The sequence below is a fragment of the Bidens hawaiensis genome, unplaced genomic scaffold, assembly GCF_021521415.1.
Source record: "Bidens hawaiensis isolate Kalapana, Puna unplaced genomic scaffold, B.hawaiensis_p1.1 tig00017565_1, whole genome shotgun sequence".
In the NCBI taxonomy this organism is placed as follows: Eukaryota; Viridiplantae; Streptophyta; class Magnoliopsida; order Asterales; family Asteraceae; genus Bidens; species Bidens hawaiensis.
This window is the reverse complement of record NW_027492654.1, coordinates 61,637-127,092: the sequence shown is the minus strand read 5'-3', so window position 1 is coordinate 127,092 and position 65,456 is coordinate 61,637. Positions and strand designations below refer to the sequence as shown.

The 65,456-nt window shown below is 38.8% G+C and overlaps 3 protein-coding genes, 1 long non-coding RNA gene and 1 pseudogene across 4 annotated transcripts; 1 reads left to right on the top strand and 4 right to left on the bottom strand.

The window, feature by feature from the left end:
• Positions 1-2,886: 2,886 nt before the first annotated feature.
• LOC143554197 (uncharacterized) lies at positions 2,887-4,202 on the bottom strand. Its single transcript, XM_077044024.1, has 3 exons — positions 4,163-4,202; positions 3,786-4,043; positions 2,887-3,341 (listed from the first exon to the last, which is right to left on the bottom strand). Exons 1-3 carry the CDS (start codon positions 4,200-4,202, stop codon positions 2,887-2,889), a joined length of 753 nt encoding a protein of 250 aa, XP_076900139.1.
• A 10,746-nt stretch (positions 4,203-14,948) lies between these two features.
• LOC143554180 (uncharacterized) lies at positions 14,949-17,680 on the bottom strand. Its single transcript, XR_013138948.1, has 5 exons — positions 17,577-17,680; positions 17,274-17,335; positions 17,023-17,172; positions 16,654-16,919; positions 14,949-15,319 (listed from the first exon to the last, which is right to left on the bottom strand). It is a non-coding gene; the product is annotated as an uncharacterized LOC143554180 (long non-coding RNA).
• Positions 17,681-36,124: 18,444 nt separating this feature from the next.
• Positions 36,125-39,548, top strand: LOC143554216 (protein neprosin-like). The gene is made up of 7 exons (XM_077044036.1): positions 36,125-36,574; positions 36,659-36,745; positions 36,848-37,060; positions 37,376-37,540; positions 37,624-37,677; positions 38,157-38,303; positions 38,977-39,548. Exons 1-7 carry the CDS (start codon positions 36,320-36,322, stop codon positions 39,352-39,354), a joined length of 1,299 nt encoding a protein of 432 aa, XP_076900151.1. The 5' UTR covers positions 36,125-36,319; the 3' UTR covers positions 39,355-39,548.
• Positions 39,549-42,044: 2,496 nt separating this feature from the next.
• LOC143554179 (cytochrome P450 Tp4149-like) lies at positions 42,045-61,135 on the bottom strand. The gene is made up of 3 exons (XM_077044010.1): positions 60,567-61,135; positions 59,440-59,773; positions 42,045-42,719 (listed from the first exon to the last, which is right to left on the bottom strand). Exons 1-3 carry the CDS (start codon positions 61,133-61,135, stop codon positions 42,111-42,113), a joined length of 1,512 nt encoding a protein of 503 aa, XP_076900125.1. The 3' UTR covers positions 42,045-42,110.
• Positions 61,136-63,263: 2,128 nt separating this feature from the next.
• LOC143554195 (protein LATERAL ORGAN BOUNDARIES pseudogene) lies at positions 63,264-64,018 on the bottom strand (annotated as a pseudogene).
• Between the last annotated feature and the right edge of the window lie 1,438 nt (positions 64,019-65,456).

Sequence of the window (65,456 nt, the reverse complement as noted above, 5' to 3'; positions counted from 1 at the left end):
TTTTATTGTTTTTGTAGGTGCGGAGCAGTTACAAGACATAATGATTTAAGACGATCAACTAAATTGAAGGGTTGACTTGCCTAACTTAAAAGCTGATGGATGAAGAATTATAATTGGAGCAAGTTATGACACTTAAATATATGTGGTTGATCATAAGGTATGAAACGTTGAAACGCGGATATAAACCATGTGACGATAAGATTTAAACTTAAGTTGGTGGATAAAGTGGGATGGCATGAATCAACATGCATACGAGTGACCAATGAAGAGATTGGGTGGACTTGGATTAATTAGAAAATGATGGGCCGTATGTTTGCAACTAACCTACAGGAATAAATTGGTTTAAATAAATAGGGATCATTTTATCTCATCTAAGGGGACTTCATCATCTTTTTGACGGCATAAAACTTGAAGAACAAGAAGGAGCTATCTTTGGTCATATTTTGAGTTTTGTAAGATTAGTTTTCATGTTTTTCATATTCGGATTGATTGATTTCGCCACCATGTCCGGCTAAATCAATTTAGTTTCAACACTATGGTATTTTGATTTTGATTCAAAACTTATGTGAAATAGTTATGTGATTCATTTGTTTAATTGGTTTGTTTGTGTGATTCTTGATCTTTAACCCGGTTCTATTCCGGTATATATTAGATTGTTAATAAACTTGATCAACTTATTAATTTTTCTAATAAAGTTCAATAAGATTTAAAGCACTAATCAGATTTTAAGTTTTGATAAAGGAACAAATAATGTTTTGAGTTTGTCTATGAACCAAAAATTATTATAGAGTCACATGATCTAGTTAAACACTCCGAACGGCGTGAGTGTTTGATTATAATCGATACTTCTATCACGCAACCCGCACACTAAGATCCGAACGGCGTGAGCTTGGAGTAGCGGGCTGGCTCTAATCACCGAACGGCGTGTGATTAGACACTAGATAGAGTGGATGTCCGAACGGCGTGACGTCTAGTATTGATACAAACTATTTAACTAAAAATCATTGCACCATAATTGTTAGTGATCATAAGCTATAATTAAATCAAGTAACTGCCTTAGTGTTGGAATTAGTTTTTATATATTTGAATTCACTTTTCTTTTATAAATTTGTTTTCGTTAATTTCAAGTTTAAATCAAAACCCCCTTTTAAAACAATCGTGTCTGGACCTGAAATATTTTTGGTATAATTTAGTTAATCTGTATCCCTGAGGACACGAACCTTACTTTCGCTCATACTATTCTTAGTGTGTTAAGTTGGTTTATTTTATTTGTTGGATTCGACACCCATCAGTGAATTAGTGGTTATAATAATTAATAAAATATTAAAAAATGAATAGTAACTTTGTGAGAGACTGAGAGGGATGTAATCCCCTTTTTAATATATATATTATTAATAATAATAATAATAATAATAATAATAATAATAATAATAAAGCAAATTGGATATTACCAGTTATTAGATGATAATATTCCTTTCCAGCAATGTGACCGATAACAATTCTAGATTCATTTCATATGCCATTTGCTTAACGGCAATTTCACTCTAACGGAAAAGTAACTATGTCTCTAACGAAACCAACTAAAATGTTGAAAAATTGTCTGATTTTCATCCAATTAAAATGTTGTAAATGGTTTTTAAAAGGATATAAACGAAAACAAAGTGCATACAGAATTGATTCTTCGTTAGAGTAAAATTGTCATTAGCAACAAAAATAAAAGTTGGGAATGACATTGGTCACAATGTTAGCATGTCTATTATCAACCAACACGAGATTTGTGATTCGTTACTGGGTTGGTCATTTGTTTGATAAATTTATGCGTTAATTGTGTCAATTTTGTTTTGTATAGTTAAGTGAGTCGTTAATTTATCGAAGTAATTGGAGGGCGGTTGAAGTAAAGGAGTCTCTTGATATTCTGCTTCATGATGCAAATGAATCACTGGTAAGTGCTTTTCTTGTTCTTTTGAGAGCTAAAAGTGAAACATATGAAGAAGTAAGCTCAACAATTTTCATCAAATCCAAAATTGGTTATTGTTTGAACCTAGCATTGGAATGGATCTTTTGGTTAGTTTCATTTGATGATTATAACTTTTGTTGATGCCTTGTTATATATAGTTTAGCATAATAGCTAGCTGTATGTTTCTTTTTATCAAGAGTCTTGTTTGACCATAAATAAAAAGTCAACTTACACCCGAGTTTGAACAAAGGAGTTTCTACCTGCAAACGACCCAAACGAACACAACAGAGTTTGTTTGTTGATTACATAAACTATATTAGGCAGTGGCAGATTTAGAAGAAAAATTCAGGGTACCCCCCCCCTCCCCAGCGTTTCTTTTGCATATCAAGAACGTGTCTTGTTATAGAAAAATGGCGGATCTTAAAATTTGGGGATATATTATACATAAAATTGCACTTCGTCAAGAAAGTTGAGGGTATCCACCACTGATTTTAGAATTCTATAACTATTCAAATAAATAGATTTAGTAGTTTTTATGCATTTGAATAAACTTTCGAGTGCTTTCAACCCGCATTACATGTTGACTAAGTGGAAGTCAAAGGGGAAAAACGAACCGAAATTTAAATGTGTGAAGGCTTTAGGCAAATGGAGTTTAGCTTTATTAAAGTTATAGAAGGTAAAAACGAGAAGATAGAGGGTGCAAATTTGAAAAATCCAACTTTTAACTAGCAAGATTATATGCTACATAGTAACATAATAAATCTCTTATAATAAAATTAAATAAGACAGCATAGATGCAATGTCTAGTATGAGTATGGTCTTTCCCTGTCCAAGGGGCAATTAGTTGATTTATTGTGTTAGCACCGTCACGTTATGTCACGTCATGTTTTAAATATCAGTAAACTATTGATATACAGATAATGTAGTTTTTATACCAAACTACTTAATAATAAGATTATGATTGACCGAACATGGGCCTGCCATGATTTGTCTTTGGTTGTGTGCGGCATCATGAACTTGATCATCGGGGTCATTGATGGTAAAATCCGCATGAGATAATTTGAAAGAGAACATATGTAAATGAGCCCTAGACATTGAAGAACACTCAAAAGCATACCCAATGAAGTATTTGTAGCCAAATTATGCGGTGTACCAGAAGCTAATGGGCCGGGCCACGGCACAACCAAGCCCACTATTGGAATCATCACCAGACTAAAAACCAATGCAGCCACATACGTTGCCCGGTAAACCAACTGAGGAGATGGGATCGGGCTGCTTGTAGCATTAACGGGTCCATTAGACCCGTGCAAATAGTCTACTATGAATAGGAACATTGCTACCCCACAGTAGAAAAGAGCTTCTGTGAAGAATAATATAAGTAAATCTGCAAATAATAAGAAAAGACATATAAGAAAAAGTAATCAAATGGGCTTAAATCTTAAGAGGTGGTAGTTTTTGATCCATTTACCTAAACGGGCTGACTTGAATCATATTTATCTAAAATGGGTCAAATGAGTAAAATAAAAGAAAATGCTGAATTGACCTATGTACTAATATAGTTTTTGTAATCATATTTAACAGTAAGAAATATTCATAAAATTCGTACACATGGACCAAAAATAGTTAATTAGGTCAAGTTGTTTTCAGTCACATTACAAATTGTCTGTCATTCTGTCTTGACCCGTTACCCAAGCAGCCCGTTTTGGCCAGTTAAACAATCATCCCGTTTTAACCCATTAACCACACATCCCTTATTGATCCCTTTCCCAACAAGCCCGTTTTGACCCATTACCCAACCAGCCCATTAACGGGTGTTCACAAGTTATACCTGCCAATAGAGGGTCCTCAAAAACCATCGAAAGAATCTTTCGGGTATAAAGTGATGGGAAAACGAACGAGGCTACAAGAACAGCGGGGCCCACAAACCAAAAATGATTGGGTTGGTTGGTAGTTGTGATTGCAGATACAACTGTGTCGGATTCTTTCTTGTAAGGTTGATTAAAAAATGATATAACACCGGGCCTTCCTCTACTAAATTCGACAGTTCCAAATCTTTTAGATGCCACATCATGATCATCATCATCACCTTCTGAAAATAAATCACTAGTAGGTGCAAAGACAATAAATTGTGTGTTTTGGAACCTTCGGTTTGTGCTCAATCTTCCATGTAGGAAACATCTTGTATTAACTGTATATTATGCATACACAATATAGCTTTGAGTAGATGTGGGGACCGTATATGCATACAATCAACTAAACTACTTTATTAAAGTACTAATATTTAAAACTGAAGAAACAACATTTTGGGTTAAAGTTATAACTAACATGAAAGTTGTCGTTCAAAAAAAAAAAAGCTACAACTAGCATAATCTTGGATCATTGTTTTCTTTTAAATTTTAATTTTATGAGCTATAACCACACCTCCGATTTGCAGTCGTCTGTAATCATATTGAAGAAACACTAAATGACCCCGGCAGATTACGGATAATCTTAGGGTTAAGTAGATGTTTCTCACGAGGGTTAGGTCCGGCAAAGATGGTTATTCTTCTCGACCTGCAAAACAGACACCGTGAGCTCGTCACTGAGAAGGGGGGGTTCCTCCTTGTGACCACCCTCCGGCGTGAGAATCAGACTAGATTGCTCTGAATATAAGTGTATATTGAGAGAAATAGCTAGAGAGAAGATAATATATGATGATACCGTTCCAAGGTGTTGGGGTATTTATAGCCGAAGGTAGGTTTCCAAGCAGGTACGGCCAGCTGTATAAAATTCCTTTTCCACCAACTACGGGCTATGTTCATGCCACGATGGTAGTTGGTGGGTAGGCAGCGGCTGATAGTGACATTTTGTACTGGAGCGTGCTCCTCCTGGTACTATTGTCAGTGAGCTGTCACCCTATGATTGGTTCATGGGCTGCTTTAGTCAGATCTTGTCTATTTGTCCATACCTTGGTAGATATAGTACAAAAGATCCTCTAGAAGCGTACGGACTGGCTCTTTTGGGCGGGAATATTCCCGCCTTGCTCATTCCTTCAGGTGACATTACTGAAGTATGAGTTAGTGCCTTATGCGTGTAGCCTTACTGTTAGTGCGGGTAGCCTTCCCTCATGGCTTGTATCCGCAGCTGCGGGAACAGGCGGGGTACTGTACCAATGGGAGGCTTTCCTGCGGGAACAGCTGGCTTACTGCGTGTAAGGTCTTCATCTCTGAGCATGGTGGGTCCTGCGGATCCAGTTGGTCTTTGCACAGACGTCCCTCTTCAAGGTGAGTCTTGTGGGTCCAACTGGGCTTTGCTGGGACCTACCTCTTCACATATAATCCTGATGGTAAAGTTGATGGATTACAAACCGAAAAAAGAAATAATAATAATAATAATAATAATAATAATAATAATAGTTGTGGGAAATATTTAGCAACATGTAAATTAATGTGACCAGCAGTAGAATTAATATTAATATAACAATATAAAGAATAATACCTGATGAGTTATTCTGGATTGGAATGAAGAAGAAAATTTGACAGCCATTGTTTGATTGAACAGGATATTGAAATCTGCATTTGAAAGAAACGGAATTCGGAGAAACCCATGTTGATGATATTAAGGAAACAGTAATCTAGGCGTTGGCAGTTGGGTTCAATCCAAGAAAACGGCCATCACAGACACAGTTTTAGTAAAATATTCCCTATATAAATATTTTTTTGTATCGGCCTTTTTTCTAATAATTGTTGGAAAATTGGATAATGTGAATGGAAATTTATTGAATTATTAATATTAAATTCTTTATGTCACTTGTTTGATTTATATTTTTAGCCAATGGGGGCCGCGTACAGGGTATCCGGCGTTTCTTAGTTGGCCGTTCAAAAAAAATATATTAAATTCTTCATATTGTGAAAAACTTTTGAGTAGAGCTCTTTATGAATTTGATTAGATTTTATTAGACTTTATGTCTCTAATTAAATTTATAATTAAGAGAGATTATTCACCATCCATAACTCTTATACATATAGGCTATGTGTCTCATTTTAGAGAAGATTAGAAAAAGTATTAGTTTGAAAATACAAGGAGATGTATGCATACATGAAGAGTTCTTGGTGAAAAAGAAAGTCTTGAAGATCCATATGTTGGGAATATATAGAGATGAGTTTCTCTAATTAATTCATCTAGCTTTTTTATTCTATTTTTTCCACAAGTTCTAACACTACAATTTACCCGATGTAGCCTCGGGCCATGGACATCTCCGGCAATACCAACTGCTTAGGCTGTTGTACCCTGGGGACAGACGCGTTGTCTTATGTAGAGGCGCGAAATCTGTTTTAAGGGAAGCGTGTTAAACGCGTGCCTCAGCCTCAACCGTCAAATTTAGTTTATTCATTGTTGCAGCCAAGAGCCGACTAGAAGACCTTGTTTTGGTAAAAGTTGAAACTAAGTTATTGTCAAGAAGATTACAAGAAAATGTTGCTAAAGAAAACTATTAAAGACTTTATCATTTGAAGAAGCTTGGTTGGAATCATTTAACATAATTGTTATATTCTTTCATTATTTGTTTTAGTTTGTATTACGGTACATGTACTACTTATTTTTATGTTAATAACGAGAGTATCGTTATTATTAATATTAATTTTAATATAAAAGTGTCTCATTTTCCTACAATAAGAACATATGTAATAAGGTTAGCATTAGCATGTAATTACTTGGTACCTCACTCTTACTTTAATTATTATGATACAATAGTTCTATTATGTTAATTGTTGTAAAAGTAGATAGATACGATTAAGGTATGGTTAGGACTTGGGAGGCTAAGTCGATTCTATGCTTGAAGTTGCCACTTGTACACTACATTGATAAAAAAAATTTACACAAGTGTAGTCGCATGTGGGTAGCATCATATGTCCTTAAAAAACACATGAACCCGATAAATTAAAATAAATACATGAATCATATTTAACATTTCGCCTATGGCTATGGAAACTATTTTATTATTTTTGTTTGAAAGTGTAGTTTGTATGCGTCGTTACGTATGTACATTTGTGTAATTATAAAGTGTGATTGTAAATTATCACCCTGTATAATGGGAGCCTCCTTTGTTAATCAAATCATTGAAGATATTATACCAAAGTTCTTTGATGTTAATTGTTAAACAATCTACAAATCTAACCACATGATGCTAAGTTATAAAGCTAAAAAGCAAAGACATGTTAATGCGGAAGAGATCGAATCAAATGAAATTATGTACTAACATTATGTATTTTATGCAGTAAAACTTGTACCATTGTAGAATCGCAACAATATACACTGATTTCATTGTAGTGCATGTGAGATTCAATTCTAGTAAATGGCATGCACCTTTACCAAAAGCATGTATGAGCGACTTTTTATGGGTCAAGTGTCTCAAAGGGCATGGTCTCTTCTTGAAGCTTAAGGGGTGCTTGTGAGAACAATAAGAGACCAAATAAACAACATTATATATTACTATAACCAAGTGTTTACTTACGGGGGGGGGGGGGGGGGGTAAACTTTTTACACACTATTAACTTCTTAAATCAAAACCAAACACCCATGCTCGATCAAGTTTTCACAGTCAGATATGATCTCTTTCAACGAAATCTTGGGTCGAACCTGCTAAGTACAGTTTTTTTAAACACAAAAACGAAAGTGGCAAGGGTCAAAAATAGGCACACCCTCTCGCTTTCCTATTACGATGTGGGTTAGGTCACTAAAGTTTTTAAAAACGAATCTTGGCCCTACGAGTGTTTCACTCTCCTACTAAATTGTTGTATCCGCCACTAGTCTTGAACCAAAATATATTGAATTTGGCAACAACTAACTCTCTGTAAGAAAGTGAGTCGCTCTAGTAAGATAACAATAGCGATACTCTTGTTATTCGTGGAAAGTAAACTAGTATAATATTGCATACAAAAAAATAAATCGCTAGAAGTGAATGAACAATACTAAATCATAAAATGATCCAACCAAATGCATTCTAAGAGTGGTGTATTTGGCTTTGTTATTGGCTATAACACTTGAACAATTAAGACGTTAGCAGAGGTTAAGGCATGCATTCAACACGCATCTCAACAGACTTTGTCTCTTAGACATTCACGTCTGTCTCCTAGGGTACAACCGAAACAATATATATATATTGTCGGAGTGACTCTCACACCTGTGATAGCACCGAGCTTTTGGTGTTTCAGTATATGTGAAAAATGTATGTGTTTTTGGATAAACAATCTATAACTCAATAATACCATCTTGTTATTATATAATCACACATTTAGAAATCGAAAAAACTCATTTAATAGTGTAATAAACAAGATTTAACCATTTTAATTTGAATTCAAGTAGTTAAATCGAAACTCTCATTTTATTCATGGCTAGTGTAGAAACAATTCATGTTGAGTAGTTGGAAATGCACCTATGTAGTCTCGATTAAGAATGTGTAATGTGTAAGAATAAATATATTGATATGTATATTTATATATGGCCATCATTATCATTTATATAATAATTAGATCAAAATATTAAATTATACATTATAATTATAATAGTTAGGTAATTGTTGATGGACCAAATTGCCCTTTCTTGCTAATCAAGGGTTTCCCCATGGGTGTATATATATATGGAGAGGCTAATTAACATCATATAACATAACCCTAAAGCTCACATAAAATTCGTGACCCTCTCTCCCTCTATATTATTCGATTTCTCAAGAACCCTAATCCCCATCACTAATATACATCCTAAAGGGGAACTCGACCAAGCTGACAATCTTGTCGTCTGGATCTGACTCATCAGCCATGGCTACTCTTTCTGTTGTAACAGGTATGTTTTAGTTATAGGTTTATCATATTATTCATGTTTTCCATTACCAACGTGAAGAACTGATCAACATATGGTATCAAGAGCAATGTTGATTAATCAGTTCTTCATGTTTTCCATAATATCAGGATCTAATTAGAGAGACATGGGCTAAAACATGATAAACCCTAAATTAATTTTTGATTTTATTATTAATTAAGTTTTATATATTGAATATTGAAATCGATATAGCCTTTACAAGACTGTATACAATTTAATACAATTAATGTCAAATTTAATTGAGGTATTTCATACAACACAGAATACTTATTGATATTTTAATAAGCTTTAATAAGAAAACATTTTTTGGGTAAGTAGTTGGGAACAACGTGGAACCCCAAGAAACAAATATTTGTCAAGTTACAGGTCTTTAGTTGAATTTTACGAGATTATTTATGGAGTTATTTATAGATATATATATCAAATTAAATTATTATACGTTTGTCATATATATTTTGAAAGAATTATTTTCAAAATTAATAAATCTTGAATAAATTAATAATCCTTAAAGAAATCTTGTTAAGATTATACTCCTAAATGGTTGCATTACAAGCATAACATGTATTTTGGTTTAAAATTCGGATTATGATATGATTTTTATTTTTTCCTAATTTTGGCTAAACTTTATCCCCAAGTTATTTCAAAATTTGATTAATAAATAAAAAATATATTTTGAAAATAACTAAATCTTGGGATATCCCTTAGAATTTTGAACTTAAACCTTATTGTCTAAAATAGTTTTCGGGTTTTATTTTAATGTTCACCGAGAACTCATAGTTTTCGAGATCTGATAAAACTGAGAACTAATAATACCGAAAACGACATAATTACCGAGTACTTATGTTTTCCGAAAACCAAGTTTTCTGAAAACTCTTAAATCTCGTAAACCATATGCTAAAAATTAATAATGTTTTGTAAATACCAAACTTTTACAAAACATAAAAGCTTTACCTGAATGAATTTTGATGTATCACTTCTGCCCAAAGGTGATGTGTTACATCTACCCCTCATTCAAGTCTAACTACAAAGCTTTGTTAATTTTGCCTACATGATTTAAATGTCCCATTTCTGCCCAAAGGTGATATGTTATATTTATATCCAGCAAAGTTAACTCCTGCATAATTAAAATAATTGTCTCACTTCTGCCCAAAGGTGATGTGTTATAATTGTTTTGCACACATATACTTAAATAGATTTTAATTCTGTCCAAAGGTGATTTATTTTTTGTTTAAGTAGAACTTTTAATTATAGTCTATTAGTTTGATGTTAATAATAGACATATCACATCTTCAATAAAACATTAATGATCCTTCATTAATCTAATGACCATAAATTTTAATATGTATTATTTTAGTATCCCATAACATTACTCACTATAATTTTATTCTATAAATAATTATCTCATTCAAATCATCAACTCCAATCTCAAACCCAAATATGTTTTGCTTCATAAAGAGTTTCATTAACTTTTAGCTCTTCTAGTTTTTTTTTATTATCCTCAAGACATGACCATCTCATTGCTCCTTCTAATAATAGTAATAAAGAAGAAACCTAGAGCATGAAAAATAGGATGAGTCAAACAGAATGTCTCTTATGATAATCAATAAACTCATGCTATCAAATAGAGTTATTTAGGATTTAATTTTTCCTAAAACTAATCTAATTTCTATTAAATAATTAAAATAACTCATAAGATGCGTACGTTCCTTCTAAATTCTAACTATAAGGTTAAATGACATTATTGAATACGTCATAATATACAGTTTCATGACCCATAAAATTAAGGACTCACACATGAAAATAAGTACAATTTTCCAGTACATTATATACTAAAATTTTCAATAGTACAAGTTGATGCCTTAACACTCAAAAGTACCAAAAGAAAATGAGTGCGTTGATCAGCGACATATGTACAAGAAAAGAGATGTATGGTACTAGAAATTAAGATATTATTCAACTCACTTCCATTAAATAAAACCTAAAAGAGGATAATACTAAATTTCATGGACAAAATACAAATATTACTTTCAGCTTTAAGTTCTCTAAGGAAAAGTCTCACCGCAAATATATGCCATTATACTAGGCATAAGCAACGAGACTATCCATAATTTAAAAGAACTGGCTAAAAGAGGTAGTCACATACTCATGATATTTAAGTCTGCTAATTCTAATATTCCAACTAACACATGATAGGTTGAGTCTAGTTCTATACGTTTCCTTACAAAAATTCAACAAATAACTAACTTGAGAGTTAGTGACAAAATTAAAAGTTAAGGCAATAGAATCATAATTAACTGTCTTTAGGTACGCTTTATGATACCTTACAAAATCTGGAGATTATTCAGAACTCAGTATCAATACTTAAGCTACATTATGACAGTTATAAGGTTTGCATAGCCAACATAAAGTTACTATTACCTTAAACTCTCATATGATTTGTTATCAATATTTGGATTGAAACATTTATAAAATACAACTAGATGATACTATATACTTTCACAACTTTTGTTATTATGCAAATAAAAAAAATTAACAAAAGACAAATGAGACATATAAAATTCTTCCATTAAAACCAAATTTCATGAGAAATCATGACATGGTTAATGAGGGTGATTTTTCATATAATCACATTCTTAGTGATTTTAAATCATGTGTTAGATGCCCTAAACATTGTTTGGCTTAAGAAATAAGTATGGGTCCACCAGAAGTTATATTTCACTTACATTAGTGGAACTTATTCAAAGGGAATATTCAGACATAATTATTTTATCATTTAAAAGGCTATTTACTTGTATCTAATATGTCTTCTATCATTCATGGTCTTAAAGAGATCCATTCATATATACTTAATATGATTTCTTCTAAATATGTCCCTAAGTTTCCTATGACACATAGAGGAAATTAAATTAAGACTAACGTATGTATGACAAATTCCCACATCACATACATCATTGAAACTTCTCATGTAGTTTTCCTAGAGATATCGAATATTAGTGGGAGCATTAAGTGTCTCAATCATAACTTACAAGATTTGCAAGAGGTGGGGAAGTGAAAACTTGATATTATCTTAATTACACCTCTTATACAAGACACTGCTCAATCACAACACTATTCCATCAAAACTTATCTCTGTAGAATTTACTACTACTCTTACAAAAGTTTCGGTGTTTCTTAAATGTGGGCATACTCCGATTTCTTACTAAAATAATCCTCACAACAGAAACTACGAAGACTTACATCATTAACTCGTTTTTCTATTAGAATCTACTGGTCTTTAAATATTGACCCTAAGCATGCAAATTTTCCTAAAGGCTTCTAAGGTCAGTGGGAGCAGTAAAAATCCTTATAATGACTTGTAAGAATTACAAGAGGCGGGGAGAAGAGAGTCATTAAATTTTACTCTATATTTAAACTCCAATTGCACCTCTTGTACACCATACTGCACCAACTCTTACATACTTAGAATCCTAAAAATGATAGCAACCTAACCAAGAGCTAATCCATAAAACAGAGACTTTTAAAATTACCCAATAATCAACTCAGGAGGCCATCTAAGTTTTAAAACCTACTAACACTAATGATTATGTAACCTCCCTAACTAAAGTTGAAATGGATGTTTGAAAGTTTAATGATCCTACCCCTTATAATTAAACCATTAGCGTCAATCATAATTAACTCCATAAGTCAGGATAACGTTTTGAGATTTGGTTGAATCACCTAAGAGTGTTCATAACTAAACTAAATCCCAATACGGAACGTTAAGGCAATAAGAAGCACGATTGATTGCTAAAGGTTATATTCAAGGATAAACTAATTATCAAACAATCTTCTTACATATATTACAAAAGATTTATTTAAGGATCATTATTGTTCTAGTAGCTTATAATAGTTAAGAGCTACATTAGATGAACATTAAAACAACTTTCCCTAACAATCGGCTACATATTTATATGTTCATAAAACAACCTAAAAGTTATAAACTGAAGGTCAAAGAACAGTTAGTCTATAAGTCAATAAAATCCATATATGGGTTAATGCAAACATCAAAATATGATGAAATCTTTATTCAATTATTTTCATCAAAAACAAGTGGATTAATGTACCTACCTCAAGATGAGTGGGAGCAACTAAAAACAAACTTGTCCTTATATAGATGACATTCTTCTGACAAGTATATGTTACATGAGTCAAAGCATTTTTCCACACATACTTTGATATTATAGATCTCAGAGATATTTCTTACACATGTGACAAACAGTATTGCTATACTTTAGAGGATAATATGATCACATAGATTATTTCCTTATGCTTCATCAAGTAGAAGCCTTATATAAGTTCAAGTCTATACTCGTTTTGATATTAACTCAAATTGCAACACACTAGATATGTCTAGATTAATGTGAAGCATTTAAAAGAATATATCTTTAAAAGAAACGAAAGACTATAATTTAGAAGAAGAAGTGAGAAATCAAACCAGTTGATTACTCTAAAACTTTGTTATATTCAAATATAACATAATATAATTTTCGGGATATATTCTTATGTCAGCAGATAAATCTATCTCACGGAGGAGTCATAATGAACTGATAACAACAATCTAAATTTCAATGGCATAATATGTTGGTTAAATCACAACGCAATTGTCAATAAATTTTGTTGAAAATTTATCATTGGACTCACAAGTTATTAACTCCATATAAATTATATATTGAAGACTTATTGTGATAAAGTCAGCTACCCTATTTTCTCAAACAGTAACAGTTCGAGAGGTGCTGCATTAAATTTCGATTTGAAATACATTAATCGTTTATGAACGAATTGAGGAAACTAAATTTTCATATCGAATACATTCATGATATGCTTAAGGATCCTATAACCAAAGGTCTGTCACCCATAAGTCTTATGAAAGCGCTTATAATAAAGACGGGATTATTAATGACCATGTAACTGTATATCGTTAAATGAATGACTAATTATTAACTTTCCTCATCAATTTTGATTTTGTATGTCTCTTAATATGTTCTACATGCAATGACATATAGACAAATTAGTATACAAATCAAATATTTGAAGGGTTTACTTATATAATTTTGATCATAACTAATTATGTTTTAAACAAGGACTGCAGTATGATTAATGGGGGTCTTGAGCTGATGTTCAATTCAATGACTGTATTTCTCTGTTCCAGTTTAAGTTTAAAGCTAAAATGAGTGTTAAAATCTGCAGACTAATCTAATACTCATAATAAATGATTACTCGGCCAAGTGGGAGAATGTAAGAATAAATATATTGATATGTATATTTATATATGGCCATCATTATCATTTATATAATAATTAGATCAAAATATTAAATTATACCTTATAATTATATTAGCTAGGTAATTGTTGATGGACCAAATTGCCCTTTCTTGCTAATCAAGGGTTTCCCCTTGGGTATATATATATATGGAGAGGCTAATTAACATCATATAACATAACCCTAAAGCTCACATAAAATTCGTGACTCTCTCTCCCTCTATATTATTCGGTTTCTCAAGAACCCTAATCCCCATCACTAATATACATCCTAAAGGGGAACTCGACCAAGCTGATAATCTTGTCGTCTGGATCTGACTCATCAGCCATGGCTACTCTCTCTGTTGTAACAGGTATGTTTTAGTTATAGGTTTATCATATTATTCATGTTTTCCATTACCAACGTGAAGAACTGATCAACAGAATGATGATGGCCTATGTACTTATCATGCGCCATGCATTCTTGCAAAAGAGCCCTGACGACGGGGCTTATGGGGAAGGGTAGACAAGTCCGAATAGTGGAAACCGCATTGGAGGTTGCCAATGGTTGAGCGGTGGAAATTGTGATTAACCCACCCATCAGTGGAAATCGCAACATGCACCCAACCAGCTCAGTTGCAACTGAACTAAGCCGCAACCACAATCCACAGCTAGCATGCAACTTTCCATTGACCAAGCATCATCTACTGGTATCGGGTATGGCTGGTTGCTGGCGGCAATACGATTGTGCGAAGGGCAAAGTACACTACTAGAAAATATACCTATAATGGCGTGCAATGCGCGTCATTAAAAGGGTTGATGACGCGTAAAATCGTGTCAAGGAAGGCCATGTCATAAAGAAAAGTTGACATGCATTTGTGTGTCATCTGTTTTTGACACGCATTTATGACACGTCTTTTACATGCATTTTTGACGCCCATTTGCGTGTCATGTTTTTAGGTGTTTTATAATAATAATTTTTTTGGATGAATTACTAATTTTCACATTTAATGACAATTAATATCTCAAACTATATAATAAAATAAATACATTGAACATTACAATACATTTCATACAATATTTCATAAAATACAAATTACAAACATCTCAAAATTAACATCAATGTCAATACAAAATTTCACCGGAATATGAAGTTTGCCACAAAAGTCGATCATTCTTCACAAATTCCATCAATATCAACATCGGTGCATCTGTCTACCCTTTCCCCAATCTGAGAAAAAAAAATAGGTAATAATTTGTTTTCACTAAGTAATTAACAGAAAGATAATTCTGGTAACAAAAAATATTTCACTAGCTAGCACAAAGATAATCTGGTAACAAGTTGTTTGCATGTAAAATTTATTAAAATGGATGATTGATAACTCACTAGCATGTTGAAACATACTCGGTGTAAGGTACGTGGTTGTGAACGAATGCTCGTGCAGATCCAAAATCATATATTTTTATTACATCCTTGGTAACAGAAAGTTAACTGCAACATGATACAGAATGTGCCAACATTCATCCAAAAGAAAGTAGAAATATACTAATACTACCAAACATTAACAGTTTATCCACATTGATAGTTAAAACGGCATACTAATTACCTGTAAAAGAAGAGATCAGATGTGTTTCCCATTTATTTTTCTTGAACCAGCAATAACTAGTTTTATACCCGTCCGGTGGACGAGTTGTTTAATGTAGTAATAATGTCATACTATCTTTCTTTGTGTTGCCCTATTTCTTCACCATTATAGTCTTTTCCATCTTCATCTTCATGGCCATCGGCTATCACTGACCGGTCATTAAGACGTAATTATGGTAATCTTCAAACTTGATCTCACCTGAGTCATCAAGAAAAGAAGAATTTTTTTTATTAGCTCAAGACATATTTAAGATCCAAATAGACAACTTTCTACATTATATCCCTTCTAAAATAATTTAATTTAAACTAAAGCTTTAATAATTATAACAACCTAATAGCGTATGCCATAACTAAAACTGTAAAATTTTGTGTTTAAAATTTAATTACAGAGATTATGTTGAATTTCCAAAATTCAAAGGTTGTATCAAAACTCAGCAAACCTCCATAATATTTGTTGAAAATAAAACTGCCAATCAGTAAGTTGTGATTGACAACTTTAGGGCAGTAGACTGGATGAAAAATACTTGAAAAAGCTTGACATGATATTACCCGTTAACTGGGTTAAATAAAACAAAAAAAAATGACCATTTAACCGGGTTAAATTTGACCCGTCAATGAAGTTTAAAACTGATCTCATTTATGGGTTAAATTTGAGGTAGTAATGATAAAACTTAATTTTTTACCCGTTAATGAAACAAAAAAATAACATGTTAACCGGGTTAAATTTGATCATTAATAAGACTTAAATTTGATCCTCTTTACCAGTCAAATTTGACTTGAGAATAATAAAACTTAACTTTTGACCCGTAAACGATTTTCGATAATTGTCAAGTTTGGGTCGGGCTCGGTCTTAATTATAGAAAACAAATAAAAACCAAGTGAAAATAAAAAAGAAAAAGAAGAAGAAAAAAAATACATACCCCTGCTTGGCAAGCGCTTGAAGAAGCATTCCACTGTCAATACGTTCCCGCAGCTATATATCTCTAGCCTTGACTACCAAGCTCAGGGTTATTGCCACCATGATAATTTTGCGTTTGCTTTAGAGGAATGACAATACAAAGCTCAAGGTTATATATCTTTTATCCAAGAAGAAGCCATTTCCATAACATTAGCACCAAACCTGTAAAACAACAAGTACTCATCACCTATTTATCCAAGAGATTTCAAATCCTTTTCTTGCCTTTTTCTACAAAAGATTAACCAAAATAAAATAACTATTAGCATAATATAAACCAGTTGAAAACATGATATAAATGAAAACAATTTTATTATATAAAAAAGTGACTTACTGTTCTTGCAACTTAACAATTGATCACGGCATCATCTAAATCATTATTCTTCTCCTGACATCGGGCTTCCAACTCAACTCAGCAATATCAATCAATCACCATCGCCTCCGCCTCCTCCTCCACTTTCTTATGACATGTCCAGTTTCTTGTCTGTCATTACAGCAGCAATTAAGGGGGTTGGCTACCATTTGTAAAAGTTCAGCAAACATGTAAGCTTAATAAACAGAGTGAAACAAAGATATGCTTGTTACCCGTCTGAAGTAGGTGAAAGATATTTAGTTTTAGTCTGCAATCAGTCTCTCTCTTTCTGCATCTATAATCAAAGTTGAAAACAATAATATCATTAACTGTAAAAAAAACAAATAACAAAACTGATTGTGTTTATATATATATATATATATATATATATATATACCTTTACTTTCAGTTTTTCGTTCTCTCAAGTTTCATTATTTTCATCCCAAAATGTTTCTTAAGGGTCATAATATCATATCTGACAAAATGTGTATATTAATAACATTTATAAAAGTAGAAATTTAAAAAAAATGTCACACCTCTTTCTGCAAACATTTATTCAGTTTGTGTAGTTCTTTATCTGTGGAGTCTTGTAGAAGAGTGTGCCCCCACCCTTATGCTGCTTCATCTATAACCCTACAGGATCCCCTGTTGTAACATCACGTAAATTTTGGGCCAAAAATGTCAAGTTTTCAAAGTCAAGGGACCAATCTGCCAATTTCTAAACTCCAGGGACCAAAACATAAATTCTGATTTTTGACTTATCGCAGTACGCGATGGATCAGAGGAGACACCCATCGCGTACCGCGATAGGGTAGTCTGACACATGTGACACGTGGCACACGGTGGCAACGCCTGTCGCCACGTGGCAACACGTCCGCCACGTGTAGCGGCGCCTGCCACGTGTCGACACGTGGCAGGTCTAGGCTCTGACTCAGCAGACCTACATCGCGGTACGCGATAGGTCTGCCAAGTGACCCATCGCGTATCGCGATAGGGTCCAAAATTTGGCTATAAATAGGCAGCCACGGGATTGAGCCCCTCACACCTCAATTACACATACATACTCTCTCTAGCTTTCTCTCACTACCTCGAACTACGTGCCATTAATCTACCTCGATAAACGTGCCCCAAAACCTCGTTTTCCGTGCCCGTTACCTCGATTTTCGTGCCACTCCCCGACATTCCGAACAAGAAGGAAGTGTTGTCCGACGACCCGGTGATCTCCTCGAAGTGAGTGCCAAAGGTGTCTCGAGAAACGTGTAAAGTGTGGAAAGGAGTGTTGATCAAGTGAACGTTGAGAAGCGAGTAGCGTCGAAGTGCCGCCCAAGTGTGAAGGGTATTACTAAGCCAAGCAAGGTAGGCATAATGCCCGACCAAAATAATAATAAAATATTATAACGACTTAATGCCCTAAGTCGGAATTATACTCGATGATTATAAAAGAAAGAAAATGTATAACAAAGCAAATAAAGAAAAGAAAGATGAAAATATATATGCGAATATATATATGTATATGATTATTCTTTGTTATAAAATATATTATTTAAGTGTAATGAGTATACTTAAATAATAAAGAAATTACGTTTCTTAAAGAAGAAGAAACGCCGGGTTTTTAAATATAAACTAAAGGTTTATAAAGATTACTTTTTAACTAAAGGTTTTAAAGTAAAAGAAATAATGAACTAAAGGTTCATCGAGATGATAAGACTAAAGGTCTTAAGCCGGATCATGAATCCGACTAATGAATGTTATACTCGTACTATAGGTGCGAGATAGCGAAGGAAAGACTAACGGACGGTGTTGGAAGCCGATCCCATTGAAAGGTGAATACGCCCCACTTTTACAAACTTGTTTTCAAACAAACAAACGTGTCATGTGTAAAACTTTACATGAGGCTATGTGTCTCTAAAAACATTATAAATAAGAGTATAAGCCAGCTTTTAGGCTATGGTATACGTTTGTCTGGATCCTTACATATGTGGTATGCGGTGGGCACATCGCACCACGCTTGGTCACGACCTCCAGCCACGATGGGCCGGACCTAAGTTACGTCCGAGTGGGGAATGGCCATGTGTATATTTACGGTACCTAAGTTATGTCATAAACGCTACGGTGTTTCGCTGAGGTGACCTAGTGCAGAGACTCGAGTTTATGATGATTGTTTTAACTTGATTATTCCTAAGCCAAGATGGGCCGAGACTTACGTGGTCTCGAGGGGTAATTAAGTAAAGAAAATATTTTAGCGTCAGCATATTCACCAGCATTCGTTGCTGACTTATTTTAATAACATTTTGCAGGTAACCAAGGTTAGAGCTTGCAAGACGAAGAAGCTCAAGAATCCGATGGCTCGGATAATTTTGTGTAAATATTAAAATATGGTGGTTTTGTAAAATATAAACAAGTAAATACTAAACGAGACTTTTGTCTCGTCTTTTGTATTTTAAATATTTATAATATCGATCCTTTGTTTTTATAAAATCTTCCTCTAAAACCCGTAACTCTGATTTAATTACAAAAATAGTATCAACTATGGATCATACCCCTAGGCCTAGAATGAGGGTGTGACACCTGTATATATTTAAGTTACCTCCATGAGACAAAAGAAAACTAAATATAAAAATTTATGTATATAATATATTTTCATGAGACAAAACTAAAACTAAATATAAGAATGTGTCATATGCTTCAACACATAGATCAAAATGCAGGTTTAGAGTGTCCTTACATGAAAAATAACATTAAAAAAATGATCATTTCATGGTCATTTTTCAACTGGTAAAACAACGGAACTGTGGTGTGTAGTGTGCTAAGTCGGTTGTAGGGGGCTGAAGTCTAGGCCTAGAAGGCCCTATTCTTATGGTCCCTATACGCTTTAAGATTCTAACAGCATAAAATTTAAAATAAATAAAAATAATAAAATGGCAATACTTCATTCGTAAAAATTTAAAATAAATAAAAAGAATAAAATGGCAATACTTCATTAGTGTGAAAAATTCAAGTACTCACAGTGTTTTTAAAGATGTGTTACCAAGAGGTGGACAAACTGAGTCTGCTCCTCCCAAGTCACTAATTATCAATTACCACAACTAATCATAATTTCAACCAAATTAACTAATGTGATATTTAAGATATTACTCACAAATCTGATAATGTCAAAAGTGTAATGCTAGAAGGTATTGGCCTGTTCAATCCCACTAGCTTAGATCCACCTGTTATCCAGAAATTCTAATTAAATATGACGGTAAGCAAATATCTCACAAGCTTTTGAAACTTTGCCATCACCATATGTAATCAAGGATCTTCACATGCTACTACCAGACGTCTACATGAATATTCATTTGTCAACATAATGAATCATCACAAAAATATATATAACAGATTATAGCAAAGTAAGGGATGACACATCACAAAACTATGTATAACAGATTGCTTTCAGATCATAAGTGACCTTGAAGCAACATATTAAAAAATTTATTTGGGAATTTATTATTTGTCGTTTTGGACTTCCACAGACTTTGGTGAGTGATAACGGCACCAACTTTGCTGACAAGAAGCTACAAAAGTGGCTAGAAGAACTTCAAATCACCCACACCTTTACCTCAGTGGCACACCCGCAAGGTAACGGTGAGGTGGAAAGAGCAAATAAAAGCATCGTCGAAGGCATAAAGAAAAGACTCCTGGAACACAGATCCGGCTGGGTAGACGAAATTCCACACGTCCTTTGGGCAAACAGAACGCTGAAAAAGGCCAGTACGGGAGAAACCCCGTTCAGCCTCACTTATGGCACTGAAGCCATGGTCCCAGTCGAAATTGGTTTGCCCTCACCAAGGGTCTTGATTCAGCCAGAAGACAATGATGCGGAAAGACGGTTAGACCTTATGCTAACCGAGGAACGCAGAGACTTAGCCGCAGCGCGTGAAGAAAACTACAAGCGACAAATGCAAAAGTACTACAACACGCGGGTAAAACTCTGCAACTTCAATGTAGGAGACTACATATTGCGTAACAACGAGGCTTCAAACCAAGAGCGCCCAGGAAAACTGGCACCGGTCTGGGAAGGACCGTACATTATCAAAGAAGTTTTGGGAAAAGGCGCGTACCGGCTCGAAAGGCTCGATGGCACTCCTATCCCAAGAACATGGAACGGAGCTCAATTACGCAAATGTTACATGTAGATCAATTCCAAACTTGTAAAGAAAAGGCCTAGAGCCACTTCTAATGGAAATGATTCTCCTTTCACATTGTGTTGATAGCCTTACTTTTATACTTATGAACTTCCCACGCTGATATGCCGGTATTCACCGCATAAATATGGGAAGAAGTAAGTCGTTGCGTGTGAAAGGCGGCAAAACCCGCATAAACACATAAAACGGTAAAAATTTCTAAGGAAAACATTCACGCAGGTCAGCTATAGGTGAAGTTTGGTCATCCCAATAAATGAAAGTGACGGTCCTACCCGCACAATCATGATAGAGGAAACTGAACATTGACCTATTGGCAACCGCGCGTCGAAAGGTTAACTTATTCAAAACACTTAGAAAATTTCAAAGGAAAAGATGAGGAAAACTTCCACGCAGGTCAGATATAGGTAAAGTTTAGCCATCCTACTAAGTGAAAGTGACGGTTTTATCCGCACAATCACGAAAGAGGAAGTAAAACTTTAACTTATTATCTACCACGTTGAAAAGTTAACTTATCTAAGTACTAAAGAAATTGCTAAGTTAAAACAAAATATGAGCGAAATAAACAAGGCAAGGCATTAACAAATAATTTTTATTCCATCAACATTCAAACATTACAAGAATTGCTGGGTACATACCCGCATACAAGATTAGAAGTCTACAAACATAAAAATCTACTCTAATGGTGGAAAGGGATCTAAAGTATCAAGCTTCAGGACCACTCCCACTTGGACCCGCACCATCAGTAGAGTGTGGCGGTTCAAGGAAAGCTTTGAGGATAGCTAGCCCATCATCAGCAGCAGCAATCTCGTTTACCTTCTCCACCACCGGATGCGGGAAGGCGGCATACTGATTCACTGCTTGGTCATACGCAGCTTCAGTATCCACATTGTAAAGAGGGAAGTTGGAAGGCGGAATGCCTTGTTCAACAAACCCTAGACCAAGCAGGAAGCCAGCCTTTTCCCCATCCTCATGAGAAGCGTTGAGGGCTGCGCTCATCGCATCGTCATATGGTGTGTTCGTGAACACCCGATGCACAACCTACAAAACAGAATATCAAAAACTCTTCAAAGGAAAAGCGTAAAGAAATTGTGAAACTGCGCATACCTGAGACAACGCTTCTCGGAGAAGCCATTCCTTTGTAACCAGAGCCTCCTGGAGGGCAGCTTGAGCTTCATTACGGGCGCGTTCGGCTTCGTTCTTTGTAAGGTTGGCAAGCAACACATCTTTGGCTGCAGCCTCTTCGACGCCCTTTAACTTACGCTCAGTGTGGTCAAGCACCCCCCTCTGGTCCAAGATTTCTTGGAGCTTCTTGGCATCTTCCATGGCCAAGGCATCATGAGCCTGCTGTAGCCTCTCTAATTTGGCTTTAAGTTCCTCATTCTCGATGCGTAGAGGCTCAGCAGCAGCTTCAGCCTTGGTGGCCCTCTCGGTTGCGTTCCGTGCAGTTTCCTTAGCCAACCGAAGCTGTTCATTAACAGCTTGGGCGGCCTTGGAACGGGCCTCGAGACGAGCCTGAACTTCAACCTCGAGGGCCTTGAAGGCCTTCTCCTTCTCCGCAGCAACGGCGGAGAGCCTCCTGTTCTCCTCCCGGACAGCCCGCGCCTGCGCTACTTTTTGGATACGAGCTGCCTTTAACTTGTCGTTTTCACGACAAAGCAGCTCGACGCGCGGCTGCATCCGGGCTACGAGAATGCGGAGCTCATTTGTCAACCTACCCTCCTGGTAGCTTGACATTGCTTCCCCCAGCGCCCCACTTGGGGCGGCGTGGCGCGCCCACTCGACGCATTCCACAGGCGTCCGAAGGGTTGTTCCTCGGCAGATGTTCCATCGTGGAACATACACTTCATTGGAATCCGACACTGCAAAAGCAAAAAGCAGTTAGGAAAATATGATAAAAAAAAATATATAAAAGACCAAAATAACCCTACGCACCTGTAGGGTCGACGACAGGCCTGTAGCCGCCAAACCCATCACCCGAACCTAACGGATATCCATCCAAGAGGTCAGGCAGATGGGAAGGAGGCAAAGATTGGCTTGACGCCCCAACCCCGGACGTACCTGAAGGACCGGCCGTAGTCGCCGACGCCGGAGGAAGCATGGTGGAGGCTGCCGCGGTGGAGACCAACGGAGGTGAACTCACCGGAGGTGAACTCACAACCGTGGCCGCGGCTGCGGAAGAACCCGCAAGAGAAATCACCGCCGGCTCAGTGATGGATTCTGTAAAAATGGCACTGACGGCCGGCGGAGATAATGTTACAGCTGGAACAGTTGGCTCAACGGGATGAGCAACTGAACCAGTACTGCAAGCAGGCGTAGCCGCCTGGGTCATCGCCTCGGGTAGGTTGACCAAACCTACCTTCATGGGTCCAGAGCTGCTCCCTCCCGCTCCACTCTGGAATGCCATAGCATCCACGCCTGCACGAAGACGATATATAAGTATAATAGCGGAAAGATATGAAGTTAAAGTTATGTACACTTACGGGTCCTTTTGAGCTTGAAGGTGCGAACAGGCGGGGAAGAACCCGATGGAGCCGGCCTCTTCGTACCGGTCACCGTCGTCGTCCTGGGCTGCTCGGAGGTGACAACCGTTTCAACCTCCGGAGCAGTGGTCTCAACATCACCTGGGTTCCCCGCCGCCTCTTCACTCTCGGTCTCCGACTCTGACCGGTTCACCTGGTCGGCGGTGGAGGCTACCTTCGCCTTGCCCTTCCCGCCAGCAGCCTTCTTCTTCCGCGCAAGAAAAGGACCATCTGCGGATTCCTCAGAAGATGACAAGATTAGAGGAATTCCGGCAGAGGTTTCAGCATTCAGAGGGCGAGGGTTAAATAGTCTTTTACCTGGCCGCGTGGCGCTCAGTATTTCGTGGCCTGGCGGGTAGGCCTCCACAAACCGATCCGCAGTCTGCGCAAGGATGGGCAACTCGTTCTCGTCAAGAGCGCGAGTACCCAACCGAGCGGGACCGTCAGCTTCCCGCGGATGCAGGAGGGACTGCAAGTCATTTCCCTCTGAAATAAAAAGAAAAACAGTTAGAAAAAACCTTAAATCAACAAAGAAGACGGAGCATACCGTAAGGGATAAAGTTCAAACCGTATTCAAGTACGATGGGAATCTGTGGCGCATCCGCCCCAGCATCCTTCCACACCCTGCTCATACCGAGCATCACCATCCCGGACTCCGGAAAGCGGTAAACCGGAGTCTGGATCCGGGAAATCTTGGAGAACCATTCCGCCTCCTGGTAGTTGGAGGCGTGAAGGCTGGCGAGAGCTCTCCCGTTCTTAAATGTCATAGCTATAGGGACGACACGGGCAGAGATGTAAAAGAACTCCCGCTTCCAAGACCGAAGACTGCGCTCGGTAGCGCAGATCTTCAAACCCTTGATCCGGGTGACCAGGGTGTACCAGCCTTGGATGCACCTCCAGGAGTAGAAGGTCATCAGGCGGTCGACGTGGGGATCCACGCCAAGAATGAGGCACACCCACTCAAAATGGCGGATCTTGGCGATCACCATTGGGTGTACCTCCGTCAGGTGCACACCGTGTCTATCCACAACACGGTATACAAACTTCGTCAATGGGAACCTAAGATTCCCATAGACGAAGAAGGCGGCATATACCCCTATTTTGCCCTTGGGGGCATCGTACACCGTCTGGTGTGGCTCCGGAAACTCAGGCTCGAACGGCTCGAGCATGAACTTCCGGACGATGTACCGGTAAAGCTCGATGGGAAGAGCACACTGGCATTCGCCAGCGGTGCTCTTATCGTCCTTATCGGACGTAGACGTCGGGTTCTCGACATACAAGTCAGACTCCTCGACGATAGCTTCTGGATCATGAGTAGACGACATGTTTTGGAGGTAAAGAACGATTTCAGGAGAATGCTCGACAAAAAGTGTTCGCCGGAAATCGCTTAGAAGGATAAGAGAGAAGTGAAAGTGTGGATTACCAAGGACCCTCTCCCCCTTTATATACTCATCGCAATGAATGCGATGAATTTAATGCGGAGGAGAGAGAAAAGAGCTGGTACAATGAAACTATGACACGTGGAAAAAGCAAGCTGGCAACAGCTGTTGACGGGGCGCGCGCCGTAAAATCCGCACCCACGCGCCCAAAAAATTGCGCCCACGCGCCTGAAAAAGCGTCTGGAATGACCATATACTGTCACGTCGCCATAACTTCCTGCACGTCCTGAAACTGTCAGAAGAAACCGTCAGACGACGTTTCAACAGTTTGGACTGTTCTTATCCTTTCACCAACTCTTCGAATTTCAAAAAGATTCAAAAAGATTCAAAAGTAAGCGGGACTATACCCCTTACCTTGGCAACCAAGTAACTATAAGACAGGTGCGAGTACAGTGTCAAGGCAAAACCCTTCACATACTTAGCACCCGCAAGGAATTGAAGCCAGGAATACCTTGGAAGTAAAGTAACTATAAGACGAGTGCGGGTACAGCGTCAAGGCGAAACCCTTCACATACCTAGCACTCCGCAGGGAATTGAAACCAAGAAGGATCTTCTGGGTCATGCTTGCGGAAACGGGAGTAACATCCCCGCATAGCGGGAACGTCGAGAACTAGATTGTTTGAAGCTCCAAGATGGAATTGGTTGTTTTAACATAATTGATCACTATGTTCAAAAATACCAAAACCTCATGGAGAATCTACACAAGTGGAACTCAACGCTCCTGACTTGCGAGGAGGTTACACACCTACCCGCATCAGACCCAAAGATCAAGCAGAAAAGTCGGGAATTTCTGCGTGACATTAGAGAAACCGCGGGAAGAATCCCCACGGACAACCTTAAAACTAAATCCTTTTCAAAACCCCTTGATTAAGTCCAAAGTTCACCTCACTTATTAACAATTCATGAGAAGAACATTGGACTGGGGGGACTTGAAGAGGTAGGTCCCAGCAGAGCCCAGTTGGACCCGCAAGACTCACCTTGAAGAGGGACGTTTGCGCAAGGACCAACTGGTTCCGCATGACCCACCATGCTCAGAGATGAAGACCTTACGCGCAGTACGCCAGCTGTTCACGCAGGGAAAGCCTCCCAATGGTGAAGTAACCCCGCCTGTCCCCGCAGCTGCGGATACAAACCATCAGGGAAGGCTACCCGCACTAATAGCAAGGCTACACGCACAAGGCACACTCAATAATTCAGTGTCACCTGAAGGAATGAGCAAGGCGGGAATACTCCCGCCCAAATGAGCCAGTCCGTATGCTTCTGGAAGATCTTTTGTACTATACCTGCCAAGGTATGGACAAAATAGACAAGATCTGACCAAAGCAGCCCATGAACCAATCACAGGGTGACAGCTCACCGACAAACAGTACGAGGAGCATGCTCTAGTACTGTTTGTCACTATTAGCCGCTGCCTATTCACCAACCCTTGTCGTGGCACGCACATAGCCTGCAGTTGGTGGAAAAGGAATAGTACACAGCCGGCCTGGTCACTATCAGCCGCTGCCTACCCACCAACCAGCATGGCACGTGCGTAGCCCGTAGTTGGTAGAACAGGAATATTATACAGCTGGCTGTACCTGCTTGGAAACCTACCTTCGGCTATAAATACTCCAACACCTTGGAACGGTAGGATCATCTTGTATTTTACCTTCACTAGCTATTTCTCTCAATATACACTTATATTCAGAGCAATCTAGTCTGATTCTCACGCCGGAGGGTGGTCACAAGGAGGACCCCCCCCCTTCTCAGTGACGAGCTCACGGTGTCTGTTTTGCAGGTCATCTGAAGAACATCTTTCTTTGCCGGATCTAACCCTCGTGGGAAACATTACTTAACCCCCAGATTATTCGTAATCTGCCCGGGGTCGATTAGTGTTTCTTCACTTAGATCCACCTGTTATCCAGAAATTCTAATTAAATATGACGGTAAGCAAATATCTCACAAGCTTTTGAAACTTTGCCATCACCATATGTAATCAAGGATCTTCACATGCTACTACCAGACGTCTACATGAATATTCATTTGTCAACATAATGAATCATCACAAAACTATATATAACAGATTATAGCAAAGTAAGGGATGACACATCACAAAACTATGTATAACAGATTGCTTTCAGATCATAAGTGACCTTGAAGCAACATAATGGTAGCTATTACTAATATTATAGATTTATAGAAGCAAATTAGCGTAAAATTAACTAAAAGTGATATCTAAAAAAAAGTTAAAAATCAAATTAATCAACTTAAATACGATGAACAGTTACTAAACGAGTAATAAACTGATAATCAACTATACTCACAACAAAGTAGCAATATATATGGCAATTAACAGTATATTGAAAAGCCTAGGGTTTCAATTTTCGACGATCTTACAATGAATTTGAAGCCTAACAGTAATCTCAACGAATTTGAACCACACTTTTATATGTTATATTTGCGCGTCATTAAAGATGTATTTTCTAGTAGTGGTACATTGAGACACCCGCCGCCCTTGTCCCACACGAGAAGTGCTTCACACCCTTTTGTGTCCCCGGTAATTCCTTTGTCTAGAAATACAATATATAAAAAGTGTTCTCATATATTTTGACATATGACCATACCACCATTTTCTATTTAATTATTAATTTCTATATTCCTTTTTAGAAGAAAAAAAGAAAATTCTATTTGATTCTAGCCATTCTACCTCTACCACTCCTAGTCCTAGTTTTCTCTATCCACCAAAATAGGACATGTTGACAGACTCTATTGATCATTTTCTTCCAAATTTTTGTAATTTTGATTGTTCCAGTAATACAACTTCAAATATTGATATCTCATTATCTTATTCACAATTATTACAATAATTAACACCATGCATCAAATTAAATGCTAAACGCATGATAGATTATATAGTTGGTTAGTTGTAGGCTAATACCACCCATGTGAGGCAAACAAACGGACCACATTGTTCGGGTGTATTAACTTGATTTCAATTTCTAGGAATATATACTCTTATTGAGTTGTATTTCCAAACGAGGGGACCATAAAACATTCTACAATAAAAAGGATGGAAGCTTTTAACTATGACTGAAGTACTATTGCATCTTTGAGGCAAGATTTTTTTTTTATATATATATAAAAAAATAGTACTTGAAATTTGAAAACTCATGGGTGTGTGTTAGGTTGGAACTTTCACATTGAAATAAAATTTCTCTCCCCCACCCTTATTTATGACTTCCATGGTCATCACCAAATTGTACTGTTAATGGAAATTACCCAAAATAACTAGCATCAAAAGATCTTATATTCACCTCCAAGAGGGGAGATCGCAATCATTTCTTTCCCTCTCGTTATATTCATTGAAAGATATTAATTTCTCACACCAACCGGTTTAAATGCGTTGTGGGGTTTTCTAGTACAGAGTTTGGGATCATAGCACGATGGACTAATGACTAGTGTGCAAATCTTCAAATGTAAGCGTTCATAACAAATGTCTCAACTCTCAAATTCGAATATAACTTTTCATTGTTTTTGTCTTTGGTGGGGCATGTGAATTTTTTGTTTAGAAGCACTTCGAGGACTTAGAGGGTTTTCATGGTAAAAAAAACATTATGTTAATTAGTGATGTGGGCCCAAGTATTAAGACCGGGCTATTATGTTTTTGGAGGCCCAAGATCGCTCAACAAAGGGTGGCCCACGAAAACGGCCATAACTTGGCCCACGAAGCTTCGTTTCAGGCCCATTACCAGTCGAATCGAAGCTTGAGACGAGGAGCACATTGTGGCAAACGCCTATGGCGGTTTGGCCCCTATCTGAAGCCCAAAAACGACTCCTAAATAAAGTTATGGGCCTTTTATTGTTTTTTCAACACTTTTTATGTTTTTATTTTTGGGTTTGTGTTTGACCCATGGCCCATTTTAGGCCCATTTCGTATTAGAACTCTTATTTATATGTTGGTGATGTAAGATGAATAATCAGACTTGAATATTAATAAATTTCATTTTTCTCTTCATTTTCCCTAGACCTTTGGGTGGGATTTGGGAGTTTTGAAGTTTATCACGGGTATTCACTGAATCAACGTGATTCGATCTTCGTTTTGTTTATACCGCTGCATCAGTTGGTATCAGAGCCGAATTCCTGGCTCGAAAATAGCTCCAAGGAGACAACAGAGGCCGCTCTATGAGGTTTACGAACGAGAGTTGGAACAACGATTTATGGCGCGGGTGGAGCAACGGTTAGATCAAGTGGTCGATCAACTCACTGATCAAATGGCTGACTTGATGAATCGTAGAAGACAGGTCCCTGAAAACAGGGAGGGGCGTGACTTCGATAATCCATTTTTTGGTCATGATGGTTCGTCTTCCGAAGAGGGGTACGAGAGGGGACCAAGGCAAGAACCTGGTGATGGCAACCGGCGTTGGGATGCGGGGATCCGAACTGATATCCCAGAATTTGATGGGACTAGTTTGGATCTGGAATGGTTCATTGATTGGTTGGTTATTGTAGAAGAGGTGTTTGAGTTCCGAGAGGTCCCTGAAAATAAGCGGGTCTCTTTGATCGCTACCAGGCTACGTGGGAGGGCGTCAGCATGGTGGCAACAGTTGAAGATGACATGAAATAGACTCGGGAAGTCACGGATCGTGACATGGGCCAAGATGAGAAAGTGTTTGCGGGACACTTTTTTACGTCACAACTTTCAACGGTTGATGTATCAACGTTTGCAGAATCTGAAACAGCGATCCAGGTCGGTTGATGAATATACGACCGAGTTTTATCATTTGATTTCTCGTAATGATATTCAAGAAACTGATGAACAACTCGTTGCTCGGTATATTGGAGGTTTAAGGGTTCAGATCATGGACTCTGTAAATCTTTTTGATCCGTTAACGGTCGCCGAGGCATACCAAAGGGCCTTGGCTTTTGAAAAACAAAACCGTCGGGTGGGCGGTTCGTATTCACCAGCCCTAGTTGGAGGAAATTCGGGGTCGGGTAGTGGAGGACCTCGTGTCGTGCCTAGTCAACAGAGGTCGGGGCCCAACAATACTGGGTCGACTTCTAAGGAGGCTAGTAGTAGCGGGGTGAAGTGTTTCAAATGTGGTGAGACGGGTCATCGGCAAGTAGACTGTAAACAGGCGGGTAAGAGGCATCTGCTTGTTGAATCCGAAGATGAACAGTATGAAGAATATGAAAAGGCCCCAGAATATGATGAAGAACCTGAGTACGAGCAGGAGTTTGTGACCGGTGATGTGGGGGTGAATTTGGTGGTTAGGCGTTCTTGCTATACACCAAAGGCTGATGGAGACGGATGGCTTAAACATAATATCTTCCACTCCACATGTACCATTTTGGGGAAGGTTTGCACGTTTGTTATCGATTCTGGGAGTTGTGACAATCTGATTTCTGAAGAGGCAGTCCAAAAGTTGGCCTTGAAGACAGAGAGTCACCACAAGACTTACAAGCTTCAGTGGCTTAAAAAGGGGGGAGAGGTAACGGTCTCTAACAAGGCCCTTGTTTCTTTTTCTATTGGGACCACATATAAAGATGATGTTGTATGTGATGTGGTTCCTATGGATGCGTGTCACTTGTTGCTGGGTAGACCTTGGGAGTATGATCGAAGTATAGAACATGACGGACGGTCAAATTCTTATAGCTTCATGTTTGGTGGGGTAAAGATAACGCTTGTTCCAAGAAATCCCAAGCAGCTAGCCACAAAGCAATCGGGTAACCTATTGACCATTAGTCAGTTTGAAGATGAGTTGGTGGAGGCAGACAATGTGTTTGTTTTGATAGGGAAGCCAGTGGCCGAGGAAGTTGAGATTCCTGAAGCTATGATTCCTTTACTTGAGGAATTTTCCGATGTTTTCCCTGATGAGTTACCTGATGGGCTGCCACCTTTGCGTGACATCCAACATCATATTGATTTGGAGCCTGGTTCACAATTGCCCAATAGGCCACATTACAGGATGAGCCCGAGAGAGCATGAAGAGTTGCGTAGACAGGTTGAGCAGTTGATCTCTAAGGGTCATGTTCGTGAAAGTATGAGACCTTGTGCTGTTCCTTCTTTGTTAACTCCAAAGAAGGATGGTACATGGCGGATGTGTGTTGATAGTCGAGCCATTAACAAGATTACTGTGAGGTACAGGTTTCCTATTCCTCGACTTGATGATTTACTTGACCAGATTAGTGGTGCCACTGTTTTCACAAAGTTGGATTTGAAGAGTGGTTATTACCAGATTCGTCTTAGACCTGGGGATGAGTGGAAAACAGCCTTCAAGACTCGTGAAGGGTTGTATGAGTGGTTGGTGATACCTTTTGGTTTATCAAACGCGCCTAGTACTTTTATGTGTGTGATGAATCAGTTGCTCAGGCCTTTTATTGGGAAGTTTGTGGTGGTATATTTTGATGAAATTCTTATTTATAGTGCTTCTTTCAGTGAGCATGTCGTGCATGTCCAGGAGGTTTTGGCCTTGCTTCGCAGAGACAATTTCTATGCAGCAACAAAGAAATGTGTGTTCATGACCCCTAAAGTTTTGTTCTTAGTGTATGTTATTTCAGGTGATGGGATACAGGTGGATGAATCTAAAGTTGCAGCTGTTCAAAACTGGCTAACTCCTACCACCATTACTGAAGTCCGAAGTTTTCATGGACTTGCTTCTTTTTACAGGCAGTTCATTCCACACTTCAGTTCCATTATGGCCCCAATGACAGATTGCATGAAGGGAAAGACGTTTGTATGGACAGAGGGAGCAGGGTTAGCTTTTCAGGTTATCAAGGAAAAACTCACTACCGCACCAATTATGGTATTGCCTAACTTTTCACTAGTTTTTGAACTTCATACTGATGCCTCGAAGGTGGGGATTGGCGGGGTCCTCCGTCAAGGGGGTCGACCAATTGCTTATTTTAGTGAGAAGTTAACAGGGGCAAAGTTGAGATATAGTACTTATGACCTGGAGTTTTATGTAGTGGTCCAAGCTGTAAAGCATTGGCGTTACTATTTGTTTCATAAAGAGTTTGTTTTATTCAGTGATCATGATTCTCTAAGGCATATTCGCACGCAAGACAAGATATCTCATAAGCACGGGCGTTGGTTAGCTTTTCTTGAAAAGTTTACTTTTGTGGTCAAACACAAAACTGGTGTTTCAAACCGTGTTGCTGATGCCTTGAGCAGGAGGGGAAATCTGCTTGTTGCTGTGAGGATCAATGTGTTGGGGTTGGATGTTATTCGTGAGCAGTTAACCACTGACCCGTATTTTTCAGTTGTATTGTAGGATGTGCAAGCGGGTCAGAAGTCAGACTTTCTTTTGCATGATGGGTTTTTGTTCAAAGGGAATCAGCTATGTATTCCTGACTCCAGTCTTCGGTTGAAAATTATTCAGGAGTTACATGGGGAGGGTCATGTTGGTCGTGACCGTACTTTACATTTGGTGCAGTCTTCCTACTTTTGGCCTACTATGAGGAAAGAGGTAGATCGTTATGTTAAAAGGTGTCGAATTTGCCAAGTCTCAAAGGGCACTGCCACTAATGTGGGTCTCTATATGCCTTTACCAGTCCCTTCAAATCCTTGGACTGACATTAGTATGGATTATGTGTTGGGGTTACCTCGGACTCAGAGGGGTAACGATTCGATCTTTGTTGTTGTTGATCGGTTCTCCAAGATGGTGCACTTTATTCCTTGCAAGAAGACGACAGATGCAGTTAATGTGGCTCAATTATTCTTTCGAGATGTTTATCGTTTGCATGGTTTGCCAACTTCTATTGTTTCTGACCGGGACACTCGTTTCTTGAGTCATTTTTGGCGCAGCCTATGGAAAATGGTGAACACTCAGCTTAACTTCAGTAGTGCCTATCACCCTCAAACGGATGGGCAAACGGAGGTTGTTAATAGGTCACTTGGTAATCTTTTACGTTGTCTTGTGGGTGATCATGTGATGTCTTGGGATCAAAAGCTATGTCAAGCTGAGTTTGCTCATAATCATGCTGTCAATAGAAGTACCCGGGTTTAGTCCTTTTCAGGTGGTCTATTATGCTCAGCCACGGGGTCCCCTTGACCTGATGTCACCCCCTATTCCTGGTTCTGTACCCGAAAAGGTGAAGGATTTTGTTGAATGGCTACATGATATTCATAAAGATGTGCATGACAACCTGGTTCGAGCCAATTCAAAGTACAAGCAACCTGCTGATCAAAAGCGAAGACATGTTGAATTTGAAGAATGTGATTTTGTCTGGGCTGTTTTGACAAAAGATCGTTTTTCTGTTGGGGACTACAACAAGTTATCGGCTAAGAAGATTGGACCCGTGGAAATTGTGGAGAAAATAAACTCAAATGCTTATCGTTTAAAACTACCGAGTCACGTTCGTTGTTCTGATGTGTTTAATGTGAAGCATTTACTACCTTATTATGGGGACACTTCTGAGGATGAAGATGTTGCGGATTCGAGGTCGAATTTTTTCTATCCAGGGGGAATGATGTGGGCCCAAGTATTGAAGACCGGGCTATTATGTTTCTGGAGGCCCAAGATCGCGCAACAAAGGGTGGCCCACGAAAACGGCCATAACTTGGCCCACGAAGCTCCGTTTCAGGCCCATTACCAGTCGAATCGAAGCTTGAGACGATGAGCACATTGTGGCAAATGCCTACGGTGGTTTAGCCCCTGTCTGAAGCCCAAAAACGACTCATAAATAAAGTTATGGGCCTTTTATTGTTTTTTCAGCACTTTTTATGTTTTTATTTTTGGGTTTGTGTTTGGCCCATGGCCCGTTTTAGGCCCATTTCGTATTAGAACTCTTATTTATATGTTGGTGATGTAAGATGAACAATCAGACTTGAATATTAATAAATTTCGTTTTTCTCTTCATTTTCCCTAGACCTTTGGGTGAGATTTGGGAGTTTTGAAGTTTATCACGGGTATTCACTGAATCAACGTGATTCGATTTTCGTTTTGTTTATACCGCTGCATCAATTAGTTACTAAATGAATTTGAGTTGCACCTTTAATTTCTTAACACTTACGAATTTGGTCTCCTATTTTGTTACCTCACATTTTATTATTGGCTAATATGATAAGAGCTATGGATAAGTTGCTTTCGCCCTTTGTCCCTATATATTTGTTTATTCAAAAGGTGAAAGCACATGGCACGGGGCATGAATTAAAATTAAAGTACTCTATTGAGAGCTTAGGCTGAGGGGTGTGGGGCGCTAACCTGGGCGCGTGAGCCCCTCCGCTCGCGCCCCCAGGCGCTAACCCCACACCACCGGGGCGTGAACCGGGGCGCGAGCGCGAGCCCCCAGGCAGGCGTGAGTGTGGTCGCGGGAGAAGAGAGAGAAAGAGCCGTTGTGGAGGCAGGAAAGAGCCGTTGAGCTCCAATATTTAAAAAAAAAAAACTTTAAAAACCTCTATATAATACCCCAAATTACTCCCATTTCAACCATATCAAAACACAATTTCACCTTACAAACTCCTATATAATATCCCAAACTCCTATATAATACCCAAAAATGTCTGGAAATTGGTACCCAAACCTAGATTCAGATTATACTGACGACGTTTTTTGAATATATTTATAAAAAAATAAAAAAAAATCCGCTGGAGCCCCTGCTGGAGCCCCTCCACACCAGGGCCAGGGGCTCCAACGGGGGCTCCAACACCCCCCTTATCCAGTTTCTCTCTCTGCCACACGTCACAATATTATTGGCTGGAGCCCCCACTCGCGCCCCCATTAGAGCCCCCACACCCCTCAGCCTTATATTGACCATCTTTTTCTGCTCAATTCAGCTGTAATATAGCAACGTATCAGTTGCAAAAATGTGGGTCTTTTAAGGGGAAAATGGTTGAAAAGTCTTAAGGAAATGAAGTGCCAAGCAAAACCCATCAAAGGTGATACTTGCAAACAAAAGAGAAACAATAGAAGATTTAGAAAAGGGTTGTTAGTCGCATTATTGGTTCGATATGTTTTATTTTGACATCTCGAGTTGGTTGGTTAGTCAATTTAAGATAACGTGTGGTCACCGGTCCATATACCATTTGTGATGTCTCCATATGGTGAGGGAGTAGTTATCGTATTAGGATACCAAGAAGTCTTAAACCCTCAATAGTCAATACATGTTGTGATACGAAGATGATGTGGTTTTAAGTTCGTTAGGAGAAAATCAAACTCAACCCTCTTAAAAGCGTGTACCAAACTGGATATGTACGGCATATACCCTACCTTGGAGCCATGACATTCATGGACAAGGATTTGTCTTATGATTTATAGACCTCTAATATGTTTAAATAATCGTCACCTATATAAGAAACCACCTATACATAACAATCTCTCCATTTATATGTTTAAACAAACAATTAATTAAATGGTACTAGTTGTGTAAGCTTCATGCCTTGACTAGCAAACTTAAGAATTGTGTTCAATCGATATAAGAATAAAAAGCATATTACGCAAGCACATTTTATGTATTTTTCAATTTTATTAGCTGAATGTATATTTGTGCATGATACGTGAGTGAAAAATTGATACCCCACATGATATTTAAGTATTTAACCATAACTAATTGAATTAAAGTCAGATACGTGAGCTATACATACACAACCAAAGATTCATATATGTTATGGTACCAGTTATTTATTTGTAGACATAGCCATATAAATATAACTCTCAAAAGAAAATTCACAACTTTTGTGATTTTCTCAAATTATTGATATCATTAATGTTCACCACCAACAACATTGTCCAGAGACAGCAAAATCTGTGTACACACGTTAACACAAAAAAGAAAAAGGTATAAGCAAATAATTTAAATAAGAATTGACTATTGGGGGTGTGAATGGGGTTACCAGCCCCACATTTTTAATGTAAATGTAGCTGGTTCTATGTGTCAGTGCAACACCAAGGAATCTTTATTATATTATATTATAAATATCATGTTGTTTTATAAAATTATATATTATATTGTTTAGAGAGAGAGAGGTGTGTGTGTATGTGTGCTGTTGTGTATTTATCTGTAATCTCTGCATTAAGAATACTAGAATTAAAAACTCACCAAATCTTGTCTTTGAAGAAATGCACCAAAAATTGGAACACACCAGTTGTTTCTTGTTCTTGTTGTCTTGTTGATCACAATATCTCAGTTGCAAACAGACAACTGCATACCAGAAAACATCATGTTAACTCATAGTAAAACCAAACACAAATATTGTTTCACAAATACCAATCCAAACATGCCTCCTTCTTCTTCTTCTTCCAAATCTCTTATGATTCTCACATTTGTTTGTACCATGTTCTTGTTTGTTTCTGTTATTGAATCTGCATCCATTAATGAAACAAGAATATTCAAGCCAATGGAAGAGGTGAGGAAGCTCAGAAGAGTTAGAGCTCATTTAAAGAAGATCAACAAACCTTCAGTCAAGACCATTCAGGTTTGACTTTTGACTTCTTTCCATTTTGACTTTTTTCTTATTGAGTTTGACAAATTGGATTTCTTTTGTTTGATGTGAAAGCAGAGTCCAGATGGTGATTTGATAGATTGTGTTGCTACTCATCTTCAACCAGCATTTGATCATCCTAAACTTAGAGGACAAAAGCCATTGGTATGTACATACATATGCATCATATGCATACATTGATACATAGTCATACACACACACATGCCATAACTTAGGGATTTAATTTTATTGTTTGTTAAATTACAGGAACCACCATCTGAAAGGCCAAAGGGGCATAACTCAAGTGATGAAACATTTGAAATAATTCAAAAGTGGGCAGAATCGAATAAATTCTGCCCCGATGGAACTATTCCAATTCGAAGAACTACCGAAAAAGATATTTTACGTGCAAGTTCGCTAAAAACATTTGGAAGAAAGATTAGAGGTGTGAGGCATGATACCATGAATGGTGGTCATGAGGTTAGTTTAGTCTTTTTACAAGAACATACACACTTGGGCTTGTATTTTGATACCGGTTATCAAAGGGTTGTGTTAAACGTACAAATCTTATTACTGAGCGTACCCTCTCCTTAATTTACTAAATTAGTCATATTTTTAACTACTTTACTAACTAGGGGAAGAGAAAAAAAAAGGGAGGGGGGGGGGGGGTACGTTTAGTATGGGGTGCGTTTTGCATACAAGGGGGCATGTTAATTTAGCAAATTGGGGTACGTTTAGCCATCAAATTATCAAGTTATTCAGCCTTGAAATCATGATAATCAGTTTGAATTGTAGCATGCAGTTGGTTTTGTAAACGGGGCTCGATACTATGGAGCAAAGGCCAGCATGAATGTATGGACACCTAGAGTTACAGAACCGTACGAGTTTAGTTTGTCACAGTTATGGGTCATATCAGGTTCATTTGGCAATGATCTTAATACCATAGAAGCCGGTTGGCAGGTAACTTATTACTACATTTGAAAATAGTAACAATTTTTTATTTTAACGATTTATTCACCTGATTAACGTTCATAATTCTTCAGGTTAGCCCAGATTTATATGGAGATGGTTATCCTAGATTCTTCACTTACTGGACTGTAAGTAATAACAATACGTTTTTTACTTTTTTTGTTCTCAAATTTTGGACTAAAATGTGAGAAGATGGGCGGTTTGGAACTTTGGATAACAGGTCAAAATAGATTCGGGTTGAAGCTTGTCGATCACTTTTAAGTACGAGTTCAAACATATTAGGTTGGGTTAGGTTGGTTGGGTCGTAAATCTTTTCCGGTTGCAATTTTTAAAATGTAATAATAAAATGGGGATTTTCAAATTGAAAATAGACTTTGGATGATTTTCAATCCATTTGAAATAATAACAACCCAAATTAAACTTGAACAAGTGCATATATTTATATAGAGTGAATATTACATGATGCTAACTGCTAAGTTATTACGAGAATAAAAAGTACAAATTTAGATCAGTTTTTTTTATCAATGGTTTATTTGTGCTCTTATATATGTGTGCACAAGTTATTCACATAAAAAAACCATCAAACTAATTTATTTATATATAACAGAGTGATGCATACCAAGAAACAGGGTGCTATAACTTGCTATGTTCGGGATTTGTTCAAACAAACAACAGGATTGCAATAGGTGCGGCAATCTCTCCTAGATCATCTTACAATGGTAAACAATTCGATATTGGCGTTATGATATGGAAGGTAAATCTTAACTAAATTTTATTTAGTTAATTAGGAATAAGTCTTTGAATTTATTTGATGAGATGCTAATTTGTTATTTTGGCCAACTTAACACACAAATAAAATATATAACAGCTAGAGTCTTTGTCTAATCTTTTAAAAATAAAGGGTAGTTATTTTAATTGTTAGATTCTAATAATTGACTGTACTTGAGGATAAAGAAACACTACAAAATGGTTGATGGAATATTATATTATAAGATTCTATTCATTTCAAGTCTCTCATGTGTAGACCTTCCTTTTAACTGTTACTAAAGTAATTAAATTATTATATATGATATAACTAATTTGATAGATTTGGACTAGTTATGTAAAAGTCATTATTGTTTTTTTCTTCATGTCTTTTTTTTTCTTCTAATTTTTGTTGGTTTTCTACTCAGATGTTTCTAAATCCACTATTACAATACTGTTTATTAAAAGAAACACAAACAAAATAGAAGATTATGTGGCCTAAATGCAATTGTTTTAAAAATAAAGGATCCTAAAAACATGATCCATTTCAGCCACAAATTTCGTGTCGCGTCAAAAATTCACACCACTAACTCCCACCCATGTGAAGAAAATAACTCATTTAAGCCTGAACTCATTACCGACCTACCAATCTTGTCATTTCTAAAACCATAACTTTTCTGTAGGATCCTAAACATGGACATTGGTGGCTCCAATTTGGATCCGGGGTACTAATAGGCTATTGGCCATCGTTCTTATTTAACCATTTACAAAAACACGCAAGCATGATACAATTTGGCGGGGAAATAGTCAACTCAAGGTCAAGGGGTCATCACACAAGTACACAAATGGGCAGTGGTCATTTTGCACATGAAGGTTACCGGAAAGCGGCGTATTTTAGAAACTTGCAGGTTGTTGATTGGGACAATAGTTTGCTACCTTTATCAAATCTACATTTATTGGCTGATCATCCACATTGTTATGGTATAATAGCCGGAAAAAATAAGGTTTGGGGGAACTATATTTTTTATGGAGGTCCAGGAAGAAATGCAGGGTGTCAATAGAGAATAATTGGATAGAATAATATTTTTTATTTATATGATTAATTCTTTCTTTGGCCTAAAAAAGATTTGGAAGAGTTTTGTTTTTTAAGATTTATTTTTGTTGATTTGTGTTAGGTTGAGGGATCTTGTATATTGGAACATTAGGGGAAACTGGTTTATAATAATATTATTTGTTTTGCATTGACTACTGACGTTTGTTTTCGTATATGTGACATGGCAAGTCTTCAACATAAATTTGAACAATCTTAAAAATAACGTTGTTAATGGCTTCACATATAGTTTTATTAACAAAGAAAGTGTAAATTTGACAAAATATAATTAATCTTAATCTTTAAAAAAAACCTATATCATTTGAACTATTGTATTTAGTTAGAAAATTGTCTCACTCAACCAATAGTTTCTATGACTCATCTTGCATTTTATTTAAACAGATTTCATTCAGGTCACATTTTCACCTATACTTACTATACTTGATTTATGAATCTATACTAATTAATAAATAAAGGTTTTCTTATTCCACATGTTATCACTATATTGATTCTTACAAAAAAAAATTTTCTCTCTCTCATATTAAATACATTTCTCTTTTTAATATTTCATTTTCAATTTTTAATAATTTCATTCTAATTTAATAGAATTAATATCATCATAAATATGTTAATTTGTTTAATACAAAATATATTGTATTAGTTATTAATATTAGATTTTTATAAATAACAAATACGAAACAAGTGAGTTTCTTTAACCAGTTAAATTATCAAACATTGTTAATGCCAAAAGAGTTTAAAATTAAAATGATTTTTGGTTCACGAGTTGGTTTAAAAAAGTAGTAATTTACAACTAAACTTTGATATAAAAAATAACAAAGAAAATTTATGCTTTATGAATTTTCTAACAACTTTTTATTTTCAAATTGCGTAATGTGTAATTTTTTTACCATACAATATATTTTTAAATATGTGATACATTTTTTTGGTATTTCACATTATGTTATTATTTAAAAAAATTACTTATTCTAACCCGTGTGTTACACGGGTAACTAACTTAGTTCTGTATATACATAACATAATACATTAAATATTAAAAAGAAACTATATAAATAAAAATAATAACATAAGCTCTTTAGATCGAATGAAAAGGTTTAGTGCATTTTAAACCATTAAATACAACATTAGATGACTTATTAACCAATTTATTTTGTTTTCGATCTTACACTTATCATTTTAACTGTTCCTTTTGATTAATATTTTAGTTGCTTATACTGTTAACAACAAATACACTAAAATAGCTCAAGTGTACCGTGTCAAAATATTATCAATGCTCATTCTAAAACACATGGTTTTGTTTTTATGATTTTATCTAATGAATTGCTCAGCCACGCAAAATGCATCTTAATTGGTAGAGAAGGTTTCCACTGCATTAAAAAAAGAAAGTTTTCATTCTCACCCCTCAACCAATTGGGGTCTTACAACATAAATTGTCCGGTTTTCATCAATACGAGTTGAAATTTCAACTTCTAAACAAATACAATATAATTCACAACTTTGGAAACCCTACTCAACAGATTAACAGACAATGGATTAGATATATATCTCAGATATCCCATAAAAATTGACTGTATAAGAACGGTATATAACAAAGACAAAACATGCTTTTAAACCTAACACCAATCACGTTATTTAAGGGCATGCACAACAATGGACTTTGAAGATAATTCCAGGAATGTTTTTGTCTGTTACTGATTATAATTTATAAGAACGCAAATCACAGCACCACCATGTCCAACCCATATAGATGCTATTTATAACAAGTCAATATGGCAGTAACAGCTATATATATAAATTTATTTTATATGGTCAACAAGTACTGACAAATAAGAGTGTAGACATTTAAGTTTATCTAACTATGCGATCTCTCTTCTTTTCAGTGTTTTTGTTTATGTCCTTGTTAACATAGAGATTAACGGAATCAAGCTCATGGTTAACAGCCAATGATACGAATATCTATAATCTCGGTCTCATGTATGATTTGTATAACTATGTTTCATAACCAGCCAGTCTAATATATACCCGTCAAGTATCATGCATACTTATTAGTTTGTTAATAGTAGATGCCTGTCGGGTAATAACTTTATATAATTTGATGTCTTTAAGAACTACAATAATTCCAAAAATGATAAATTACATACATATTATTCTCATTATAAAATGTATAAAATATCTAGAAAAAATGGTTAATTTCAATATAATGTAAATCTCAGATAATATCTTACTTTGTAGCATACAATATAAATAGTGTCACCGAAGTACATATTAAAAGAAAAAGAGTTTATTTTTCATGGGTATGGATGAACTAAATGTAGTTCTCAAGTCGGCTCGAGAGCTTGGTATTTTACACGCTAAAAGGCCAAAGAAGATAGTCATTTGTTCTATGCATATGATCGTATTTTCGTTGGGTATTGGTCCGTAGAAATTGGGCTGAATATGGCTAGGATTCTCCGATGCTTTCACTTAGCATCTGGTCTCAAGGTTAATCTAAGGAAGAGTAAAGTCTTATAATTATTTCATAATATCCACTTTAAACTAAAATTCAAGTAATCAAATGTAAGACTTGTTTGAAATACTTTGAAACACCCTCCCTAACCAATAAGGAGTGATACCATATATTCATAAAACAAAACATACACCTTTTTTGTTTTATAATTATTGCATGCAAGAGAATCATTTATTTAGCATTATGATACATATAGGCAGCCCCTAGAACCGAGGAGTTGCGGTAACAAGCAATGGGAACTTCCTATGAACCGTTATACCAAATTTCTCACTCATATCCAAATCCTCATGATTAACTCCATTAGGCAACGCCATATCAAACTTGTATACAATATTCGCTATTGCAAGTTCGAAGATAGCTACACTAAACAGTACACCAGGACATGATCTCCTACCAGCACCAAATGGAATCCACTCAAAATGATGCCCTTTATAGTTAATCGAGTTTGTCAAAAACCTCTCAGGCTTAAACTCTTTTGGTTCCTCCCACAACCTTGAATCTCGTCCTATTTTCCAAGCATTGACCAAAACTTGTGTGCCAGATGGAACATCATACCCCATTATTTTGACGTCTTGGGTTGCTATACGAGGAAGAAGTAATGGAAGTGGAGGATGCAATCGCATACTCTCTTTTATGACGGCTTTTAGATACTGCATTTTGTCTAAATCTTCCTCGGTAATTATGGATCTTCCTTGTGCTACTTCCGTTATTTCCTTTTGTAGCTTTTTCATTACTCTTGGGTTTCTTATTAGCTCACTCAACATCCACTCAAGATTTGTAGATGTGTTATCAATTCCACCGCCAAATATATCCTACAAATTTAAAACACAATCTTTAATAAAATACATAATAGATTATTTGTGTCCGGCAATTAGTTAACAACATATGCTCCACCATTTATGGAACATGTTTCGCAATGTGAGACTCAAATGAGAATTTGAACACTAGAATTTACTACATGGGGAATACAGAGTGATCGGGGCATGCTAAAATTCGATACATACTCCATCCCTCATACACAATCCCATCTCCATAGTTTAACTAAATAGTTAAAAAAAAAAAATTCACACCATCTCATCCCCTGTCAGAGCATCTCTAGTGGTACCCGGCCCGGACGTCGACCCAGACGCCTTACCGGGTCAAAGGTCGGACCGACCCGGAAGGGCGGACCGGTGTTTGACCCGAATGATATCGTAAATAATATTATATTATATTTTAAAATTTAGAGAACTTGAAACATAACACATTTATTTATCTTTGTTATATTTTAAAAGTATAAGAAATTTTAAGAAATTATTAGTTTTAAATCTTAATTCTATAATAATAATAACATATAAGTATTCATCTTTATACATTCGGTGTGTTAATTTTTTAATTATACGATTCTACATATAATATTTATATTTTACTATTTTCTAGCAAAAATAAACCAGCCCATATTAAAAAAAAATTAACTTCAGTCCATACAAGCCCATATCAATTAACAACTTCACCTCATGTGTATAACTGTATAAGGGTTTCAATTTTTAGGGTTTTAAAATTTGTTATACTCAGCCGTCAGTTTCATTATATACCATCTAAGCTACCCTTCTTCATCTCCATCTATCTTCTATCCAAAATGTCATCAATCTATAAACACAAAAACAAGAAAATATGGTTGTTTTTTGTTGTAATGAAGGCTGGTATAAAGTAGTCGCCCCTGCAGATGGCTCAAACGAAGGGTGCAGCCTTCGATTTAGGGTTTATCTGTGAGAAAAAACACCTTAAGATTCGAAATATTCAAAATTGCCAGTTCACCCGCCGGGTCACCGGGTCCGGGCCGACCGCGAACCGTGAATCCCGGCCGGGTTTTTAGAAAACGGTCCTAATACCCTGACCCGGCCCGGTATAGGTACCGGATCCCGGTCAGACCGGTCTGACCGGCCGGGTTTCAAAACACTGGGTAACTCTAGTTTTTAATTCCAAACCGCCACCTCAGCATGACACATCAGATTTTAAACCAACATTCAAAAACATTTATTTATCCTCCGGTGGGCATTATATGTCCTTATTTCAAACCGTCAGCTCACCATCCAACTCATCATCTACTTTTTTTTCTTTTATTTAATCTGTATTAATTTATATATTTTATTCTTAATTATTTTGTTATTTTGTTCGTCTATGTAATATAACTTCAATAATAAAAGATACAAAAATTTACTAGATAAAAATATACCTAAAAAAAATTAAAACATACAATATTTTAAGAAAAAACGTTCATAAAATAAAAAAAACATACGGCTTAACAAATAGAAAAAGGGAAGAAAAAAAAAGAAAGAGAAAAAAGAAAAACACACGCATATGTATATTAGATTAGGTTACAAAATTATTAATTTAACAACCTAAAAAAGCACAAGACCATTTCAAGTGTGTATATAATGTATATGTTGTGTAAAACTGTGAATTGTTGGGGGCCGAATTGATAGCTTCACACACGGTTTGTAATTCCAAGCCGTTGCAATTTGGACTGACACCTCCAATGATAGGTTTCAAGTGTTTGAAATATGAACAACTCCACGTGGGATTTCAAAGCAGCCCAGTGGAGATGCCCTCATGACCCGTATTTCTTTTTTCTACTAATTTTCATCCTCTATATCCACTTTTTAGTTATATGTGTGAGTGGATACGAGTGAAAGAAAGATTAAAAAAACAATTGAAAACGGAATAAAGAAGTTGTTTAATTGAAGATGAGGTTTTGGAAAGATGAGAAATAGATTTTGAAGAGGTATGTACCCGCCTCAACACCGAGCGAGGCGGGTCAACCCACAAAATATAGACAAGAGGCTTGAAATCAAGACATTATGAAAGCACAAAGCCAAAATCTACGCGCATGGCGCATATCACATATGCTCACGCATATCACATATGCTCATGCATCACATGCTCAGGCATCATATGCTCAGGCACCACAGATGCTCATGCATCACATGCTCAGGCATCAGATGCTCAGGCACATATGCTCACGCATCACATATGCTCACGCATATCACATATGCGCGTGGCGCATCCGCGCGTGGCGCATATCACATGCTCGTGCATATCACATTTGCGCATGAAACATCTGCGCGTGAGAATAAAGAGAAGACCTCGCGCATCCTCAGGATAGGCGCGTATCACACATGCACATAATCAACCTCGTCCTTATCCAAATCAGGATTAGGGCAACCTTGATTGTGCACGTCAGACAACCTTCCAGAAGGTATCTTTTTAAGGAATAAGAATATGCTGATGTTGACAGCTGCCAATGAAAGGTGGACAACTCAGCAAAACCTATGTGCTACCACGTGATTATAACCAATGAAAAAGCACCAGGTGTCCCAAAGGACACGTGGCGCAAAGCAACTGGAAGAGGCCAACAAAGCCCTAATTGGGTCTGAGCCCAATCATTGGAAACCCTAGCACTATAAATACAGCATCAACTCCACAAGGAGAGTGGACAATAACAATCAAATATCATCCAATAACAGAGTATTCAGCTATTAAGCAATACATTCCATTTCCTTACTCTCATATCATTATCTTCTCCTACACACACTTATTCTCACACCGGAGGGTTACCCCAAAGAGGACCCCTCTGTCCCTTTCTGAGGGGTAAGTTTACGGTGCTGTTCATTTTGTAGGTGGAAGAACCCAGATCCAAGAAAACCATCGGTGAAATAGCATAATCACACCCGAGGAAAGTAGATCGTCTACCAGTGAGTCGATCCACGTCTCTTCATTGGCGCCATCCACTGTTACAACGGCAACAAGATCTCATCAGATCTCTATAAAAAACAAATTTTCACCATGGTTTCTGGCGTTCGTAACGTTGATCAAGTTCTGGAGGATATTGAACGTGAGGATGTTAATGAGGGACAACAGTTTCTGAGGGTGCCGCGTGATTCTACGCGCGCCACCAGTAACCGTCCCTTCATCACAACTCCTCATGGCCAGACTGAAACTCCTCCAGACGATCTCACATTACAAAATCTTGCCGGCGCAAAACAAAAAGGACCAATGGGTCCAGAAGATGAAACCAATGACCCCAAAGAATGGCTCATAAACGAGCAACGACGTCTAATGGACAAGTACAATGAGATGGTCAAACACAAAAAGTCAGCCGACTTAACACAACGGCTAGCGTTTGACAAGCAAAACGTCCATGGAACAAAAAGGGCGCGCGCGCCGGAGGATGGTCATTCCGTTCACACTGCACACACTGAGTTTAGTGATGAAGAAGTGCACAGCATGAGGAAGACGCGAGATACTCATGCAGGCGGCTCACAGCTCCGCGCGCACGTGAACATGGCGCCTGGAGCCAGAGCCGATCTGGATCTGCACGCGCCATATAGCCCACCAGTAAGAGGGCAAGTGGACGTAACCACACCATACAGGCCAGCCATCTTGGTGAAACATTCAAAGTTCACTGAGCGCATCGCGAAGGCCCCCATTCAGCACAAAACCAAGATGCCAAGTGGTTTGGGCAAATATGACGGCACAACAGATCCAGACGATTTCTTACAAGGGTTTTACAACACAGGAAACCTAGAAAGCTGGACGATGCCAACATGGTGTCACATGTTTGCTCGCTGCCTCACGGGCGCGGCGCGTGTCTGGTTCGAGAGCTTGCCGACTGGGCAGATCGATGGGTTCGAGGAACTATTGGAAAAATTCCAAGCCCACTTCGTACAGCAGCGCAGACACACGCGCGATCCTGATGACATCATGCACTGCGTGCGCAAGAATGATGAAACGATTGAAGACTACATAACTCGTTTCAATCAGGAGTCTCTGGCAATCGGAGGTATCACTGAGCAACTCTTGCGCGTGGCCTTTATTCAAGGCGCGCGCAGTGATCAACTCCGCCGAGCTCTCGTAAGCAGAGATGGCATGCCAACCACTTGGGCCAAACTAATGGAAGCATCGCGAGTCTTCGCGAGAAATGAAAAACAAATTGCCCAAGATAGGGCAAGAGAAAGAGCGCATCAAGCTGAGTCACCGCGCAGCAACGAAAGAAGGGGCAAACAGAACTCTGTCTGGTCCAGGTTGCAACCAACCAGTTTTTCTTCCGCAGAAAAGCAGGCGCAACCAAGCTCACCCCAGCCCCAAAAAGACGTTCGTAATCGCGGGGAGGGTGACAAGAGGGAAGGCGGCAGAGATCCTAACAGACCTCTGCCAAGAATATGGACTCCCCTCACTAAAACGCCTTCACAGGTGTTAAGCACTGAGAATGTCCAATTCAAAAGCCCCAAGCCACTACACTACAAGGGACCATCAGACAGTGGCAAGTACTGTGAGTTTCACAAGTCCACAGGACACAACACTGATGCATGCCACCACTTGAAGGATGCAATTGAAAAAGATGTGAAATCAGGCAAGCTGGCTCACCTGGTAAAAAACTCAAGACCAGAAAATGAACAATCAGGAGCCTCAGCCAGCAAAAAGTACAAAAGAATCTGTGTAGCCGAGGGAGGAAGGCAAGGGCAAATATCAAGAAAGAGAAACGCGCAAATCCAAGGAGATTGGCGCGAGCAACAAGTCATCTTCCCAAGAATCAGGGGAGGCCCTTCCATCAGCAGCCCTCTTGTCATCACTACACACATTGCTCATTATGAAGTGTCAAAAGTACTGGTGGACACTGGCAGCGAATCAGACATCATGTATGAGCAATGTTTCAGAAAACTGGATCCGGCAGACCAAGCAAGGCTTGAAATTGTGAATGCACCAATCTCTGGTGTGTCAAATGAAATCATTCACCCCCTAGGTCAAATACAATTTGAGCTAACTATGGGGGATGAGAAACACAAGCGAGCCGAAGTTGTCAACTTCTTGGTCTTGCCCACCACTTCATGCCACAATATGATCTTGGGTAGAGTAACGATTGCCCAATTTAACGCCATACCATCGCCAGCGCACGGCGCGTTGGGGTTCCCAACACCAACAGGTGTAACTTTTGTATACCGAGATCATTTGTGTGCAGTGACAAATACTCCGCGGGAAGGGAGAATGAAACATCCAATGGCAGACAACGCGCCAGAGGAATGGATTCTCAACCCAAAATTCCCGGAGCAGAAGATCACAATTGGCGCAACGATATCAGACGACACGAGGTTGAGAATGAAAAGATTGCTCACGGCATATATGTCGGTCTTCGCGTGGCAACACTCTGATATGACTGGGGTTCCGCGAGACCTGGCACAACATTCTCTCAACACGTTCAAGTCTGTAGAGCCAATTGCTCAAAAGAAGAGAGTCATGGGGGATGAGAAAGCGAGGGCCATGAATGAGCAGGTTGAGGATCTACTGCGCGCAAACATCATCCGCCCGATACGATACCAGACATGGGTAGCCAATCCTGTGATGGTAAAGAAAAGTAACGGGTCATGGAGGATGTGCATTGACTTCAAGGACCTCAACAAAGCATGCCCAAAGGATTGTTATCCCCTCCCAAACATCGACGCAAAGGTGGACTCCGTGGCGCCATTCAAGCTCAAATGTTTCCTGGATGCCTACAAAGGCTATCACCAGATTCAAATGGCACCACAAGATGAGGACAAGACCGCCTTCAGAACCGACAAGGGTGTTTTTTGTTACACAAAAATGCCCTTTGGTTTGAAGAATGCGGGCGCCACCTACCAAAGACTTATGGATGCCGTTTTCAACGAGCAAATTGGAAGAAACCTAGAAGTCTATGTGGATGATTTGGTGATCAAGAGCAGGGAGGAGAAACAAATGCTCAAAGAAATCGAGGAAACCCTTGGGCGCCTAAAGGAAGTTAACATGAAGCTCAATCCGAGCAAATGCACTTTCGGCGTACAAGAGGGAAAATTTCTAGGTGTAATGGTCACCAAGGATGGTTTTAAGGTGAACCCAGAAAAGGTGGAGGCCATCCTTGACATGCCCTCGCCATAAACCATGAAAGAAGTCCAGAAGCTGAATGGTAGATTGGTTTCAATCAACAGGTTCCTAGCGAACCATGCAAGCAAATCTACCCCATTTGTCAACACATTGAGGAATTGCTTAAAGAAAAGCCAATTCAAATGGACTCCTGAGGCCGAGCAAGCTTTCAGTGAGATAAAAGAATGTTTGATAAATCTGCCCGCGCTCACAGCTCCACTTCCTGGAGAAACTTTGACATTGTACCTATCAGCAGGAGAGCGCGCCATCGGCGCAGTATTGTTGGTGGATCGCAAGGGAATCCAAACGCCAATATACTATGTGAGTCGGGTGCTGACAGATCCTGAGACGCGCTACTCCATCATGGAAAAGTTAGTTTTGTCACTAACACACGCGTCGCGCAAGCTTCATAGATATTTCAATGGTCATCCCATTGAAGTTCTGACTGGTTACAACATCCAGCAAGTCTTGCGGCGTCCCGCGCTCTCAGGAAGGCTGACAAAGTGGGCGCTGGAATTGGGTGAGCACACGATCGCCTATAAGCCCCGTCCAGCAATAAAGGGACAAGTCTTGGCTGATTTCATTGCAGAAATCCCCGAAGGAAAAATTGAAGAGGCTAAGCGCGAGGTAGACCCTCCGCGAGCCAATGATGAAGAAAATGTTTGGAGATTGTTCACAGACGGAGCTTCAAACAACGAAGGATCCGGCGCAGGCCTCAAGCTGGTGGATCCAGAGAATCAGGAATATACTTACGCCATCAGGTTGGACTTCAAGAGTACCAACAATGAAGCTGAGTATGAAGCCCTGCTGGCTGGCCTGCGCATCGCGCACAAATTCGGAGTTAAAAAGCTAGAGGCCCATGTTGATTCATACTTGGTAGCAACACAGGTCAATGGCCTTTATGATGCCAAGGAGAACACCATGCCTCTGTATCTAGAGCAGGCGAAAAAGCTCATTGAGCAATTTGACTGCTTCAGAATCATTCATATTCCGCGCAGTGAAAACAAATCTGCCGACGCGCTGAGCAAGATGGCATCAACCAGCTTCGATCACTTTGGCAAAGATGTCAGAGTAGAAGTAATGAGCAACCCGTCGGTGGGAGCGAAGTCTGTCCTTGTAACTCATACAACCCCTTCATCATGGATAACTCCAATAATGGAATTCTTGAAGGAGGGAAAAGTACCAGACGATCGCGCACAGGCGAGGAAGATAAGACACAAGTCGCAGAACTATGAACTGCTTGATGGTGCATTGTATCGACGCTCTTATCTTGGACCGCTCATGAAATGCCTTGATGCTGAGGAAGCAAGCTATGTGATCAGAGAAATACATGAAGGAATTTGTGGAATACATGCTGGCCCGCGTATGGTGGTTACCAAGGCAATGAGCGCAGGTTATTATTGGCCAGGCATGTACTTGGACGCTTTAAAAGAGATCCAAAAATGCAAAGCATGTCAGAGCTATGCGCCAAACACCATGCGGCCAAAGAACAACTTGATTCCAGTGACCTCCGCATGGCCTTTCCACAAATGGGCAATCGACATTGTGGATCCCCTTCCGCAAGCGCAAGGGCGAGTAAAATTTTTGGTAGTGGCAGTAGACTATTTCACAAAATGGGTTGAAGCCAAGCCACTAGCAAAAATCACAGCCGAAGCGATGAAGCAATTTATCTGGAGCCACATCATATGCCGTTTTAGCTTGCCCATGGAAATTGTGAGCGATAATGGCAAGCAATTCACTGACAAGAAGATATCCGGCTGGCTCAAGGAATTGCGCATCAACCAAATTTTCACTTCAGTATACCACCCTCAGGGGAATGGCCAAGTGGAATGCGCGAACCAAAGCTTGCTGAATGGGCTGAAGAAAAGGTTAGAGGGAGAATCCCATTCTTGGGTCGAAGAGCTACCTAATGTCCTGTGGGCACACAGGACATTAAGCAAAACCAGCAATGGCGAATCCCCGTTCAGCCTAACCTATGGAACAGAGGCAATGATTCCAGCAGAAATTGGATGCCCATCCCATAGAGTGCTCATGATGAGCAAGATTGATAACGAGCGAGAAAGAAGGTTGGATCTCAACTTACTTGAAGGGCGCAGAGAGGCGGCTATCATCAGTGAAGCCAAATACAAGAAAAAACTGGAAAATATTACAACCAGCGTGTGAAAGAATGCCACTTTAAGAAAAATGATTTTGTCCTTCGAAACAATGAAGCTAGCCGCGCGATACCCCCGGGAAAAATGTCCCCCAATTGGGAGGGACCTTATCAAGTCTCGGAAGAATTGGGAAAAGGCGCATACGCTTTAAAAGATTTGAATGGAAAGAAGATCCCGCGCGCATGGAACGCGGCACAGCTTAGAAAATGTTTCATGTAAATGTCAAGTTTGTAATCAAGGCTTTTTAAGCCATTATGAATAATGATACGCGCTATCTTCTCTTAATGTGGATTCTATTACCTTTTGCATACATGTTTCACACTTCCCTTTATTAATTTTGAGCAATATGACAACATTGTATTGACATCAAAACGAAATAAAAACGAAGTAAAACATACATGCGCGAGCTTCAAGCTCAAACGCGTTAACGAGTCTTAACTCTAAAACGTCGGGGCCTTAGCCCAATTCTATTACCTTTTGCATACATGTTTCACACTTCCCTTTATTAATTTTGAGCAATATGACAACATTGTATTGACATCAAAACGAAATAAAAACGAAGTAAAACATACATGCGCGAGCTTCAAGCTCAAACGCGTTAACGAGTCTTAACTCTAAAACGTCGGGGCCTTAGCCCAATTCTATTACCTTTTGCATACATGTTTCACACTTCCCTTTATTAATTTTGAGCAATATGACAACATTGTATTGACATCAAAACGAAATAAAACGAAGTAAAACATACATGCGCGAGCTTCAAGCTCAAACGCGTTAATGAGTATTAACTCTAAAACGTCAGGGCCTTAGCCCAATAATGTGAGCCTTAGCTCAAATCACTCAACATCCATCCTACATACTGCGCAGCCTGACCATAAAAATACCTAAACACAACTAAGGCAAAACAAATGCCAAAACATAGTTGTTAAGGTTTCAGGTCGAGGTCGCGCATGCAATTGTAATGGATATCTGAGCAACACATATTGATACGTAAAGGCTAAAGAACTCATAATTCCATATAATAAATGCGCGATAACGTCGCGCAAAAGAGGAATAATGAAAACGCCTAGGCACGTGTCAACATAATCAAGATATGGCAAAATCACTTACAATATGACAAGGATTAAGTATAATAATTTCCTTACAACCTTGTTCTTATTTCAACGTGCAAGCATATCTTATATTCAACAAGCAAACATGCAATATAAGAGATGAATGGGGAATGCGCAAGATGCGAAGAAGGGAAAAACAAAATTTCATTCCAAAGCATTGAAATTTACAAGTTTACAAGATGATAAGATACAAACTACAAATAAAAATAAAAAACATGAAGGGCTTCTCAAGTCTCCACGTCGACGTCAGCCTCTTCATAGTCATCATCATCGCCCTCAGCATCTGGCGCAGCCCGCTCCTCGTCATCTCCAAACTGACCATAGTCAAGTTCTTCGTCTTGAATGGATTCTTCTATCACAATAGTGTCAGGAGTGGATCCTTTGGCCACGCCAGAGCCGCTAGCAACGCCAGCATTCCCCGCGCCATCATCGCCGCCACCAGCCCCTTCGCACTCGTCAAGTAATTTCTTTAGCGCGCCGAGATTGGGCTGGTCAGCAAGCGCGGATATCTGCAAATCATAAGGAAAAATATGAGTACAAAAAGACTTGGAAAATAAGTCAAGGTAATCTCATTAAGGTTAAAATACCTGCGCAAGGATGGGAATGGGAGTATTCATATACTTCTCCCCCATCGCGGCCATGTCCGCGCAGGCAACGTCGCTCTGATAAGGGTACTCGGATGGGTTCTTCTTCAACATGCCATATTCATAGCCATCCGTAAACCCTTCAGCTCGACTCACCAAGCGCGCGGTAGCGTTGCAATCCATCACAAGGGCCTGGAACTCGTCTGAGTATTTCATCGCGTAAGCGCAACGAGTCATGCCCTGTGAGATTAGCCATTGGCGATCCTGCGCGAGGGAAGCAACAGACGTCTCGAGGGCAGGAACCTGAGAGTTTAACAACTCAACAGTTTCCTTAGTCTGTTTCTGCTCCTCTTTGTCGGACGCTGCTGCCGCCAAGGCTTCTTCCTTTTCCGCCCGCGCAGCATCAAGTGCTTCCTGGCTAGACGCTGCCGTCGCCAAGGCTTCATCTTTCTCGGCCTGCGCGGCCGCCAGCTCCTTCTTCAGGCGCGCAACCTCACTCTCCAGCGATGATTTGTCAGTTATAGACTGGACAAGAGCTTGGTCACGCGCCTCCGCGTACAGCTCCAAGTCGCGCACTCTACGCGCGTACTTGGCAGCGTCCGCCTCGGCCGCCTGCAGCTTCTCCCGCGCAGCCTGGAGCTCATGCCCGCGCTTAACGAACGCGGTGTTGGCACTTGCCCTGTTCTCACTGAGCTCTGCTTGGAGCTTCTCAGCTCTCTCTCGAGCATCAGAAAGATGCCAAGCAGATACTTTAGCCTCTTGCTTGGCTTCCGCAAGAGCATCACGTACCTTTACGTAATCATAGCGAAGCTCTTGGGAGGCAGCAAAGAAAGCCGACCCAGCAAACAGATGGTCTTTCAGCAAGTCATCGCGAGCGCGGGCCTCCTGAAACCTCCTTTCAGCTGGAGGCACAGAATGAGCCCAGAAGTCCTCACACACACCCATGGACTGAAATGAGCTGTCCTCAGTAATGTTCCATCTCGGGCGGTAGATGTGATCGGCTTCCTGCAAACACAAAGTAATGATCTAAGTCATCAAAACACTAATATGAAAGTCCGCGCAGCGGAGCAAAAACAAACTTATACCTGCGGGGACGAAGCAGAAAAGTCAGCGGCAGGCCCACGAGAAGACGGCGACGCGAAACCTCGTGGCGCTGCAGGGCTGGCGCGGCCGCCGTCGGAATCTTCAGCATGAACCTCCTCATCCTCCTCTGAAATAGGCCTTTTCTCCTGCGACCTAGAATCAAAATCAGTCTCGCGAGGAGGGCTGTGCGCAGGAGGAGGTGAGGGAGGTCTCGACGCCGCCAGATCGGCGCGTAAAACGGCCTCCTGCTCCTTAGTAATCCCGATGAGGGGAGATTCATCGCTTGCAGGAGCAGGAGCAGAGCCAATGGCGCTGGCACCGGCGCCAGGAGTGCCGCCAGCAGCTTGTACGCCAGCTACGACTCCTATGAAAAAATCAACAAAAAGAAATGGTTCATGACTTGATCTAAAAGAAAAAAGTCAGAAAATAAAACCACAATACGTACCTTGGCGCAACTCCGTTCGCGAGGCAAACATCGCCATGAAGTCCATTCTACCCTTTTTCGAGGGTAAAACAGGGGACTTCGAAGCGACCTCCGGCGCAGCCTCGGCATCTTGTTGCGCTTGAGGTTGATTCACCAAGGTCGCCGGCTCTACAAACATTTGAGTAAGCAAAGATTCATTAGTAATTCAATCAGAATCGCGCTCATAGAACCATAAAAGATAAGCAAAGGATAAGCAAAGTATACCTGTCGAAGGCGCAACGCCGCTTCACTTTTCCACCGCGCGAAGGGAGGAGGTAGTCGCACCATACCTCGTGTGGACAGGAGGTCTGCCCACTTTTTGAGGCAGGGAAGACAAGGGAAACTTGGAGGGAAACTCCTGGGTTTTCTCAAATCCCCCCGCCTGAGTAGGAGGATCCTGAACAACAGGGGCAACATCTTTCTTCTGTTTCTTACTGGCCCCTGCGCCAGTTTTCCCCTTAGCTTTACGCTTTAGTTGGGGCGCCTCCTCCTCCTCCTCCTCTTCCGCGAGCTCCAGCTCGTAGTTTTCAAGCGCATCTACAATACGTGCAACAGAAATGTTAGCCAAATTTGGTATTATAAAGGAAAATGCATAAGTACAAAGGCTTACCAGGCGCATCGCTGTCAAAGAGAAATCCCAGATCAACAGGGATGAACATGTCATCGAAGCGATCGGGGAAGCCAACCTCCCCAGCGCCCAGCGCGACGGAGCCACCCTCCATATGCTCATCATAGGCGGCGTGGACATACTCCTTGCTGACTGCACAAAACAAGTCAAATGATATCAGCAAAAAGACAAGTATTCGCGCAGAAGTAATCCAATGAGATTAACTTACACAGGCCGTCAACTTGGATAACGGGCTCAGTCGCGCTGTCAGCCCACCTCCTGCTCATACCAACCCCCACCAGCGCCTCCTCGCAAATTTTCTTGGCGGGGGATGGTTCAGCAGTCAACTTTTTCACCCAGACGCCAGTTGGGTTCTTGAAGACACCCACATCCGCAGGCGCAGAAGAGATCGCGCGCATGGTCATGCGGATGGGGATCACACCAGCCCTGATATAGAAAAACCTCTCAGACCAGTCATGAAGGCTCTTGAATGAAACAGTGCAGCACTTGACCTTCTGACTGCGAGGAATAAATGAGAACCAAGAATCTTGGATCTTGGGCTTATAAAAAAATTGAAAGCGCCGAGGGGTGGGCTCCTCGCGCTGTGATTTGCACATGAACTCAAAATGAGTCATGCGCACAAGTCCAAACGGATGGACTTGGGATATATGAATCCCATAGAACCTAAGCAGCGCACCCACAAACCTTGTCATCGGGAGACGAAGGTTGCAGTGGGTGAAAAAATGGCAATACAAGGATATAAAGCCGGTGGGCGGGTCCGCCGCCGTTTGCCCGGCCCCAGGCAACATGCAGCCAAAATCAGGGAGAAAACCCTGAGAGGCGATAAGGCTATCGAAATCGGCCTGCCTCAGTTTGCAGGGGATCTCATCCCACTTCTTCACTGCCTTAGTCCTCCCTACCTCCTCCGATGAGGCCTCAGCAGCCCTCTTCCCCTTGCCGGTCTTCTTCAATGTAGACATCACTAACGATTTCACACGGCAATGGATGGGGGAGATTGTGTTGTCTGAGCTATCAGACATACAACTGTGACAACGAACAAAAGTTGCTTCTGAAGAACAGATATCTGGAAGCAGAACAAAGATAATCGGAATACAAGGAAAGAAAGAAAAGAGCTCTGAATAATAAACAAGAAGATGAAGGATAAAAAACTCTAAGGGCTGGCTTTTATAGGCCCAGGAGAGAGAAATATTGGTGCTTATCGGACTTCACGCGCCCCCACTCGCAGGTGTAAGCCAACGCGAGCGCGACACGTGTCCCTGACACTGTGTGAGGGGACACGAAAAGAAACTACAGCTGCTGCCAGAATTCACGCGCCACCACTCGCAGGAACGGACCAACGCGAGCGCGACACGTGTCCCTGACACTATGTGAGGGGACACGAAAGGCAACTGTACCACCTCGAGCACACGAAAGGTCTGACACGTCTCCATCACTGACGCATGTCAGCAACAACCAACCACGTACAGGGACGATTCGTTTTCAACCAAAAGGATAGAATTTCGCGCAACGATGAATAATAAGAAGAAAAAGACAAACCCCTACTAAAAGAGCAAACTGTTAAGTCTAATATCTATCTTGCCTCGCTCGCGCGAGACAAGACACACATTAGACTGGGGGGGCTTGAAGAGGTATGTACCAGCCTCAACACCGAGCGAGGCGGGTCAACCCACAAGATATAGACAAGAGGCTTGAAATCAAGACATTATGAAGGCACAAAGCCAAAACCTACGCGCATGGCGCATATCACATATGCTCACGCATATCACATATGCTCATGCATCACATGCTCAGGCACCACAGATGCTCATGCATCACATGCTCAGGCATCAGATGCTCAGGCACATATGCTCACGCATCACATATGCGCGTGGCGCATCCGCGCGTGGCGCATATCACATGCTCGTGCATATCACATTTGCGCATGAAACATCTGCGCGTGAGAATAAAGAGAAGACCTCGCGCATCCTCAGGATAGGCGCGTATCACACATGCACATAATCAACCTCGTCCTTATCCAAATCAGGATTAGGGCAACCTTGATTGTGCACGTCAGACAACCTTCCAGAAGGTATCTTTTTAAGGAATAAGAATATGCTGATGTTGACAGCTGCCAATGAAAGGTGGACAACTCAGCAAAACCTATGTGCTACCACGTGATTATAACCAATGAAAAAGCACCAGGTGTCCCAAAGGACACGTGGCGCAAAGCAACTGGAAGAGGCCAACAAAGCCCTAATTGGGTCTGAGCCAAATCATTGGAAACCCTAGCACTATAAATACAGCATCAACTCCACAAGGAGAGTGGACAATAACAATCAAATATCATCCAATAACAGAGTATTCAGCTATTAAGCAATACATTCCATTTCCTTACTCTCATATCATTATCTTCTCCTACACACACTTATTCTCACACCGGAGGGTTACCCCAAAGAGGACCCCTATGTCCCTTTCTGAGGGGTAAGTTTACGGTGCTGTTCATTTTGTAGGTGGAAGAACCCAGATCCAAGAAAACCATCGGTGAAATAGCATAATCACACCCGAGGAAAGTAGATCGTCTACCAGTGAGTCGATCCACGTCTCTTCAGATTTAGAAAAGGACGGTTTAATAATTGTAAGAATGAGAATAAGGGACGGAGTGTAAATGCTTGACCTTTTAAACTAAAATAACTAAAATTGATACTAAAAGAGGATGTTTTTCAATATATAAAACCTTAAAATGGATGGGAACGTGACTTTTCATTTTTTTAGATGAAAATACTAACTTTTATATTATTTAATAAAATAAGTACGTATCAAGTTTTTAGATAGTGTTTCATACAATTAGGATAAAAATATTTTTGATGTTGCTGGTCAGTCGTCTCAACAAATATAGACGTGTCCATGTTTGGACTTTTCTTGTCAGTATTTTCTTGAGCAAGAGACGTATAAATTATGATAAAAAGAAATAAAAAAGTAAATAGGTGAACTTAGCTTGAATATATGGAGGTGTGCAAACGACGATTCAATTCAGTTTTTACCTTTATAAGTATAACCGCTAGTTTTGGTTTTGATTTAGTCGGTTATGATTCGTTTTGGTTAATATCAGGTAATTAGCCAAACAAGTTTTGATACATAACTGATTAAATAACCCCGAATATAAAAAGCCTAAATGTGGTTCTTAACTATACAATCAAAAAAACATTTAAAGAAAAATGGATGAAAATATAACAAAAGTCCACTCGAATGATGCACAATTGACCAATGATATCTTGCTACCAAACTTTCATTAGTCCTTTAAAGCAAACTTTAATTTTAAAAACTAGCATTTAAATAGCAACTTCACTGTTTAATTATCATGCAACATGCACATGGCATGTTAAGCACAATTGAGTGAAATGACCAATGCAATCTTGCTACAATTAAGAAGACATGTTACTATTATTATTAGGGCCGGGTGTTTCATTAAATCAGGATAGCCATTAAGCAAGTTATAATATGTCATTTGTTTGTAAAATTCTTTTATTATCAAACAATGATTTTCGTGGGCTATGGGTCTCAGCAAACCCGAATAGCCATTTTCACGAGTTATAACATCCCATTTATTTGTGAAACTCTTTAAGACTTTTATCATTAAACCTAATTTAATTTCTCTCCGGTATATATTCTCTATCACCGGTTAACTTTTAATTATCACCCACCATCGTCAACCTCTCATCTCATGCATCAGCACCATCGTCACCTACATCAATCGCCCCTTTGATGGATTTCTCCTAAGTCGCCGAATGAACACCGGTTAATCAGCCACCAGTTCAGATCTGGTCGCCCCTTACATCCTCTTTTATTTATGACCCGTATCCGGGTCAACCCGTTTTCATCTTTATCACTCATACCACACCACCACGTCAACCTTGATTCCAGGTCTAGAACGGTCGTTACTTGTGGCAGATTATACTAAAATACTATGCTCTGTCTAATACAAACCTGGGTTAAATGTTCGTTCAATTAAAATTTAAATGAACGGATCATGAATATAAACGAACATAATTGAACAAAGGTAAACACACATAAATGAACAAGCGCAAACAAACACAAACGAACATAAATAAGCAAACTTAAATGAACACAAACGAACCGATATAAAACATTAAATATATAATTTATTCAATGTTTCATCCAAAAATGAAATAACGAAAATAACGAAACATAAACGGATCAAAATAGGTCCAAAGATAGTATAAACTGTTTTACAATAAATTAAATTAAAATTAAAATATATATCTATAGTATTAGAAACGACAAATGTAAAAAACTTGTAATACTGAGGCTAAAGCTCGTAAGTGTATAAACTATACATATAAAAATTTATCTAATCTTTCATCCAATAGCAACAAATTTGTGTACATTAATCCCGAATTAAATTGTACTAGACTTTCAATCTAATATTTTATTTATATTATATTTAATATCTATTTTGTTTTTAAATTAACTATGATGTAATACGATAGACCGATAAGACCATCGGTTCACTATCCAATCTGGTAGTGAGAAGATAGAACATTGTTAAATCACAAAATCCAACCACATCATCGTACCTCAAAGACAAGAACGAACTTACCGTGATTAAAGCTTTTATGGTATTTGTCCCAAAGCTAAATCCAGTTGTTTTATCCTTTTGGACATTTAACAAGATGTCAATGAAATCTTTAGCTTCATCATTTCCATCACTGTCCCCAGTACTCTTCTTGTTCACATGTTCTTTTATAACATCTTCAAGAAACTCATCTAACTTTTTAGTAACTTCTTCAGCTTGCCCCATTAGGCCACTGACTCGATCGACCCACGACAACCATGGAATATAGCTCCCAACGCTCAACCGAGTAAACATGGTTAGATACTTTCTCAAAATCTTTGTGAGAACTAACCCATCACATGTCCTCCCAATCGACACCCTACACAAACCGATAATTGAAAACTTAATCGAATCGAAACCAATTAAAACCGAACCAAGTTACAAGAAACCGGCTTGGTTTTTCGTTTCAAATAATTTGAATTTGGTTCAAACGAAATAAAAGAAGGAAGGTTTATTTAAGTTTTGTCAACCACTTGGGCTAGCTCAATTGGCCAGCCAAATGATGGGTAAGAGCTTGATGTCGGTTGGCCTCTCAAGTTCGAATCTTGATGGCGACACGAGTTTTTTATTAGAGTGTCCATTCCTAGAGAGGTTGCTCTTGTGGGCGGACAACTCCTGTCAAGTGGCAGGGGGCTCGAAATTTTCTCGTGGAACACCTAGCCAAACTCGGATGCCAAACGTGAGCCCGGTTAAGACAGTGGGGCGGTTGGGGTTCTCTCCGTCAACCACTATGAAAGTCACTGTTCAAAAAAAATTTAAGTCTTGTCATTTAGTATTGCGCGCACAAATTTTTTTTTTGGTAAAATCTGGATCCCAAGCTGGTATAAACAGACACATAGGATCCAAGCCTGACTGGTTTCACCAAAACCGGTTTTGCTACAAGATCATATTAATTGGTTCTAAAACCAATTTCGAATCATGAACCGGTTTTTTTTAAGTATTATTATCCCAACCAAATTAAATAACAAATAATGGTAAAAAAAATTAAAAATAAATTATAAGGCTATTTTGTTTATTCGGTTTGAACTAGAATTCGGTTCAGACTTGTTTTCTTCGACCAAAATACTTTTCAAACCAAATATAGAAAAAACCGAACAGGTAAACACCCTTACCTGCACACAATATTTTCCGCAAGCGAATCAAACAACGGAGTAACATCAACGACCGAACCACAACTTTTCTCAAACATACCAATCATAAGACCAATCTCTTCTTGTCTCACATTCTTGAAAGACTTCACTTGTGCACTGCTTAAAAGTTGTGATGCTACAATGCTCCTCAACTGCCTCCAATACTCCCCATTAGGCGCAAACGCCAAGTCCTTAAAACCATACAACAATATATCTAAGATAGCCGAGTAAGGCCGACTAGCAAACGATATATCATGGGTTTTCATGATCTGTTCGGCTGCTTCGGATGACGAAGCTACGAGCGTGGGTATACTGCCTAGGTGAAGTAGCATGACCGGACCATGTTGTCGGGACAAGGCTTCTAGGGACCGGTGTGGGTTTGAGCCTAGTTTGTGAAGGTGGCCGATGATCGGAAGCCGGTTTGGAGAGGGTGGGAGGTTTATGTTTTTGTTGGAATAATATGAAATCCATTTGTTGCGTATGTAAATTATGAAAATGAGAGATGAAAACAAAGTGAAGAGTATAGTTTGGAAGGATGGAATAGTTTCCATGATGTTATTACTTATTACTTATTAGGTAAGATGTTTGCGAGTTTGTCTCATCAATACAGCTTTTATTTATAAGGTTGGAATTTTTGTACTATAGTTGTAAAATGAGTTCGGTGGTCATGTGGATGGCAGTTTAAACGGTGGGTATAGTTTTTAATGGAGGCGTTAAAATGAAGTGACATGACACCCTGGTCATTCGTGCCCACACCCTGTAGGAATAGACTTATCACATTTTTTTTAGTTTCTCTACCGTAATAAATGTAATAAAAACCGACCGAATGTCAATTTTGCTTTTTTTTAGATCAGGTACCATAACAAACGTGACAGGGACTAAACGAAGTTACGTAGATTCGCCGCCTCAACACCCGGGATAAAAACCGACCGACGTCACCCCATTGATCCATGTCAGTTTTTATATATTTTTTCTGTTTTAGTTCAAATACCTTAAAGCACGTAACTCAATTCGTGCCGATTTACTGCCTCAATTCCAGGACTGACAACACTTGGATTTTACCACCGCCCATATTTTACCACCTTGTCCCGGCACAACGCGCCAGGTATAATTAGGGCTGTCAAACGTGTCGGGTTAACAGGTTGCGGGTTGGCGGGTTGACGGGTTGAAATGTGCAACCCGAACCCAACCCATATTATTATTCGTGTCAAATAAGTCAACCCTAACCCGCACACACATAAATTCGGGTCAACCCGAACACGACCCGTTTAACCCATATATTTTAAACAACTTAATTTATATAATCATACTTACAAATTATAATAAAATCAAAACTATATATTGCAAAAATCAAATGAAATTTACACATGAGTCGATTTAGATATAAATGGATTTGACGATATGTTCATGCATATTGGTGAATGGACAGAGAAAATACATCTTGGGTAATGAAATTCTGGTTGAGAATTTAAAAGTTTCATACACGAAAAATAGAATTTAAAAGGAGACTTAAGAAGGTAATATGGGAATGAAAAATAATTAAATTTTCTAACACATTTTAAAACTAAAGAGGGAATATAAAATTAATTTTAAAGTATCTAAAATTAAATGGGTTAACGGGTCAAACCCGTTTTTATACAAGTCAACCCGAACCCGACATGTTTAGAAAACAGGTCAGCCCGAACCTGACCCGTATTTCAAACGGGTCGTGTTAGCCGACCCAAAACCTGTTTTTTTCGTGTCGGGTTTGGGTTGGGTTTCGGGTCGTGTCAAGAATTGACACCCCTAGGTATAATACTAGTTTAAGATAAAATAATTAAAATTTACATATTTAATCGTTGAGGATAAAATAAAAGTTAAAGCGAGTCACTTTTAAATAAGTGGATCACATGTCCACATCTACTATTAGCTAGTGGGTATTCAAGTTATTGCAACACGATAAAAGATGTCTAACTTTAACTAAAAATAAATAGTTGCCACTTTAATACCCAATACAGTGTTATCAACCAGAAGAATATTGCTTTAATTAAGTAGTTAATGTTAGAGTGTAGTTTTACTAATATTTGTTTGTGCTAAATCACATGTTTTCTTGAGATGCGAATTATTTGTTTTCATGGTTAAAAAAATAAAAATTCAAATACCTACTTTTAGAAGATAAGATTGTGTGTTACGAAACGCTTGACATAGGCTCCAAGCTCGACCATAATTTCACGAAATTACCACTACATACTCAAAGTGTGTGTGGGCGATGGAAGGTAATTCTAATTTATAATTCAACTTAGAACGAATCATTTAAAGCCACCTCACATTTCACCTGATCACGATTCACAACAAATGCAAGTGGTATGAAATGTGAAGGCCCTAAATGCGGAGTCATTTGTAACTCACCTCAATCACTTAAAGCTAGAATGATTGTCTTCACGGATATTAATTAGTTATCCTTCGTCGCTTATTCCTAGAATTAATAATCTACTTTTTTAATTGTAGCTTGCTCCTAGGTAGTTTATTAATAAGATCTCTTCTTTGCTGATAAAAAATTGTATTACACGCTCATCTCAATATTTTTAGGGTCTTACCGAATTTTAACTCAATGGAGTAAGATGACTCAGATTTTTTATATATGATGTAGTAGCAGTGACGGAGCTTAGACGAAAAAGTATGAAGGCTGAGAAGGGGACTCTATGCTTTTGCCCGTGTGACGGCGTGTGCTACATGAATTCCAACGGAAAATTTAAAAGATTAAAATTCAAGTGAGTTGTGATCGAAGAGGAAAAAGGACGCTAAAATATAGGCACCAATCATAAGTTTATTTTTTTAACAGTCGAGCCACAAGTTGCATACATCAGCCAAAGGTGACACAAGTCAAGTATATATATAATACAAACTCCAACCATAATTGGAGATCATCAGCAGCTACTTCACATATTATAACCTACACCACCACCACCACTACCACCACCACCACCACCACCACCGCTCCTATTCTCACCATAATTAGAATAGCTTTTCCAATTCGACGTACGATTAACATAACCATAATTAGGAAAAGAAGGCAGTGGCTGATAATATCCACCACCTCCACCACCATTACACACATGTCGCATCAAATCAGCGTTTGCAGCATCAATATCCTTTTGAAGGCGATCAATCTGTCGTTGTAGGAGACTGATCACTCCAACACAACCATACACAGGGTCTCTAATCCGAGCTTCAGCTTCATATGCAAGTGAACTAACTACATCTTCTCTTTGGTGCGGTAACACATCGTTTAGGAGCTTTGTGACGTTGCTGGCACCGAAGATTTTGTGAACGTTAACGAATTTCTGTGGGTCTTCTGGAGGGAAGTAAGGTGCGAAAACACAGCCAGGTATGCATTTTCTCCTCAAGAACTTGCAGGCAGCACAAGGATAGTTGTAAGAGCTTGATGAAGCCATAATATTAGCCTTGTTTTATCTGAAGAGTAATTAAAAACTATTTAATCTACTAATTAAAGGCGCAAAATATTGAAATTTTAATTTTGATATATATTTCATTCATTAACTAAAGAGTAGTGTTTACATCGAAATACAAGGCAAACGGACAACAAGCTACACTGCTAACCCTTTATGAATAGCAAAACTAAGTCGTTTAAAAATTTCATTTATATGTGGGAAGTACTTATAGAATTATTTTTTTTAATATATGTTGTAGAAATAGACGGTTCGGTTCGCTACAGCGATGAGTGAACTCAAGAGAACTCTAACAATGTTTCCGTTAGTTCCTTGTCTGGCAAGCAACTTGGGTAAGGACAAATGTTTCCTTTGACCATCAAACTCAAGCCAAGTTTGCTTGCTACATGAACAAATCCCTACAATCTTTGTCAGGGTTTGCATGAGTTCACTATCCATGGTAGTGAGATGTCTATTTATACAACTTTAAGAAAAATGTCTAGATTTACTTACCACGTCTCTAAACCACCTAAAAAACAAAAAAACAAAAAAAAAGTTATTATATATATATGATAATTTATAACCTTAATACCATGTCACATATGTGTTACAACAACAAAACTATTCAAGCATCAAATAGGCGCCGTGTTGGCTAAAGTCGATTCAAAACTACACAAAAAGACAAATCTTTTGACTATTGGACGATTAACGGCTGGTCATTAGGTATTCTCTATAAGATCATAGTAGACACAACACATCTAGCTGTAACGAATCTCTAGCTAACCCTTACCAGTATATGAATGAACTCTTTTTAATGTACGAGAACTTTATTATCTATTTGAAAACGACTTCTGTTTTGTTGCATTTCTTTCAGACAAGTGAAGTACTAGTGATCAAACCCTAGTATTTTTTTAATGTTACTTATCTTAAATCACAAAAACTCTGTTTTGTAGATTTACAAGCCTAGATCTCTCTAGACACATATGAATAGGATCAAATATAATAATTATAATATGGGATCTGGTGAATTAAGGGATAGATTAAGGCAGATTAATGGTACGATCATATATGATATATCAAGCCTTGATCAGAAGTTAAATATTTGATGGGATTGGTGATTTGGAGCATATATATATATATGTATCTTTTAGAAATAGAAAACCCTAATCATATCAGAAAAAGCATGGCACAATCTCATACATTTGTTGCACATGTATTTGTATTGTTAGCTAAAGGGAATTACCTAAAAGGAAAGAAACATCTGATTCGTGTGAGTGTATATATTTATTTGAGCTTTTGTGGATTCTGTATATATGTATCTGATATGTGTATCTTGATCAGATCACAAGAACAAATCACAAATCATTAATGGAAAAGACAAGTTCCTTTTTTATATCTATTTTACCTGTCTTTGAACTCTTTGATTCCTCCTTGTTATCCTGCC

Bases quoted from the DNA above. Each gene is read 5' to 3' on its own strand.
- LOC143554216 (XM_077044036.1), top strand. From the start codon at position 36,320: ATGTTAACTCATAGTAAAACCAAACACAAATATTGTTTCACAAATACC. The intron at 37,541-37,623 runs GTAACTTATTAC...ATAATTCTTCAG, and splicing joins CCATAGAAGCCGGTTGGCAG to GTTAGCCCAGATTTATATGG. The intron at 37,678-38,156 runs GTAAGTAATAAC...TATATATAACAG, and splicing joins GATTCTTCACTTACTGGACT to AGTGATGCATACCAAGAAAC.
- LOC143554179 (XM_077044010.1), bottom strand. From the start codon at position 61,135: ATGGAAACTATTCCATCCTTCCAAACTATACTCTTCACTTTGTTTTCA. The intron at 59,774-60,566 runs GTAAGGGTGTTT...CGGTTTGTGTAG, and splicing joins GCGGAAAATATTGTGTGCAG to GGTGTCGATTGGGAGGACAT. The intron at 42,720-59,439 runs GTAAGTTCGTTC...TTAAATTTGTAG, and splicing joins CCATAAAAGCTTTAATCACG to GATATATTTGGCGGTGGAAT.
- LOC143554197 (XM_077044024.1), bottom strand. From the start codon at position 4,202: ATGCATATACGGTCCCCACATCTACTCAAAGCTATATTGT. The intron at 4,044-4,162 runs GTATGCATAATA...TATTTTCAGAAG, and splicing joins TCTACTCAAAGCTATATTGT to GTGATGATGATGATCATGAT. The intron at 3,342-3,785 runs GTATAACTTGTG...TATTATTTGCAG, and splicing joins TGAGGACCCTCTATTGGCAG to ATTTACTTATATTATTCTTC.